This window comes from Grampus griseus, assembly GCF_964374135.1.
Source record: "Grampus griseus genome assembly, chromosome: 19".
Lineage (NCBI taxonomy): Eukaryota > Metazoa > Chordata > Mammalia > Artiodactyla > Delphinidae > Grampus > Grampus griseus.
The window spans coordinates 2584570-2656658 of record NC_139013.1 but is presented as its reverse complement, the minus strand read 5'-3'; the positions used below and the strand labels follow the sequence as shown (position 1 = coordinate 2656658).

The window sequence follows — 72089 nt, the reverse complement described above, 5'->3', positions numbered from 1 at the left end:
AATAAAATGAAAAAATAAAGTAAAATAACCAGTTCTTCAAATAAGGAAATGTTTTGCTAACTGATGTTTCAAGGAATGAGTATCTGTTTTAAAAAAAATAAATCTTTCTGCTGTTAGTGTGGGAACTAATTTGATCCTTCATTTGGTAATTCACATGACCTGCCATTTTTTTCTTTTACTAGAATGGTATATTTAAATTTTATTGTGGGACTTCCCTGGTGGTGCCGTGGTTAAGAATCCGCCTGCCAATGCAGGGGACATGGGTTCAAGCCCTGGTCTGGGAAGATCCCTCATGCCTCGGAGCCGCTAAGCCCATGCGCCACAGCTACTGAGCCCGCATGCCATAACTACTGAAGCCTGTGCACCTAGAGCCCGTGCTCTGCAACAACAGAAGCCACCGCAAAGAGAAACCCGCACACCGCAATGAAGAGTAGACCCCGCTCGCCAACTAGATAAAGTCCGTGAGCAGCAAAGAAGACCCAACGCAGCCCCCGAAAAAAAAAATAAAGAAATTTATAAAGAAATATTATATTATATTGAAATATATTATTATTTTATTATATTATTTATTATTTTATATTTATAATTATTTATTTAAATTTTATTATTATTTACAATATATAAATAGATTATAAATAATAAAATGAAATATTTTATAATTTATTATTATTATTTAAAATATATTATTATATATTATTATTTATAATATTCATTATAATAAATATATAACATATTATATATATAACATGTAACATATTATTATATATTAATAATATATTATTATATATATTATTATATAGTTTATATATATTATACATATTAGTATTATATATATTATATATATTTATTATATATTATTTATAATATTTATTATTATTTATAATATATAAATATATTATAAATAATAAAATGAAATATTTTATTATACAGATCATTATTATTGACCCCAAAGTATTATATAGAGATCAAATTGTGCTTACTATATGATAATCTTCCAGTTAGATTATAACCTGTTTTATTTATTATGCTATTTTATGAGACTAAATTATGATTTTACATATTTTTATAATTTGTATTGAGGTATAGTTGATTAATATTACATTAGTTTCAAGTGTACGACATAATGATTCAAAATTTTTATAGAGCTTACTCCATTTAAAGTTATAAAATAATGTCTATACTCCCTCTGCTGTACAATATATCCTTGTAGCTTATTTATTTTACACATGGTCATTTGTAACTCTTAATCCCTTACCCCTATTTACCCTTCTCCCCAGTGGTAACCACTCGTTTCTTTTTTATATCTGTGAGTCTGTTTCCGTTTTGTTACATACATTCATTTGTTTTATTTTTTAGATTCCACATATGAGGGATAACACACAGTATTTGTCTTTCTCTATCTGACTTATTTCAATATCATACTCTCCAGATCCATCCATGTTGTTGCACATGGCAAAATTTCATACTTTTTATGGTTGAATAATATTCTCTCTCTCTCTCTCTCTCTCTCTCTCTCTCTATATATATATATATATATATATATCACATCTTCTTTATCCGTTCATCTGTTGATGGGCACTTAAGTTGCTTTCATGACTTGCCGATTCTAAATAGCGCTGCTATGAACACTGAGGTGCCTGTATCTTTTTTTTTTTTTAGGTACCTGTATCTTTTTGAATTAGTGTTTTCATTGTCTATGTATATAGACCCAGGAGTGGGATTGCTGGATTATATGGTAGTTCTATTTTTAGCTTTTAAAGGAACTTCCATACTGTTTTCCACAGTGGCTGCACCAATTTACAATCCCACCAACAGTGTAGGAGGGTTTCCTTTTCACCAACATTTGTCATTTGTAGACTTTTTCTTTTTTAATAAATAAATTTATCTATTTGACTGCGTTGGGTCTTCGTTGCTGCGCGTGGGCCCTCTCCAGTTGCCCCGAGCGAGGGTTACTCCTCGTTGTGGTGCGCGGGCTTCTCATTGCAGTGGCTTCTTTTGTTGCGGAGCACGGGCTCTAGGCACACGGGCTTCAGTAGTTGTGGCATGCGGGCTTAGTTGCTCCGCGGCATGTGTGATCTTCCTGCACCAGGGATCGAACCCGTGTCCCCTTCATTGGCAGGTGGATTCTTAACCACTGCGCCACCAGGCAAGTCCCTGTTTTTGCTTTAAAGTGATGGTTATTACAATGGGGTTTCCAGATGGCAGTGGGATTGGTTAAAAGGGGACTATCTTATACCATTTTGTGGAAGATGACTTAAGTTCCTCTTATGGTTATCAGAGGCATTTAAAAGAAATAATTTAAATTTTGCTTATGTTCCTGAAAGAAGCTAGATTTAGTTTAACTTCCATGACTCACATGGGTTCCTCACTCAGGGAATTTTCAAGTCCCGTCTCCATTTTGTATTTAATTTTATTTGTATTAGTTTTTTTGTATGTGATAGTTTCATTAAAATTTAAAATGGAAAAAGAAGAGGGAAAAAGTGTTGGGCAGGTAAAACAGGACTTGTGCACTAGATGAGGTCTGCAATGAGGAGGTGACACGGTCAGATCTGGGTGTTAGATCCTTGCGGCCCCGGTGGGAGCTGGTTTGAGGGAGAGGAGAGTTCAGTAGAAGGCTGGGGCAACGGTAGTCAGGAGGAGAGGTGAGGCTGGCACCTTGGGGATGGAGAGGAGAGGTGAGGGAACCCGGCAGCAGTGGACCACATTTCAATCTGGGAGGCAGGTGGATTGTGGGTGTGGGGTTCAGAGGAACATCTGTGCAGACAGAGATTCGGGAAGGGCAGGATGTCCACACAGGGAAGGGCAGGTCTTCACATCGTCGGTTGTGTCCACTCGGTTCTCCCCAGTGAAGTTTCACCCAACTACTACCACCCTGAAGAAGCCTCCGAAGAAAGAACACCAGATGGAACGCGTTGAGATGCGCCTACATGATGGTCACCTTCTTGTTCGTGTCCTACAATAAAGAAGGCTGGGTAGGAAGAGCCAGGTACCTAATGAGGGAGGGGGAGGGGGAATGGATGGAGGGAGGGGGAGAGAGGGGAGCTTGAAGGAAGGGAAGGAGGAGCCGGGTACCCAAGGCCCAGGCAGGATGTTGGTGATGATAGTGAAGATGAGGAGGACCTTGCAGCACTTGTAGAGGGAGAAGTGCTAACGGATTTGGTGTGAGGGATGGGGAAGACTGAGGGGCCGAGGAGATGAGTCCCAGACTTGGCATGGGCCCTTGGTTAGATGAGTGGTTCTCAGATGGGGGTGACTTTGCCACTCAGGGGACACTCAGCAGCATCTGGAGAGCTTTTGGGTTGTCACTGCTGGAGGAGGGGTTGCTACTGGCACTTAGTGGATAGAGGTCAGGGATGCCTCGCCACATCCTATATGGCATAGGACGGTGCCCACAGCAAAGACTGACCCAGGTCAAAATGTCAGTGGTGATGAGGTTGAGAAACCCCAGGTTAGAGGATCCTGTCACTTATGGGGACGGAGTGAACTGGCTGGAAGATGAAGCAGTAAGAGGGGAGACCTCAGGATGTCGCCACCAGAGGGAAGGAGAAGGAGTCGGGCAGGAAAGAAGGAAGGAGGACTGGGGAGAAAGGGAGGGAAGGTGGTAGACTTGCCTCACCCCTGCCATCTCTTTCTCTGTTTCTGGTTCATCCCTTCTTCAGCCTCCCAAGTGTTACTGCCATTACTGTAACCCAGAAGTGGACACCAAGTATGTTCTCGCAGTGAAGGGGGTTTTGTCCACTGCTGGGGTGGGAGGGCTTGGTCCCAATTGCCTAGTGTTTGAGTAGGGAACCCCAGGGGGGTTTCAAAACTGTAGGATCACAGAATTGAATGAAAAGTTTCAAGTTCATCTCCCTAATCTCAAGCCACCGCTCACAAATGATAAGGATATGGAGAACTGAAAGAATTCATTTATGAATTCCCTCAAGAAATGTTATGTGGTATTTTTTTTAAAGTTGTGGCAGGATACACATAATATAAAAAATTTTAAATACAATTATTTATTTATTTTTGCCTGCATTGGGTGTTTGTTGCTGCGCACGGGCTTTCTCTAGTTGTGGTGAGGAGGGGCTACTCTTTGTTGCGGTGCGTGGGCTTCTCACTGGGGTGGCTTCTCTTGTTGAGGAGCATGTGCTCTAGGCACGTGGGCTTCAGCAGTTGTGGCACATGGGCTCAGTAGTTGTGGCTCACGGGCACATGGGCTCAGTAGTTCTGGCACATGGCCTTAGTTGCTCCGCGGCCTGGGGGATCTTCCCAGACCAGGGCTCGAACCCGTGTCCCCTGCATTGGCAGGCCGATTCTTAACCACTGCGCCACTAGGGAAGTCCCTATAAAACTTACCAAAAAAAAAAAGAATATATTTAAAATATTAAGCCTAACTCTTTCATAGTCTATGAATAACTCCAGTATCTAAAGTCGTTGCTGATATGATTTTTCTGGCAGTTGTTCTTGTTTTCTCTTGCTCATGGTTTAGGTGCCTTGTTGAGAATTTTGACTGCACACATATCAAATAAAATTCAGAGAATTTTTTGAAAAAAAATAAAAAATAAAACTTACCATTAGTGACGTTTAGGACATTCACAATGTTGTGCAACCCTCACCACTATCTAGCTCCAAAATTTTTTCATCATCCCCAGAGGAACCTCTGTACCCATAAGCAGTCTCTCCTTCCAGCCCCTGGCAACCACTAATCAACTCTCTCTCTCTCTCCCTCTCTCTCTCTCTCTCCCTCTCTCTCTCTCTCTCTCTCTCTCTCTCTGGATTTAGCTATTCTGGACATTTCATATGAGTGGAATCATATACTGTGTGGCCTTTTGTGTCTGGCTTCATTCACGTAACATAATGTTTTCAAAGTCCATCCAAGATGTAGCATGTAACAACACTTCATTCTTTTCCATGGCTGAATAGTATTCCTTTGCATGGATATGCCACATTTTGTTTATCCATTCTTCAGTTGAAGGACATTTGAGTTGTTTCCACCTTTTGACTATTGTTACTAGTGCTGCTATGAACATCTGTGTACAAATTTTTGTTTGAACACCTGTTTCCAGTTCTTTGGGGTACACACACCTAGGAGTAGAAAGTCTGTGTCGTATGATAATTCTATGCTGCACTTATTGAGAAATGCAGTCAATACATTTTTATTGAGTAACTGCTCTATGATGGATTCTGGATTCATTAAAATGGTTAAACCGTGAATTTTATGTCATGTGGATTTTACCTCAGTTTTTTAAAACTATAAAAAGGGGTGGAGGCTGGAGTCACCCTCAGGCTGTAGGTTTCAGACCAATGCAGCAGACAGGGAGCCCCTCTGGGAGCAAGAAGACGCTTGATCTCTCCCTGGGACTCCAGTGCCCAGATCAAGCCTTATATATTCACACCCTGCACCAACTCTACATGACCCCAGTGTGACAGGCTGGGGGTGCAGCAGGGCTGCAGCAGGGGAGCTCCCTGTGCTCTTGGAGCATGCCCTCTAGTGGGAGTGCAGGGGATAAACGAGCAATCATCTGAGTTTCCTAGAAGGTGCTGTGACAGAGAGGAACTGGAGGGGGAAGATTTGTCCCACTGGGTGGTCAGAAGAACCCCTCTCTGAGGAGAAGACATTTGCACTGAGTGATGGGGAGGAGCCAGCCGGCTGAGATCTAGGGAAGCATGTTCCAGGTAGTGGGTCAGCTCGGGGAGTTGGAGGGGCAGGGTGAGCAGAGCCCAGTGAGCAAGGAAAGTGGTCTAGGATATAAATTGATGCACAGATACATTTCCCTCCTTTCTTGCCTTCCTTAGAAACGATCCCTGCTGTGATTCCTAGTGGCCCTGCTCCATCTCGGCTCAACCTTCATGAATCCTCCATCTCCCAGGTAGTCAGTCTCAACTCCCTGTTCCCTGGACTGCCGATTTGGAGGGTAATGAGTTGGGTCCTTTGAGGAATAGTGCCCATCTGCCCTGAGGCATGGCAGGAAGGTGTCTCTGAGAAGATGGGCCCAGAGTGTAGCTGAGTGAGCATCTGCAGGGGCCTCCCCCACAACTTCTCTTCAGTCTTTATCAACTCTTTCCCGCTGTTTCTGTAATAAAGTGTACACTTGTTGAAATTGCTGAGTGCCTGGTTCTTCCACTGAGACTTTGCATGTGGGGTGGCAGGTGTGTGAAGTCCTATCTATCACGTAATTCTGGCAGCAGCCCTATAAGGAGGTTCTATTATGCTGCCTGCTTTGTAAGTGGAGAATATAGAAGACTTGAGTCCAGATCCCAGCTCCACCCCTTACTAGATTGCCATTCTGGGGAAATTATTGTTCCTCAGTGCCGTGTTTTACTATCTATAAAGTGGGGATATTAAGAGTGTATAAGACCTCTAATCATCACAATCAGGACCAGTCGTTTGGTTCATCAAAAAGTTGGTTAAAAGGGGCAATGAAAAATACTTTAAAATCTGTAATTGTCCACATATTTGCCAATGCTTTGATATAGGACCAGAGGTTGGTTTTGCTTTGTTTTTAGTTTGGGTATATGGACCTACAACTTCCAGTTTGTCCTTAAGTGGGGAGCAAAAACTCTTATACAGCAATTTGGGCATAGGGGGAGGCCAGGGATGCTGCTCTACACGCTACAGTGCACAGGACGGCCCCCAGACCCAAATGTCAATAACGCTGAGGCTGAAAAACATGGGTTCACTTTCTGCGTCTCCCCGCTCAAAACGTCCATCCCCTTCTTTGTTCCCTGCTGTCTCCATGGCAACGGGCACTTATCGGGCATTTAATAACGACCCGCTGGATGAATAAATGAAGGCCCAGGGTGGGCAGGGGGAGGCGGGCGTGCTCCTGAGACTCACTAGTGGCCCATTTGTCATGGAGACAGGCCTGAAATGGAAAGTCTGGGTTTCCAACCAAATTGGGAGCAAAAAAATAATAAACAAAAACGAGCGAGTGAATCCAGCGAAGTCTCTTAGCACTTACTAGAAAGCAGGTACGATCATTTACCAGTGATTATTTCGATAATAAAGCTTCCCCGACCCCAAGCGGACAGCTCACAAGCGGCCCCGCCCCCACCGGGCTCCTCCCAGGACCCGCCCCATCACCGCCCTCCCCAGGCGCACGAGCTCAACGCCTCATCACAGGGCCCGGCGCGTGACGTCACCGCGCAAAGGGCGGGGAGCGAGCGTGCGGTGTTACCATGGTTACCGCGATAGGCTCAGAAACTTCCACAAGTGATGGTCGAGCCCCCCACAGCTGACCCCGAGGCCAGCGAACGGGCCAGGCCACCTAGCAGGAAGGACCTGGCAAGCAGGGCCAGGGATAGAAAACGGGAACGCTGGGTCAGGGACATTTCTCATTCCCATCGGCGGCCCGATTGCTCGGCGGCCACTTCCGGATCCGGGTGCTATTTTTCCCCAGAAAATAACAGTTTGAGAACCATTTACAAGCGTTCTCTATCCACGAAGTCATCCTTGAATACAGCCATTGTTATCACAGTCTCCTTTTTACGAACAAGTGTGCCTCCCGTTTCTCTGCCCCTTTGAGACTACAATATCCAGAAGTCTCCGGGACTCTCTTCCCCAGGCCCTCAGTCCGAAGGTTGCCTTGGAGACAGCGAGACGCCGAAAGCCAGAAAAATGAGGCGGGGCCAGGTTGGAAGAAGGATCCTGATTGGCGGAGCGATCACGTCACCAGCTTTGAAGGACAGGTCAGGGGTGCGCGTGCGTACTGCGTTGGCCCCAGCGCATTCTCGGTTAGTGGAGGCCGGGGGTCCGCAAACCTCCGGCTGCTGGGTGGGGTCGTAGGTCGCGTTGGGGCATGGCCAAATTTGCGCACGCGAGGCGCTCCGGGCTGCGTTCCCGGGGCCAGAACTGCGGGCTCCGTAGAAGTGTCCCGGGGAGGTGAGTGAGATCCCCGGATACCCTACCCGGGTTTCCCACTGGGATTCCCAGTCTCCGTGGTAACAGCCACTCCTAGCTCGCATGTGACGTCATAGCTCCCCCTGGGAGGAGAAGGAGCAAATTTGAAGGGGGTGCGTGTTCTGAGCCTCGCCCGCTCCCTCCTCTGGGCTGATATAAGGCATCCTGGTTAGGAGTTTGCACCACACCCACAGCTCTTAAGAATGTTTTCTAACAAGAGTTCAGTAGTCATTGATGATTGTTTTAGAATTATTTTTTAATGATGATAAATGCAAAATGCTGGCACAAAATCGCTTTCGAAAAATGATAGACATTACAGGTTTAATAGAATTCGTATCAGCTCATGCCAGCTATCACGTATCAAATACTCATCGTGTGCCAAAGCGTTATAAAACGCTTCTATTACTCAACCTTCACTGCAATCCCATGAATGTAGTTCCTCTCAAAAATCCCCATTTCACCAAGAAGAAAGTCAAGCCTGAAGCAGGCTGCCTCACTTGAACAGGGACACAGAGCAAGTAACTAGACCCAGCACACCTCCTTAATGTCAAAAGATCTGCCCTTAGCCACACGTTTTGCCATCTCTGATATTATAGCGATTTCATAGCAATATCCAAGGGTGGTTTATAATAAGAAACATAAAAAAAAAAAAAAACATATATTTGGTCTTTGTTCCCATTCTTTAGGGCATAGAGCTCCTAAAACCCTTGGAATTTCATAAGTAATGAGAGTTGATAAAGGTGCTTTTGATACGTTAGTGAGATGGCTTTTGGCAAGCACGTAGGGACTCTGGACTGGTTGCCAGGGGCGCCAGCCTAGCGACTGGCGATTGTCAGCGGTCAGGGATTTAATCAAGCATGCCGAGGTAATGAAGCCTTTATAAAAGCCCAGGAGGATGGGGTTCTGAGAGCTTCCAGGTGGGTGGACACATGGAGATTTGGGAGAGCGGAGCACCGCAGAGGGCATGGAAGCCCCAAGCCCTTTCTTCACACCTTGCCCTATACATCTGTTCCATCTGACTATTCCTGAGTTACATTATTTTATCATAAACTGGTCATGTGGTGGGAGTTCCCTGGTGGTCAAGTGGTCAGGACTCCACGCTTCCACTGCAGGGGGCCCAGGTTCAATCCCTGGTCGGGGAACTAAGATCCTGTATGCCATGTGGTGAGTCCAAAAATAAATAAATAAAATAAGATAAAATTAAAAATTGGTCATCTGGTAAGTAAGATGTTTCTCTGAGTTCTGTGAGCCACTCTCACCAGTTAATTGAGCCCAAGGAGGGGGTCGTTGTAGCCTCAAATCCATAGCCAGTGGGTCAGAAGCACAGGTGACAACCTGGATATGTGTTTGGTGTCTGACATGGAGGGGACAGGGCAGTCTTGTGGGACTGAGCCCTTAACCTGTGGGATCTGATACTGTCTCTGGGTAGATATTGTTAGAATTGAGTTGAATTGTTGGACGCCCAGCTGGTGTCAGAGAATTGCTTGGTGGTGTGTAAAAAAAAACACGCGTTGTAATTGGTGTCAGAATTGGAACATGTAACCCTTTTCTGGATTCCTCGGTCCTCTGTGCCCCTAGGAAAGGCCCCCCCTTTCTTTTTTTTTTTTTTTTTTGTGGTACGCGGGCTTCTCACTCTTGTGGCCTCTCTCGTTGCGGACCACAGGCTCCGGACGCGCAGGCTCAGCGGCCATGGCTCACGGGCCCAGCCGCTCCGCAGCATGTGGGATCTTCCCGGACCGGGGCATGAACCTGTGTCCCCTGCATTGGCAGGCGGACTCTCAACCACTGTGCCACCAGGGAAGCCCCTCTACATCTTTGATCTACGGAAAAACCAACAGGTTAGGCAAGGTATTGTGTGATCAAAAGATTTGAAAGGTGTGTTAGGGCCGGAGATAAGTAGAGCATGGGGGCACCTGGTTTAAGATTAGTGACAAGACAAAGGGATGCCTTCTGAAGAGAGCTCTTTCCTGCAAAGAGCTTTTTCCTGCCAAAAGCTGCTTATATTCTGACCACTTGAAGGGTCAGTTAAGGAGCGCTAGGCTCCTTACAGACACTTGAGAAAGTTAAGATTCTTACTCAGTACTTTAAGGGTCATAGAAACCTGATAACCGCTAAATTATGGCAAGGTCTGGTCCTTCGTAGTTGCAAAGCTTCACAGCAACCTATAGCATTTACTTAATCTCTTGCCCCTTGGAATCACCATGGTGGGGCCCCATCGCAGACACTGGGCTTCAGTCGGCTCCAGGTGGTGCTGGGATGGTTTTTTTTAAAGAAATTGTAATTATGTCATAGGATGGACGCATTAGCTAACGCTATGGTGGTAATCATATTGCAATATATAAATATATCAAATCAACACATTTTATATCTTAAACTTACACAGTGTTATATGTCTGTTATAGCTCAATGAAGCTGGGGCCAAAAAAAAAAAAAAAACTCCCCAGGAGGCGCAGCCCAGGTTGAGAGCCTGGCATTTTAGTCCAGAAGTACGTCCGCATTCGTTCCTGCCGCTCAAGAGTGCCTGCCCTGCCACGAGGCTGTCAGCTGCACCTTGCAGACACCTTTGGGATGGGGTGGTGTTGGCAGGGGTCGGGAAGACAAATGAATAGGTAACCATAAGAATGTGAAAAGTGCTATGAGGAGGAAAAGTACAGGCTCCCAGGGGATCATGAGCAAGTAAGTACTTCCTTCACCCGAGCTGGGGGAGGGGAGGCGGGGCAGGGGGTACCCCAGGGACAATTTCTGGGAAGAAGCTCAGGGAAATGTAAAGGAGGAGAGATGAGGTGAAGGCGGGTGAGGAGGGTACACCACTTATGCCACGTCCCATGGCCCAGAACACCAGCTGCAAGGAAGGCCAAGAAGTGTAGCCTTGATCAGGCTGCCCTCGGACCAGCTGAAAGTCAGGGTTCCACCCCGGAGCTGGAAAGACCCTGACTACGCAGCAGAAGTTCTGCCAACAACTTCACACACCATCTCATGGAATCCTTGCTGCAACGCCTGTCTTATAAGTGGAGACACTGAGTCACAGCCTCTGTCTCTGAGCCTCCGCTGCCACGTAGGAAGCATGACTCCCTCTGTGTACGCGTGAGGATTGATTTAAGAAACACGTGAGGCTGCTGGTACATAGTAGGGCCTCTGGTAGGTGTGAGATGCTCTTCTGAGAGACCCTGGCCCGTGGGAATGACTCGCGCGACGCCTGGTGGTTGAACAGCACGGAGCCGTGGTGCCACCTGGTGGCCGCATCCCTCAATTGCTCCACGGAACTAGGGATGCTGCTTCTACCGGGGATCTCAATCTCGGCTCCCTCGGGGGAGCCAGGCGAATGGGGCAAGTGAGGGAAGCTGTCTGGGTGTGAGACGCAGGGGGCGATGGGGATTGTTGCATGCTGCGAAGCCATCCCAAATCTCCAGCAAAGCGTCGCCACGTGGAATGCAGACCTAGAATTAATTCTCTTTAATTGTGATCTGCCCCCCACCCAAGAAATTCCAATGCGTGTGGAAAGCATCTCCATTTTCAGAGATGGGAACTAATCAAAACTTTTTTGCAAACACTATATTGGCCAAACACACGTGGAGGCTGGCTATAGCCCGTGGCTCACCTCTTTGTGATGTCTTATAGTATGGTCTTATGGTATTTTCAAAATAAATCTTCCCTCACCTTCTTTTGGGGAGACTGTGATGGTTAATTTTATGTGCCAGCCTGACCGGCTCACAGGGTTCCCAGATGTTTATTTCTGGGTGTGTCTGTGAGGATGTTTCTGGAAGAGTTAGTGTCTGAATCGGTAGACTGAGTGAAGCAGATGGTCCTCCCCAATGGGTAGGGGTCACTCTCTCTGCCTGACTATTGAGCTGGGACATTGGTCTTCTCTTGCCCTTGGACTGGAACCACTGGCATTCCTGGTTCTCCCCGATTGTGGGACTTCTCTGCCAATCGTGAACCAATTATTATAAGACAATTTTTCATAATAAATATACAGTATATATCTGTATCGATATATCTCCTATTGGTTCTGTTTCTCTGGAGAACCTTGACTAATACAGTGACTTTTTATTAAGTGTCTCTTACGTGCTTATGCTTTACCTGCATTATTCTCATGTCATTGTCCCTGAAACTTAAAGGGTAGTTTCTTATTATTTCAATTTTAAAATCATTAATAATAGTACTGGCTAACTTTTGTCAAGTTCTAGTCTCCTGCTAGATATTTTGCTAAATGCAGTATGCAAATGACTTCCGTGGGTTTCTACACCAAGCCTTTGAAGTGGATTCTGCTGTCATCTTCATTTTGCATATGAGGAGACAGGCACAGAGAAGCTGAGTGCCCTCCCCAAGGTCACACAGCTTTTTTTTTCTAATTTTTTGAAGTAAAGTTGATTTATAATGTGTTAATTTCTGCTGTATATCAGAGTGACTCAGTTATATACATATATATATATATTCTTTTTCAAATTCTTTTCCATTATGGTTTATCACAGGATATTGAATATAGTTTCCTGTGCTATATAGTAGGACCTTGTTGTTTATCCATACTATATAAACTAGTTGGCCTCTGCTAATCCCAAATTCCCAATGCCTCCCCCTCCACCTCCCTCCCCTTGGCAACCACCAGTCTGTTCTCTCCAAGTCTGTTTCTTTTTCGTAGGTATGTTGATTTGTGTTGTATTTTAGATTCCGCATGTAAGTGATATCATGTGATATTTGTCTTTCTCTGTCTGACTTACTTCACTTAGTATGACCATCTCCAGGTCCATCCATGTTGCTGCAAATGGCATTATTTCATTCCTTTTTATGGCTGAGTAATAGTCCATTGTATATATGTACATCTTCTTTATCCATTCATCTGTCGATGGACATTTAGGTTGCTTCCATGTCTTGGCTATTGTAAATAGAGCTGCAATTGAACACTGGGGTGCAAGTGTCCTTTCGGATTATGGTTTTCTCTGGATATATGCCCAGGAATGGGATTGCTGGATCATATGGTAGTTCTATTTTTACTTTTGTGAGGAACTTCCATACTGTTTTCCATAGTGGCTGCACCAATTTACATTCCCACCAACAGTGTAAGAGGGTTCCCTTTTCTCCACACCCTCTCCACCATTTGTTATTTGTAGACTTTTTGATGATGGCCATTCTGACTGGTGTGAGGTGGTAGCTCATTGTAGTTTTGATTTGCATTTCTCTAATAATCAGTGATGTTGAGCATCTTTTCATGTGCCTGTTGGCCATCTGTATGTCTTCTTTGGAGAAATGTCTATTTAGGTCTCTGCCCATTTTTTTATTGGGTTGTTTGGGGTTTTTTTGTTATTGAGTTGTATGAGCTGTTTGTATATTTTGGAGTTTAAGCCCTTGTCAGTCTCATCGTTTGCAAATATTTTCTCCCAGGAGGTAGGTTGTCTTGGTTACACAGCTTTGGATGCTCTTTTGTTGCCTGGTTCACTGTCAGCCATAGTTACCACACTTCACTCATTGATCCTGTGTGTCTAACACCTCCAAACATTTGAGTTTTCCGCCTCATATATAGGCTTTAAAAATTGACACGCCAGGGGCTTCCCTGGTGGCGCAGTGGTTGAGAGTACGCCTGCCGATGCAGGGGACGCGGGTTCGTGTCCCAGTGCGGGAAGATCCCACATGTCGCGGCGTGGCTGGGCCTTTGAGCCATAGCCGCTGAGCCTGCGCGTCCGGAGCCTGTGCTTCGCAGTGGGAGGGGCCCCAACAGTGAGAGGCCCGCGTACCGCAAAAAAAAAAAAAAATTGACACGCGGTCATACAATATTTTTGAATTTGAGGCCTGAGGGGGACCATGAATAAGACTAGACCAATCCCCTAATTTGCCAGATAAAGAAACTGAATCCCATAATAGTTATTCAGGCAAAATCACATAGCTAGTTGTTTCAAAAAAAAGATGTAAAATACTGGAAGAAAATATAAAAAGTATGTATGGAATCTAGATGAGCTTGAAAAAGTATATCCATACACCTGGATACTGGTGGCAAGTACCGGGAAGGAGGGTGCGTCAAGGCAAACCCAGCCTGGGGGGCAACAGACGTGGGGTCGACTTGGCAGGGTGAGGAGGCAGACAGGGCTGAATGTGGGTGTGTTGGGGGCCTCCAAGCCCACCCCCGGGTTGGATGATTCCCTAGGAAGCCTCACAGGTCTCAGCGTAGAGTCGTACTCCTAGCTATGGTTCATTGCAGCTAAGGATACATGACAAAATCAGCAGAGGTAAAGGCACATGGGGTGGGATCTGCAGAAAACCAGGCCCAAGCTTTCAAGTCCTGTCCTTGTCAGTCACACTGATCACACTTAAATAGATAAATAAATAAATATATATATATATATTTATTTGGCTGGACCGGGTCTTCTTTTTTTTTTTTAACATCTTTATTGGAGTATAATTGTCTTACAGTGTTGTGTTAGTTTCTGCTGTGTAACAAAGTGAATCAGCTATATGTGTACATATATCCCCATATCCCCTCCCTCTTGCGTCTCCTTCCCACCCTCCCTATCCCACCCCTGGGCTATGTGGCTGCTTCCCTCTAGCTAGCTATTTTACATTTGGTAGTGTATATATGTCCATGCCACTCTCTCACTTTGTCCCACCTTACCCTTCCCCCTCCCCGTGTCCTCAAGTCCATTCTCTACTTCTGCGTCTTTATTCCTCAGACCGGGTCTTAGTTGCGGCATGTAGGATCTTCTTTGTGGCATGCATGTGGGATCTAGTTCTCTGACCAGGATCGAACCCGGGCCCCCTGTATTGGGAGCTCGGAGTCTTAGCCACTGGACCACCCAGGAAGTCCCTACGCTGATCACAGTGAATTCCTCCAGTGATGTGACAACACCTGTGATGAAATCCAATTCATATTTTATGTCAAGACAAGAAAATTTAAATGTAAGAATTTTCTCTGCCTGTTTGGGCCTCCTCCCTCCCCTTCAATGTGTATTGTGCACCTGCCTTAACCAGACCTCCTCAGGAGATAAACTTCTTTCTTAATCTTGTGAGGGGCGACAATGACCCATGACCCACTGTTACCCAAAAACTGGATACCCCTCTTGGTGGGCATCGAACCAAAAGACACGGCCAAGCCAAAGATTGGGATTAAGAAGGATGTATTACGGGCTTCCCAGGTGGAGCAGTGGTTGAGGGTCCGCCTGCCGATGCAGGGGACATGGGTTCTTGCCCCGGTCTGGGAGGATCCCACATGCCGCGGAGCGGCTGGGCCCGTGAGCCATGGCCGCTGAGCCTGTGCATCCGGAGCCTGTGCTCCACAGCGGGAGAGGCCACAACAGTGAGAGGCCCGCGTACCGCAAAAAAAAAAAAAAAGAAGGATGTATTACTTGCAGCAAGGAAGGAGAACATCAGGGATTTTTCCCAAACAGCAAAATTGGGGAAGTTCTAAGCTAAGGGAGGAGAATTCAGCATAGAATTGGGGCCAAGGTTGAGTCCAAGTGTTAGTTGATTGAAGTCAAGAGGGTCAGAAAAGGTCAACATCATCCAGTTCATCTGGCGGTTGGGCCCTTGAGGAGGGTTTAAATTCCGCAAAACAGCTCAAGGATGTGCTTCAGGCTAATGCGAAAGGGTCTTTACAACTGATTTATTATCTTTGCTGTTGTCCCTTCGCTTGCCTGATAACAGTCCTTTGTTCCTGCATTCTTCTGTTCCCTCAAGATCCTTAATTAGTGAGACCTGTTCAAAGATAAGCGCTGCGTGCAGGCTCAGATCACAAAGTGGCTCAGGCCAAAAATGGCTTCTCTGTGTCAAGAAAGCCATGCCTGGTTCCCTTTCTCTGGACACCCCCTACCCTATCTGCTTAGACCGCTACTCAGTTTGTACGTGTACGTGTAGATCTGGATTGTGTACACTGTCAATACGTCACCTGACTATAACCCTTTGTCTCAAAAACTTATATAACTGTGCTTTGACCTCTAACGGGTGGAACAGTCTTCAGAGCTTTCTGAAAGACTGTCTCCTGGGTTATAACCCTCAGGTTGGCTGGAATAAAATTTTCCACTTCTGGGAATGCCCTGGTGGTCCAGTGGTTAGGACTCAGCACTCCCACTGCCAAGGGCCCGGTTCAATCCCTGGTCGGGGAACTAAGATCCCACTAGCCATGCGGCACGGCCAAAAAAAAAAAAAGGAAAATCCATTTCTTTCTTAGATCAACTATTGATTAATCTTTTCATCAGCACCTGTGAGGTGTCCACCAGGGAAGCTCATTAGAGACTAAGGGCCAAAGGGTTTTTACTGGGGGCTGGTCACAAAGGCTCCCCCTGCGTAGCACCTACCCAAATCCCAGACTCCCAGAAGGAAAGCTGGTGTTCGGCATAAGCCATACTGTTGGTACAAACAGTGTAGGCAGGTGAGTCACTGTAGGTGATGGTGAAAACTTGGCCTCTGTGCACTGGTGCCAAATCGAATCTCAGAGACAGAGTTTTGGGTGAAATAGAAAAGAATAGCTTTATTGCTTTGCCAGGCAAAGGGGGACGCAGCAGGCTTGTGCCCCTCAAAACTGTGCGTCCTAACTCAGGAGGATTTGGTGAGGAGTTTTATAGCCATGGTTCAAGGGTGGGGCTGCTGGTAGGGATTAGGGTGTGTGCAGGGACTGTACTCCTTTCATCTGGCCTCAGGTGGTCTTCTCTGGAATGAAGAAAGCTAACATCTTCCATTTGTTGGGGGTTTCAGTTCTATAAATAGCTCAGGGGACTTCCCTGGCGGTCCAGCGGCTAAGACTCCTTGCTTCCACTGCAGGGGGGCGCGGCTTCCATCCCTGGTCGGGGAACTAAGATCCCGCATGCCACGCAGCTCGGCCAAAAAAAAAAAAAAAAAAAAAAAAAAAAGGGGTTCATATAGTCAATGGAGAAATATAATTACAACCAAAGATCCAATTTTGGAGCATTGATTGTGTGTCAAGGAGGTCACATGTGTGTTTTTAAAGCCCTTGTAAACTCTTTCAAGTTGGTTTTGCTGTCGTGGAACACCCAGGAACGTTTTTGTTCAGGGAGCTTAAATATTTGCTCCAACTTCTTTCAGCAAGTATAGGTCTAACAATTGTTTTAATATAGATCAGTCTAGGGGCAAACTCCCCAGTGTTTCTGTAACACCTGGATGAATATAGCTTCTTCGTTGCTCTCAAGACCCAGAAAACAAAAACTAAGCCCTCAAATATACAACATGCTCTGAAATAATTGCTTGTACTACATAGATTAAAGACCTCACAATCCTTTTTCCTGGTTGAGGGTGATAGAAAGACTTTGGCAAGTCATAGGTACTTCTATTGTTTTTAATTGAAGTAGAGTTGATTTACAATGTTGTGTTAGTTTCAAGTGTACAGGAAAGTGATTCAGTTACATATATATATTCAGTTTCAGGTGTACAGCAAAGTGATTCAGTTACATATATATATTCTTCTATATATACATTCTTTTTCAGATTCTTTTCCCTTATAGGTTATTATAAAATATTGAGTATAGTTCCCTGTGCTATACAGTAGGTCCTTGTTGGTTCTCTATTTTATATATAGTAGTGTGTATATGTCAATCCCCAAATCCTAATTTATCCCTTGGCCCACCCCCAACTTCTACCCTTTGGTAACATATGTTACCAGAGAGAGAGAGAGAGAGAGAAACCTCTTTCTTATTGGGAATTCCAAGCATGTCCACTATTCCTGATTCTTTTCAATCTCCCTGTGCCCTTTGCTGTTACATAAATATATTTTGCAGAGATTTTGGAATTGTAATAATGTCCTGTGATTTTTAGCACAGTAAGCAAAGCTCAAAATGTGTCTTGGGATTTGGTGTGACAAAGAAAGTGACTGGAAGAAAAACTCAGAGAAAGAGATACTGGTCGGGCTTCCCTGGTGGCGCAGTGGTTGAGAGTCTGCCTGCCGATGCAGGGGACACGGGTTCGTGCCCCAGTCCGGACGGAGCGGCTGGGCCAGTGAGCCATGGCCGCTGAGCCTGCGCGAGGCCACAACAATGAGAGGCCTGCGTACCGCAAAAAAAAAAAAAAAAAAAAACTTAAAAAAAGAGTAGTAGGGAAGATGTGGAGATGGTCTCAGGGGAGCCCAAGGAACAGAGTCTTTCTTTTTTTTTAATGAATTTTTATTGGAGTATAGTTGCTTTACAATGTTGTGTTAGTTTCTACGGTACGGCAAAGTCAATCAGCTATGCGTATACATATATCCCCTCTTTTTTGGATTTCCTTCCCATTTAGGTCACCACAGACCACTCAGTAGAGTTACCTGTGCGATATAGCAGGTTCTCATTAGCAGAGTCTTTGAAGAATGCAGACTCACAATTCTATCAAGTGGAAGGAGACAGATAATGTTGGGGGTGGGACATATGGGCAAGAGCAAGCATGACTTTCAGGGTGAGCCTGGAGCATGAGTGACCTCAACACCCAGGAGCCTGGAGAGCAGTGAAAAGGGAGCTTCTCTTTTTGGTGAGCTTAGTGGTTGCCAAAAAGAGTATGGTGAGAACAGGGAAAGGGGAAATGAGGGCGAGGTCTTCTCTTACACTCCTTAGCAACTGGCAGCCTTCTTTCCCACCCAACTGCTAGATGCTGCTTCATTCTTCTGATTTTTTAAAAAATTACTCCAATACCTCCAAATGGATAAAAAGTAATCCTTTACTTTGTCTTCTCCCTCAAAAATTTAACAATTAATCCAAATTTGGACATCTACTGCTTGAAGCTTTAAAATGCTTACCTATTGACATACATACGATACTATATATAAAATAGATAACTAATAAGGACCTACTGTATAGCACAGGGAACTCTACTCAATACTCTAATGGCCTATATGGGGAAAGAACCTAAAAAAAGTGGATATATGTGTATGTATAACTGATTCACTTTGCTGTACACCTGAAACTAACACAACATTGTAAATCAACGATACTCCAACATAGGAAAAGGTTGCTGAGCCCTGATTTAAACCATTTGCAAAATAAAATAACAAAAAAAATGCGTATCTAAAAGGAACTGATCCCCTTATGATCAATCTGTCGTCTTTTGTTAATAAAAACAAGAATACAATAAAGAGCTAACTCTGCTCAAAAATAAAAAAGAATGAAGAATCAGTGAGATACATTTAAGGGAAACAGTAAGATGATATATAGATACATAAGATTCCTAGATTATTCCCATAGAAGCTATTTTGCATTCTACATTTTGAGAAATTCTGCATACAAAAATTAAAACTTTATTTTCTGAGCTGTAGTAATTTTATTATAGTTAACTCCTTTTCAAAATAATGAAAAATTTTAAATAAGCTATGTCAATAAATATTTTTTTAAGAAAGGGAAAGAGTAAGGTGAGAAATGAAAGCATCCGTTGGAGTTATGGGCAGGGGCTTCATGGCTGAAATAACACAGTGTCTGTAAGATGTGGTGGTGCGGTTCATTATCAGGCTGAAGTGGGTAACACTCTCCTTTTCCTTGTGCAGGAACCTTGTGGATGACAGAGATCGTCAACCTGATCTGCAACAAGGGGGATCCTGCCTGGGTCCAATCTGTTGTCAGCAGTGAGCATTCAATGTGGTTAGAAACTAAAGCTGGGCTTCAGTGTATAAAGGATCAGAAAGACCCATGATTCTACGTCTCCCATCTCCCCATTCAGTTGTTCCCCAGGTCAGTCTTCAGTTCCAAGGCCAAGGTGAGTTAATGAGGCAAGGTCAGTTTGGGTCACCTCTTTGGTTATCCTGAAGGCCTGTGTTTTAGGGACAGAGTTAAAATGTGACTCAGGGCCATCGACAGGTGAATGGATAAAGAAGATGTGGTACAGGGCTTCCCTGGTGGCGCAGTGGTTGAGAGTCCGCCTGCCGATGCAGGGGACACGGGTTCGTGCCCCGGTCCGGGAAGATCCCACATGCCGCGGAGCGGCTGGGCCCGTGAGCCACAGCCGCTGAGCCTGTGCGTCTGGAGCCTGTGCTCCACAACGGGAGAGGCCACAGCAGTGAGAGGCCCGCGTACAGCAAAAAAAAAAAAAAAGAAAGATATTGTACATATATACAGTGGACTATTACTCAGCCAAAAAAAAGAATGAAATCATGCCATTTGCAGCAACATGGATGGAACTAGAGATGATCATACTAAGTGAAGTTAAGTCAGACAAAGACAGACATTATATGATATCACTTATCTGTGGAATCTTAAAAAATGACACAAATGAAATGAACTTACTTAGAAAACAGAAATAGACTCACAGACATAGAAAACCAACTTATGGTTACCAAAGGGGTGGGGGTGGGGGAGATAAATTAGGAGTTTGGGATTAACAGTTACCCACTACTATATATAAAATAAGTAAACAACAAGTATAGCACAGGGAACGATACTCAATATTTTGTAATAACCTATAAGGGAAAAGAAGCTGAAAAAAATAGATACACATGTATGTATAACTGAATCACTTTGCTATACACTTGAAACTAACACAGCATTGTAAATCAACTATACTTCAATTAAAAAATAAATTTTAAAAAATGTGATTCAGTGAAGTGAGCATATTAGAAAAACTTGTTCCAAGCTATGGTGGCACACACCAGACAATCTCCCTGCTGCTGCTCCAGAGAATACTCGGTCCTTAATTAAATAAACCCTGGCTGCAACCCCTAGGTACCCAACATTGATATGACCATATGGGAGGTGTCTCAACTGTAAATCAGCATCTGTATTTCAGAAGAAATGTAGGATTGGAACACATGTTTGAAATCCCACTGGGTCTTTCTAATCGTGAAATCATTTAGGGCATGTCTTTCCCACTTAATAGATCCACAGACCTCTGAGGCATAATCTCAGGACCCCTAAAGGAGGACCCTAACATTGAGTGACCCTGTGCTGTAAATATGCATCTTCACTCATCTTAGATTATAGTTTAAAACGTGACACCGAAGGTATTATCAAAACTGTGTGAAACTGAACTTATTTACAAAACAGAAATACACTCTCAGACATAGAAAACAAACCTGTGGTTACCAAAGAGGAAAGGGGAGGATGAAATAGGAATTTGGGATTAACAGATACACACGACTGTATGTAAAATAGATAAACAATAGGGCCCTACTGTATAGCACAGGGAACTATACTCAATATCTTGTAATAACCTATAATGGAAAAGAATCTGAAAAAGTATATATATATATATATATATACATATATATATATATGAATCACTTTGCTGTGCAACGAAAAATGAATAAATACATAAAAGGAAGAAGAGAAAATGTATGAAACTCCCTCAAACAATCGTATGTGATGTGGTAGTGGAAGTATGATCAAAATATTCTAACATCACAGTGTCTTTCATAATATTAATGTTGTACCATGTTTCTATTTGTTTGCTTGTTTATTGTCAGGTATATTTATTTTACTGTGATCACCATGATTATGAAGACCAGGTTTATTTTGTAACTTTTTTTTTTTTTTTTTTACCATTTTACACCAACCTACCAGAATGCTTAAAACAATATAGAGATTTAAGAAAATATTGGATGGTGGGCATGTAAATTGACGCAACCAGTATGGAAAACAGCATGGAGGTTCATCAAAAAATTAAAAATAGAACTACCATTAGATCCAGCAATTCCACTTCTGGGTATTTATCTAAAGAAAACAAAAACACTAATTTGAAAAGATAGATGCACCTCCATGTTCAATGCAGCCTTATTTATGATTACCAAGATGTGGAAGCAACATAAGTATCCACTGATGGACGAATGGATAAATAAGATGTGAGATATATATATATATAAATGTATATATACATACATACACACAGTTGACCTTTGAACGACATGAGTTTGAACTGTGAGTTTCATTTATACAAAGATTTTTTTCAATAAATATAGTACTGTATTTTCATTTTGTTGCTTTTTATTTTTTAATAAATTAATTTATTTTATTTATTTATTTTTGGCTGCATTGTGTCTTCGTTGCTGTGCACAGGCTTTCTCTAGTTGCGGTAAGCGGAGGCTACTCTTCATTGCGGTACACGGGCTTCTCATTGTGGTGGGTTCTCTTGTTGCTGAGCATGGGCTCTAGGAGCATGGGCTTCAGTAGTTGTGACATGCAGGCTCAGTAGTTGTGGCTCGTGGGCTCTAGAGTGCAGGCTCAGTAGTTGTGGTGCACAGCCTTAGTTGCTCCGCGGCACGTGCTATCTTCCCAGACCAGGGATCGAACCTGTGTCCCCTGCATTGACAGGCAGATTCTCAACCACTGCACTACCAGGGAAGCCCCATTTTATTGCTTTTTAAATTAACTAAGTGTGGGGAAATGTTTCTGTTCGATTAGAGAGCACAATATGTGGAATCAAAAGAATTAGGGTTTGAGTCCTGATTCTATCCAAACTGTTTCCACTTCCTGCCTTTGGGTGAGTATCAGTTCCTTTGCTTTTGAAGCAGAGATAGCAGTACTTGGGTTTTCCACCGTGTAGGGGGTAGTACCCCCAACCCCTATGTTGTTCAAGGGTCAACTGCACAGTGGAATATTACTCAGCCATGAAAAAGAATGAAATCAAGCCATTTGTGACAACATGGATAGACCTTGAGGGCATTCATGCTTAATGAAATAAGTCAGATAGAGAAAGATAAATACCACTTGATCTCATTTATATGTGGAATCCAAAATTTAAAAAAAAAAGCTCATAGATACAGAGAACAGATTGGTAGTTGCCAGAGGTGGAGGGTGGGTGGTGGGCAAAATGGGTAAAGGAGGTCAAAAGGTACAACCTTCTAGTTATAAAATACATAAATTATGGGGATGTGATGTACAGGCTGGTGACAATAGTTAATAATGCTGCGCTGCATATTGGAAAGTTGCTGAAAGAGTAAATCTTAAGCATTCTCATCACCAGAGAAAAATAATTCTGTAACTATGTCTGGTGACCGGTGATAACTAGACTTATTGTGGTCATCATTTGGAACCATTATGCTTTACCCCTGAAACGAACATAATGTTGTATGTCAATTATACCTAAGTAAAATAAAATAATAAAGAAAGAACATATTGAATGAATGAAAGAATACATGAAACAGGAAAACAAACAAACAAAAAATAGTCCAAGACCACACTCTGTAAAATGATTATGACTTTACGCCAGAAAATTCTGGTTTGAACCTCAGTTCTCCAGATTTTGTCTATGAACAAATAGTGCAATGTCGTTGAAGCTCCATTTTTGTGTGCTTAAACCAGCAGGATTTATTCATCTGTGCTAAGGGCTGGGAGGAATGTGATGATTAAGATGACCTCAAGCCACATCCGAAAGGAATGTATAGATCATTTGAAAAAAGACCAATAACAGACAAAATTTGTTAGTTTCCGTAGCAACCACATTTTTTACTGACAGCCTAGCTTAGATCAGAACCTAATGCATACTCAATGAATTATATCTATTTTAAGAAATATAATAAGTAGATTAAGAATCCGCTTATTGTTGTTTATCTATTTTATATATAGTAGTTTGTCTTTGCTAATCCCATACCCCTAATTTATCCCTCCCCGCCTTCCTCTTTGGTAACCGTTTGTTTTCTATGTCTGTGAGTCTGTTTCTGTTCTGTAAATAAGAATAGAAGAGAAACATTTGTGTGTTTGTGTCATATTTTATATTTGACATTTGATTTTAAACATTTGTGTCAATTGTGTCATATTTTAGATTCCACATATAAGTGATACCCAGCTCAGATTATGACCGCAGTGGAGTAAAGCAATGATCCGAATTGGAAATGACCTGATATAACACTTGATCCAGCATGTCCTAGCCCAGGTTTACTGACATAAAACTAGTTCCTTTTTTTTTCTAAAGTTTGTTTTGAGAACCCTGAAAGTTTGTTTCCTCTTGAGGTTTCACCATCTACAGCAGCATGAGTTTATTCATGCCATCATTTTGAATATTATAAACGAACCCTTATATACAGTTGGCCATTCACATCTGTCTGATTAGTACCTGGGAAATACTGATATCGTAGAAATTCCTAGGAAAAGATAGTGAGGCCTGGAACATGAAATTCCAGGAATAGCAGTGAATAGGGCAATAAAAGTCAGACTTCTTCAAAATGTAATAACATCATCTGCCTCTCAAAACTTTAAAGACCATCATTCCATGTATCATAAGGTTCTTAAAGGCAGAAACAATCCATATATTATACACTGCTCCTTCTATAGAATCTAACTAAATGTCTGGCACATTGTGGGTTCTAAATATATTTTGTTAAATACATGAATTAAAGACTAAATTGTGGCCAAACACTTTAATGGGCGTTGGCATTTTCTCCATTTGTGAAAAGCGTTTAGCAAGGGAAATGGATACATTTATTCTCATTTTCTCTTTTTTTTAAATTTAAGTGTATTTATGTAATGAGAAGTCCCAGAGATGTTATTACTTCCGGTTATCATTTCTGGAAAATGGTAAAGATTATCAGAGAGCCGGAATCATTTGAAGCATATTCGGAACGGTTCCTTCAAGGAAATGGTGAGTTTGACGCAAAATGTGGACTCCAGGTGGAATGGGGAAGCTTCTGCGTCTCATCCCCAGGTCTCACTGTCCCATGATTTAAACAACCACATTGTAATCGAAACCTAGATGTCGCTAAATCTGTAGTCCCTCCTGTTAACAACAGAAATCTTAGCCAATGGGCTTTGTGTTCTCCCCAATTTTTTCTAAATATAATAAACATATAAAAAGATAATTCACCACACTCAAAATAAGAGAAGTATGAATTCAAACTACAATGATATACAGTTTCTCATCTGTCATAGTGGAAAGTGTATGCCTTTCCTCTCCTTGCTGTAACAAATTACCACAAATTTAATGCTTTAAAACAACAGAAAATTGGGAATTCCCTGGTGGTCCAGTGGTTAGGACTTTCACTGCTGAGGGCCCGGGTTCAATCCCTGGTCAGGGAACTAGGATCCCACAAGCCACCTGACGTGGCCTAAAATAAAATAAATAAATAAAACAAAAAAGCATCTTACATTCTGGAGGTCAGAAATCCAAAATATGCCATATGGGCTAAAATTAATGTGCAGGTGGGGTTACATTCTGTTCTTGAGGCTCAAGGAGAGAATTCACTTCTTGCCTTTTCCAGCTTTTAGAGGCTGCCTACATTTCTTGGCACGTGGACCACATCCTTCCACACTCTGCTGTCATCACATCTCCTTCTCTGATTCTGACACTCTTTCCGCTCTCATATAAGGACCTGTGATTACGTTGTTTCTACCTGGATAATCCAAGATAATCTCTCCCTTTGAAGATTCTGAATTTAATTGCATCTTCAAAGTCCATTTTGTCATGAAAAGTAACGTATTCAGAGACTTGGGGATCAGGCTGTGGACACTTTTGTGTGGCTATCATTCTGCTCTAGCCCAGCTAGCATTCAAAACATTTGACTCACGCTGTGGCGGTGAGATGCTCATATGTTGCTGGTGGCATGGATAACAGTACTAACCCATGTAGGGTCATCTTGCAAATTCTAACATTCTAGCATTTACACATTCATGTTTAACTCCCCTTTCTCCAGTGGAAAAAAATACACTAGCAAAAATACAAAAAAAAAAAATTGCGGTGGGGAGAAGCAGAAGATGGATTTACTAGACTATTCAAATTATCCTTATTTGTAATAGCAAAAAATAAAGTTGCCACCAAATATATAATGAAATGCTACTCAACTTAAAAAAAATGGAATGTTGCCATTCTATTACAGAGTGACCTCTAGAATCCACTGCTAACTATTTTAAAAATTGAGATGTGGAGAAAAGTTTGTAGCGTAGGCTACCAATGAACAACGACGGAGGACAAGTACAGGAAAGGGCATGAGGAGAGAAGAGTTTGGTAAAATTTGGAGAGTTGTGTGCGATAAGAAAGAAGCAACTAAATGAGGTGGATGGACCTAGAGTCTGTCATACAGAGTGAAGTAAGTCAGAAAGAGAAAAACAAATACTGTATGCTAACACATATATATGGAAACTAAAAAAAAAAAAAAGGTTCTGAAGAACCTAGGGGCAGGACAGGAATAAAGACTCAGACATAGAGAATGGACTTGAGGACACAGGGAGAGGGAAGGGTAAGCTGGCACGAAGTGAGAGAGTGGCATGGACATATATACACTACCAAATGTAAAACAGATAGCTAGTGGGAAGCAGCCACATAGCACAGGGAAATCAGCTCGATGCTTTGTGACCACCTAGAGGGGTGGGATAGGGAGGGTGGGAGGGAGGCTCAAGACGGAAGGGTTATGGAGATGTATGTATACATATAGCTGATTCAATTTGTTGTACATCAGAAACTAATGCAACATTGTAAAGCAATTATACTCCAATAAAGATATATATAAAAGAAGCAACTAATATCTGCCTGGTCACCATCAGAGACAACCTTAAATATTGTATTAAAGAGCTTGGTTTTTTTTTTTTTTTGGCTGCTCTACATAGCTTGTGGGATCTTAGTTCCCCGACCAGGGATCGACCCTGCGCTCACAGCAGTGAAAGTGTGGAGACCTAACCACTGGACCGCCAGGGAATTCCCAAGAGCTTGGAATTTAACTTATGCAATATTTTGATTAAAAAAACATTATTTCTGAAGAAAACTCTAAAATTTTGGATCTGGATTTCCATCAAAGATATTTTTAAAGGGCTTTAATGCCAAAAAAATTTAAACACCTGTTTCGGTTGTGTCAGCTTGTCCAATGCTCTGGAATCCTATTTGATTCCCTTGTAGAGCCACAGAGGAAACATATTTTTAACTACTACAATTTTTCCTATCACAAACATGCTCCTCCTGGCCATAATCTTGGACGTTCCTGGATGAAATGCCCTCCTTTAAGAGGTCCCAGTGGGGACTTCCCTGGTGGTCCGGTGGTTAGGACTCTGTGCTTCCACTGCAGTGGGTATGGGTTCGATCCTTGGTCGGGGGACTAAGATTCCACAAGCTGCACGGCCAAAAAAAAAACAAAAAACAAACAAACAAAAAAACAGTTCCCAGTGTCCGTGTGCAGACAGTGAATGTTCAACATTTTACTAGCTGTTTTTTCAGCAGAAGGAGGACCTAACTTCTAGGAGCTTCAATTTCCCTATTGGATTTGGGAGTATAATAATTGAGACTGTGCTGAAACCTGCTCCACACTTGTAAGAAAAAATTAGGTGTCTTTATTGCAAGGTAGAGAAAAATCTTGCCTTTTGTTTTTTTAACTTCTTGGAGTTTATCATCTAATTATGTCAAACACAACTATCTCTCCTATTTAATTATACCAAACCCTTAGTTGCAAACAACCTTAAACATAAAAAACAGATCAAGCAATTATAATTAAATATTTATTTATTTATTTATTTGGCTGCGCCGGGTCTTAGTTGTGGCATGCGGGTTCTTTTTATTTGCGGCATTGGAAATCTTAGTTGCGGCATGTGGGATCTAGCTCCCTGACCGGGGATGGAACCCAGGTCCCCTCCATTGGGAGCATGGAGTCTTAGCCACTGGACCACCAGGGAAGTCCAAGCAATTATAATTAAACAGGATAAATAATTCAAGCACGTCTCACTGAATCCAACATAAGAATTCAACGAGCTATATTCCTGTAGGAATAGCTGGAACCATGGGATTAAACAGAAGATCTTATATCTCTGCACCTTTCTCCTTGAAATTTTCATCTTCTGAACAAAAAAAATGTGATACACACACACACACACACACACACACACACACACACACACGATGAAATACTACTCAGCCATAAAAAAGAATGAAATAATGCCATTTGCAGCAACATGGGTGGACCTAGAGATGATCATACTAAGTGAAGTAAGCCAGACAGAGAAAGACAAATACCATATGATATCACTTATATGTAGAATCTAAAATATGATACAAATGAACTTATTTACAAAACAAAAATAGGCTCACAGACATAGAAAGCAAACTTATGGTTACCAAAGGGGAAAGTTGGGGGGATAAATTAGGAGTTTGGGATTAGCAGATACAACTACTATGTATAAAATAAATAAACAACAAGGTCCTACTGTATAGCACAGGGAATTATGTTTAATATTTTGTAAAAAACCACAATGGAAAAGAATATGAAAATTTTTTTTTCTTTTTTTTTGGTCTCAACATAGGTTTCTGCTAGTTTGGTTCGCATGACATGAAAGAGAGCTGACCATTCCTGAACTGGGGAACTTATATAGTATTGTGCAGTTATACAAGGAGAGACAGAAAGTTTGCTCTTTTTTTTTTCCTCTGGAAAGTTTACTCTTGATATGAAGACCAAAAATCTCAGGGGAAGAGACACAGGTTTGCATGTGTCTAATGCCTTATTCAACAATGTCTAAGTGACAGGATCATTTGACCTACGACTCCTCAAATGCACATTGTGAAAGGAAAAAAAAAAAAATTTTTCCACACTATGTGCTGTTCCAAAGGTTTGGGATGAGTGAAGGACATACAAAAGACATGTGTTTCTGGTATAGGGGAAAGAAACTGTATTCATAGCAGAAAGAACAAAGACATGGACTCCAAATTAGAAGGAGTTTAAAATTAGCTCTTTCATTTGCTAACTGAATTCTCTTTACAGTTCAAAAATCTCATCACAGGTAGATGTGACACATTATTTTTTTTAACTTTTTATTTTATGTTGGAGTACAGTTGATTAACAATGTTGTGATAGTTTCAGGTGTACAGGAAAGTGATTCAGTTATACATACACATGTATCTATTCTTTTTCAAATTCTTTTTCCATTTAGGTTGTTGCATAATTTTGAGCAGCGTTCTCTGTGCTATACTGGGTCCTTGTTGGTTACCCATTTTAAATAGATGCCCATCTTAAGCACAGGCTCTGGACGCATAGGCTCAACGGCCATGGCTCACGGGCCCAGCCGCTCCGCGGCATGTGGGATCTTCCTGGACCGGGACACGAACCCGTGTTTCCCGCATTGGCAGGTGGATTCTCAACCACTGAGCCATCAGGGAAGCCCTAGATGCCCATCTTAAATACTGCATTGTATATGGCACCACCTGGTGGCCATCCAGGCAGTAAAGGCAGAAATTCTATTTCTCACGTCAACGAAGAGGAAAGGACAAGGATTCCTCCCGCTTTGCTCACTTGCTCATCAGACACATAGGGTGTGCATCAAGCGGGCAGCATTCCCGGGGCGGTGGGGTCCACGAGAGTGAACCAGGTACTTCTCTCTCCGCTTCTCTTGCAGTGCTGTATGGATCGTGGTTTGACCATGTCCACAACTGGCTGCAGATGAAAGGAAAAGAGAATTTCCTGGTGATATCGTATGAGGAGCTGCAACAGGTAACCATTTTCTCTAGCTCCATCTCATGGCTGTCTATCTTCCATCCATTCTTTCAATTTAATTTAATTAATTAATTTTTTTAACATCTTTATTGGAGTATAATTGCTTTACAATAGTGTGTTAGTTTCTGCTGTATAACAAAGTGAATCAGCTATTCATATACATATATCCCCATATCTCCTCCCTCTTGCGTCTCCCTCCCACCCTCCCTATTCCACCCCTCTAGGTGGACACAAAGCACCGAGCTGATCTCCCTGTGCTATGCGGCTGCTTCCCACTAGCTAGCTATTTTACATTTGGTAGTGTATATAAGTCCATGCCACTCTCTCATCCATTCTTTAATATTTCTATTCTACCCTTTCAATCGGATCTTATCCCTGGGAGGAAATCAAGAGGGGTCATTTCTTCTTTGACCTCCTTAGGTTGTACACATTCTTTCTTCAATTTTCTCATTTATTTCTTTTTACAACATTTAATGCAGGCACTGACAAAGAGTTTAGTAACGTACTGAGGGCTATCAACGATTTCATGGCAAAAATCTGAAGCAATCTGGGAACCCAGGGGCGGTGTCCGGTGGGTATGGAAGGCAGATGGGGCTTGGCAGGGTCAGGATAGAGGCAAAAGTATTTACATATTCCCAGACCGACTGATAGGAATTGAATATGTCAGTATTCATAGGAAGCATTGGCTGACCTCCAGAGAAAGTGGCCGACGTAAATTTTTTTTTAATTAATTTCATTTTGGCTGCATTGGCTCTTCGTTGCTGCGTGTGGGCTTTCTCTAGTTGCGGTGAGCGGGGGCTAACTCTGCATTGTGGTGCATGTGCGTCTCGTTGCAGTGGCTTCTCCTGTTGTAGAGCATGGGCTCTAGGCACGCAGGCTTCGGTAGCTGTGGCACATGGGCGCAGTAGTCGTGGCTCGTGGGCTCTAGAGCGCAGGCTCAGTAGCTGTGGCTCACAGGCTTAGTTGCTCCGCGGCATGTGGGATCTTCCCGGACCAGGGCTTGAACCTGTGTCCCCTGCATTGGCAGGCGGATTCTTAACCACTGCACCACCAGGGAAGCCGTGGCCAACGTAACTTTAAATAGACTGTCTCAGAACTTCCCTGAGCCACAACTACTGAAGCCCATGAGCCTAGAGCCCGTTCTCCGCAACAAAGAGAGGCTACTGCAATGAGAAGCCTGCGCGCAGCAACGAAGACCCAACGCAGCCAAAAATAAATAAGTAAGTAAATAAATAAATAAAAGTAAAGTAAAAAATAAAGACTGTCTCTTATAAACACTCCTCTGTCCCACACTTGGACTGCACATTTCCAGACGAGCATGACGAGCTCATCCTCTTCCTGCTTTCGCTTATTTTCTGTCTCCTCCTGGTCATCACTCTCTGCTGTCTCTGTTTGCTCTCTTTTTCCCGATTGTCATTTTCTTTCCACTCTCTGTGGTTCTCATCCTAGGACATACAAGCTAGTGTAGAGACGCTCAGCCACTTCTTGGGCAAGAAGCTAAGCCCAGAAGAACTGAATGCAATCCTCAAGAATGCATCCTTCAAGACCATGAGAGATAATACAATAGCAATTATTCCCGATCACCTGATATCTTTATGGATCAAAGCAAAGGTTTCATGAGAAAAGGTAAGAGAGCATTTTTTAAAACTGAAGTATATTTGATTTACAATATTATATTAGTTGCAGGTGCAGCATAGTGATTCAGTATTTTTATAGATTATACTGCATTTAACATTATTACAAAACAATGGCTACATTCCCTGTTCTGTACAATATATCCTTGTTGCTTATTTATTTTATACATAGTAGTTTGTACCTCTTAATCCCCTACTCTTATCTTGCCCCTCCCCCCTTTCCTCTCTCCACTGGTAGCCACTAGTTTGTCCTCTATATCTGTGAGTCTGTTTCTGTTTTGTTATATCCATTCATCTGTATTATTTTTTAGATTCCACACATAAGTGATAAAATATAGTGTTTGTCTTTCTCTGTCTGACTTATTTCACTGAGCATAATACCTCCAAGTCCATCCATGTTGTTGCAAGTGGCAGAATTTCATTCTTTTTTTATGCCTGAGCATTTCTAATTTTAGGACCTGGAAGAAATGGACAGAGAATTCCTCTGCTTCTGTGGATAAACTAAGATATGGGACGAGGAAAATATTTGAGTCTGTAAAAATCACAAAAGTGGCACCTGACTTGGAGAGTTTAAGGAATGATTTGGGATACTTACAAGGTCCTAAAGAAAACTTGTGAAGATGAAGCACTGCCTATGAATAATGTATTTCCCTGTCCCCACTCGTGTCCTAGGTGTTGGTTGTTGTGTAGCGCACCCTCACATTTTCTCGTTAGAGCTCCCGCTCACAACACTGGTGTGGTCCCTCGCCCCATGGAGTGACCCTCCCTTTACAAGTATTGACAATGGGAATATCTATTCCACCAAAAGGAGCTGGCAAATGGAAACCCTGGGGAAAGAAAAATGAGGGGAAAGACGTGTGACTTAGCTCCAGGCCAAGCCTTCTGTTGAGACCCTATTACTAAAGACCAAAGATGTTCACTACACAGAAGGAATGAGGGTGTTGACGGCATGTAGTGGGTAGTTTCCGTTTTCAACCTGCAGTGTACAAGAGTGGGGCTGGGGAGACCTCAAGGAAAAGATGACACGTGCCTGTTTGCTCGGTTACCCAAGGGAAGAGCATTCGAGGTAGAAAAAACTGCAAGGTACAGAACACTGGGTAGTGCTGTTTGCGGTGATACTCAAGGGTGGAGAGTTAAAAATAAAAGGAAAGGGACTTCCCTGGTGGTCCAGTGGGTAAGACTTTGCCTTCCAATGCAGGGGGTGCAGGTTCGATCCCTGGCTGGGGATCTAAGATCCCACATGCCTCGTGGCCAAAAAAACAAAACGTAAAACAGAAGTAATACTGTAACAAATTCAATAAAGACTTTTAAAAAATAAAATAAAAAGAAAGGAAAGAGAAGGCATGATTTGGGGGTAGCAATCAATCACAAGTACACCATATCTACCTACACGACCCAGGGTAAGAGCAGCATAGGAGAAAAGAACCTCCACTGTCCTAAAGAAATGTGTGGCTGGTTAAATGAGGTATACATGTAATATCCTAACACAATGCCTGGCATATGAGAAATTACTTCATGTAGGTTAGGTGTTATTACTGTTGTGGTTGCCTTTTGTGATTATTCAAACCTCACAATATAAACAGATTGCAAACTGGAGACTCAAATATACTACCAAAAACCAGTGGCCGTCGGACTCTGGACAAGAAACTTTTAACCACTCGGTTATATTGCCTTGCAATTTCCAGTTCAGTGTTCGTGACAGATTGGCAGTGGTGACAGACACAGAAGACGCTCAAGTGAAGTCTTGAGACCTTATTTATAAACCTGATCTGGACTTTTTTTTTTGTATATTTGACAGGAATCATTGGGGACTGGAAAAGTCACTTTACAGTGGCCCAGAGTGAAGCCTTTGATAAAATATACCAGGAGAAGATGGCTGGGCTCGCTCAAGACCTATTCCCATGGGAATAATGGCCTTATATTCCTGGATCAGATATAAATGCTGAATTTCCTGATGTTCTTGTGTTCGAGCACGCTCATAGGAAGCAAATTTTAATCCTACAATTCAATATGTGGTTCATTGAAAATAACCATGTTCTAAGAATACTATTTCATAATAGGGGGAAGTCATATAAAATTTAAATTTCAGTGCCATAAATGAAGTTTTAATGGAACACACATACATGCACACACACACACAAAAGAATCATGTTCCTTATTAACTGTAAGCCATGCCAGCTGCAAAAAGTTATATAATATTTCAAACACACAGAATAAGAAAGAAAACAATATTTTAAACCTCATATGAATTCTAACCTGTTAAAAAATAGAAGTGAATACTTTCCCATATTGGTGAGTATATGAAAGTCCACCACAGAACATTACATATATTAATATACTAACCTCTTCTTCTGTAGCCATTCCCCAATCATATCTTCCCTCTGTATCTTTGGCATCTCATAATTAGTAATTACTCAGAGTTTAGCGTGTACGTTTCTGTAGGGGATACCTTGTTCAGATCACCACACCGACGCACTTATGCTCCAGCCGCTGTGAGGGAGCCTGCTGAGGGCTTGCAGGTGCCCTCTTATCTGCAACATTGCTTTGAGCAAAACGAGAGACATCTTTCCTGGAAGATTAGGCTTTCCGAAAAACAAACGGCACCCAGCAAATGACTTGCAGAGATAAATATTAAAGACTAACACCTTGTGCTAGGAAAGGAGCAGATTCGTGGTGTGCTTTGTTGTCAAGCTCTCTGGGGGACGAGAACAAACCACATCTGTGTTTGGCTTCTTCCCCAAGACCCACCACTCACCCCTGCCGGGTTGTGCTGGCCTCACTCCTTTTCAGAGCACACTCATTCATTGAATCATTTATACAAAAGCACCCATTTCAAGCTGTTTCTAAGAAACCCAACTCAAGAAACTTAACCCCAGAAGCCATCCTAGGAATAAAACTGTGAAGATGGGATTCTGGAATTGATCACTTACCAGCCAGACACCAATGAGGACCCCAATACTAGCAGTGGGGAACATACAGACAGACCCTGGCATATTATCCCAGGGCAAATCCTAAGGGCTTTTTGTTTGTTTGTGTTTTTAGGCGCACCACGCGGCATGCAGGATCTTACTTCCCTGACCAGGGATCGAACACGTGCCCCCTGCAGTGGAAGCGCGGAGTCCTAACCACTGGACCGCCAGGGAAGTCCCCTGCTAAGGTTTTCACTACTGTGTTGGGATACAGGTGGAAAGGGCTGATCTGTCATGTGCAGAATCTCTGGAATGTGATTGTTACAGGGGGAACCGTAACTCTTAGGACTGTGGAATTAGGTGCCTTTTGAAAAGCGCCACTAACGCAAAAAGCAGTGGAGACAGTGACCTCAGATGGATTCATCAGGGTTGTAAATGTCACCAAAAACCCGGCCTCTGTTCACTGCTGCCGAATAGAAACACAGAGACAGAACCTGGAGGAGTAGAAAAGAGTAGCTTTATTACTTTGCCAGGCAAAGGGGGCCACAGCAGGCTAAGGCCCTCAAAACTGTGCCTTGATTCCTGGGCAATAGGAAGGGGTCTTATAATTTCAGGGTGGAAAACAGGGCTGTAGATAAGGATCGGGGCTGATGTAGTCTTCATTCTTCTTTCTTCTGGAGACATTGGGATTATTAGGGCTGGCGTCAGGTGGTTCCGGAACGGGTTCTGGTGGTCCTCAAGGTTATCGTTCCATGACGTTCTTTCTGGAATGAAGAATGCCCACAAAGGAAAGGAGTGCTAGGGAGTGTTGTCTTGGAGGAGTAAACATCAGGTGCACAGTACAACTTTAGCTAGAGGGCAGTCACTATCAGAGTGCAGCTAAGCAAGAAAGAGAAGGGAAAAATAAAAAACGTCTACAGGGGCTTCCCTGGCTGGACATCGAGCCCTGGTCCGGGAAGATCCCACACACCGTGGAGCAACTAAGCCCGTGTGCCACAACTACTGAATCCTGCGTGCCTAGAGCCTGTGCTCCGCAGCAAGATAAGCCACCGCAGTGAGAAGCCCGAGCGCCACAACCACTGAGCCTGCACTCTAGAGCCCACGAGCCACAACTACTGAGCCCGCGTGCCACAACTACTGAAACCTGCACCCCTAGAGCCCATGCTCTACAATGAGGAGCCACCGCAATGAGAAGCCCGCACACCACAACGAAGAGCAGCCCCCCCACCCCGTTCCTACTCGCCGCAACTAGAGAAAGCCCGCGCGTAGCAACAAAGACCCAACACAGCCTGAAATAAATAAATAAATTTATTTAAAAAAAAAAAAAGTCTACAGGAGACCAGTTGGATGGGTGGCAAGAATAAGGGCTGAATAAGGGCTGACATAATGGGGATGCCTCAACTAGCTTCTGCTACAGCATAAAGGCAGTGTGGGAGTAATGTCAGCAGGATGGTGAAATAGGAGGCCCTGTCCCCGGATGATAATAATGTGAGGGCTCTGGAAGCCAGGAAGGCAGTTCCAGTCCCCCCATGGACCACGGAATCCAAGTTCAGCCACGTTGGACAGGATGAGAACAGCCTCACCCTGCCCGCATCACCCCTTCCAAAGCTGCCACAGCTCAGTGCTGAGCCGCCTACCCCCAGCCCTTCTCACCCAGTGGGGAAAGAGTAAGCAAAGTGAGGGGCTGGCTTCTCCAGCCTTTGAGACCCGCTGCCCGACAGACCTGCTTCTGTCTCCTCAAACACGGAATGTGAGGAAACCCACGTGGCTGTGGCCTGGGGAGAGCTAAGATCAAAGAAATGGGGTAAGGATGGCAGCAACCCGCTCGAGGGCCTCAAGGACCACCTGGGCACCCCCACGGATGGCACAGACCTCACGGACTGGCTTGACCCTGCAGAACCGAGGGAGACACCCGGTCCTGAGGCTGGTCCGTCAGGAGAAGGGAAAGGGGTGAAGCTGGTACCCATCGCCCCAGCACTTTGGGGCAGTGCCCTGGGGAAAGGCTGGTAGTGCTACACACCTGACACAGCCCTGTTGAGGCAGGAGATAGACGGGCCCCAGGCTGAGCAGCTGGACTCTGTCTCCTGTGGACAGATAGTCCAAGATGAAGAGAAGGAGCTGAGCCCTGGCCAGGTAAGACACCACATATTTCTCATTCTCGAGGTCAAGGAGACCTTCCCGACTACACATGCGCAGAAAGGCTCCTTGGAGGTCAAAAAGCGGGTGATGTCAGCCTACCCATAGGCCTCTTCGCAAGAACCCACCTCGGCTGAGAGATGCACGCGCATGCAGGGGAGGACCCTGAGATAAACCAAGTATGGACTCAGAACCAGGCAAAGCAAGATGACTGGCCAGAGGAAACCCGGAAGAAATGCCCCATATAAGTGATTCAAACTACCACAAGGGCGCGACTCTCTCTGGGAGTCCACCCGTGTGTGCCTATTCATATGTACTCTTTTTCCTCCTAATAAACACTTTACTTGTTTCACTACTTTCCGTTTCTTTGTGGAAATTCATTTTCTCCAAAGCCATATGGGCCAGGGCCTCGTCACTGGCCACTGGTCTAGTGACTAGGATTCAGTGCTCTCTCTGCCATGGCCTGACTTCAGCCTGTGGCCAGGATCTGAAATCCTGCTTGAAGCTGCTGCAGGCTGAGGCCACCCGAGATCACTGTGGCATAGAGGGAAGACACACAATCCTAAACATCCCCTCCAGGAGGGACCCCCAGAATCTCCAGCCGGGCTGTCTGCTGGAGGTCCTTCCCTCCTGAAGCCAGTCCATAAAGACTGGAAGAGGTGACTTCTTCCCAAAGTGCAGACATAAACACAACGCTACAAAGATCACGAGGAATCAGGGAAACAGGACATCATCGAATGAAGGAAATAAGCCCTAGTGACCGATCCCAGAGAAATGGAGATCTACCAACAGCCTGCTGGAGAATTCAAAGTCATCGTCTTAAAGAAGCTCTGTGAGTTACAGGAGAACAGAGATAGGCAACAAAACGGAATCAGGAAAACAGATTATTTTTCCTTTACAATTTTGTTTATTGAAGATTAAATTTCTATTCAACTTTAAGGTCCACAATTATAAAGTTTAACTTGAAAAAACAGATTAGTTTTGACATTTAAAATTAGTACAAAAATGATCTGTTAACAACCATAGGTGAACAATATAGAAACAATTGCATCTCAAAAGCATGTTAGGAAAACAGCAGATTTTTTAAAATGAAAAGTTTGGATTTACGTCAGCAAGAAGGGAACAATCTATCATCAACTGGGATAAATCACCATAGACAGGAAATAAATCTAGGCAAGGACAAGTAAAGAATGAGAAATAACAATGTTTCTAAACCTTCCCTCCCCATTCAACTCTTTCCCAAGTCATTCTTCAGTTCCAAGGCCAAGGTGAGCTAATAATGGAAGCTCAGTTTGGATCATGTCTCTGGTTGTACTCTGTTTGTGGGACAGATTAAAACTTGATTCAAAGTGAGCATATCAGAAAACATTGTTCAAAGTGGCATGTTTGTATATTAGATAATTTCCTTGGTGTTGCTCCAGAGAACACTTTGTCTTCCTTAGCTAAGTAATAAATCTCTGTTGCCCCCTAGTGTAAAGTGCCCAACGTTGAGTTGCCCACGTGAAAAGCAGCTCAGTTACAAATCATCGCTTACAATTCAGAGGAAATATGGGTTTGGTGTTTACATTTGAAACCCAATGGGGACTCCTCTAATCATGACATCTATGTAGGGCATGTCTTTCCCAATCAACTGCTCCACAGTCCTGTGATGCAAAATTTCAGGAGCTCCAAAGGAAGGTTCTAACTTTGAATATCCCTAGAGATATAAATGTGAATCTGTACTCTTCTTATAGTTTAAATCATGTGATACAAAACACATTATCTAAATTGCACGAAACTCTCTCAACCCACCTTTTGTGATGTAATGGATGAATGATCAGAATATTCCTATATCACAGTGTATTATATTTTATGAATGTTGTACTCTATTTCTATTTGCTTGTTTACTGTAAGGGTCATTTATTTGACTGTGACCTCCATGACTCTGGAGACTGTTGGGGGGAGGGGAGGGAAATTTCTCCCCTCCCCCTCTTGAGTTCTTGTGGCTGGACTAATAATACAATTGACTCAAGACAGAGTAACAGGAGAAAAAGAAACTAACTTTAATTCAAAGAAATGAGACTTAAGAAGTGGCCAAAGCAGGCAGCTTTTATACTTTTTAGACAAAGAAACAATAAATTTGTGAGGAAATGACAGGACAAAGAATTTTAGGTTTTGGGTGCTCAGTTAGTGAAGAATCTAAACAGAATTAGGTTTAGCTGGTAAATTAAAGAAGTAGTAAGGTTTGCTTATACAGGTCTCTTGGCCCTAAATGCCATCTCTGGTGATAAGGATGTCTCGTGACCTTCTGGTACAGGAAAAGCGCCTTTCACACAGGAGATTTCCTGCTTTCAGGGAAACAGAGGTGGGTCAAAGCATCCCTCTTTCACCAGCTCTTTCTTATGTAACTTGCCTTCAAAATAATCAATATGCCATTGTGAATGAAAAATGCTGCTTGCCATATGAGTCTGCCAAATAAACCATAATTCTCAATTTTAGGTTTTTTCAGTTGACAATATACTTTTGACCAGGGACAGCAATCAGTTAAGTGCTAACTGCTAGTAGTAGTGGTGGTGGTAGAAATAGTAAAAGTCCTAATAATAGTACAGTTAGCTGCTATTTTGATTATCACTACCTAGTCACAGAATTGGGAAACCAAAACTAGTTCTTCACACATTCATTCTTGATACCTACTCCCAGAAACTCACACACTCACAGGGTCATACACACAACCACAAGCCCTGGGTTCCCTCTGCACATACCCTGATATTCTGATTTATAATAAGAAATACGTTCATCACCAGTTCCTGGCACAGAGCTCCCCAAACTCTTGGAATTTCCTTTGTGAGGAGCCAGAACAAGGTGTCTTTTGTTATGTTAATGAATGACTAGTAGGGGGTTGGTTGCCACGGGAACCAACCCAATTACTCAGCAGTTAGAACGTTCAGTTCCACCCCTAGACCTCCAGGAAGGAAAGAGGGCCTAGAGACTGAGTTCAATCACTAACGGCCAATGATTTAAGCAATCATGCCTAAGTAATGAAGCCTCCACAAAAACTCAAAAGGACGCAGTTCAGAGAGCTTCCGGGTTGGTGGAACACGTGGACACACTGGAAGAGCGGTAAGCATGGAAGCTCCGTGCCCCTTCCCACACATATCTTGCCCTATGTATCTCTTCCATCTTTCCACTCCCGAGTTATATCCTTTTATAAAAATTGGTGGGTGATCTAGTAAGTAAAGTAAGTGAACATTTCTCTGAGTTCTGTGAGTTGCTCTAGCAAACTAATCAAACCCAAGGAGGCGGGGGGCAGTCATTGGAACCTCCGATCTATAGAGGGTCAGTCAGAGCACTCGATACCTGGACTTGTGACTGGCACCTGTGGGGGGTGGGGGCATCTTGGGGACCCAGCCTTTAATTAACCTATGGGAATCTGCCTCTATCACCAGCTAGACAGTGTCAGAGTTGAGTTGAATTGTTAGGACTCCCAGCTGCTTTCAGAAAATTGCTTGATGGTGGGGGGAAAAAAATCCACACACCGGAATTGAAATCAGAATTATACATACACACACACCTCTAAAAACGCAAAGCTGGATCACTACACACACACACACACACACACACACACTGGTTTCCCATACGCTCATACACAACCACAAAAAGTGGGCCACACGCATACTTGTACAAACGCACACTTCCAGAAATGGTAGCTTCTACACACATTCACTATCTGCGGGTCCACAGACAACTACACAACCACAAAAAATGGGATCTACAGAGTCGGTATTTTAAGCTTTGTGGGCCAATTTCTGTGGCAACTGCTCAGCTCTGCATTGCGCAAAAACAGCCATACATGACACATCGAGGTGCATGAGCACACACATTCAAAGTGAATTTACACACACACGTACACAACCACAAAAACTAGGTTTCTCACACACGCAAAACACAAGGGCACACAACCACAAAAATCCTGTCACACGCGTTCACAAAGGTTCATCCTCACACATACACACAATAACACAACCTGGGCCTCACACACATAAATGCACAATGACCACCCGGGACCCGCAAGCCCAGACCTCAGGGGCGGGCTCACACCTCCCGTCTTCTCTCACAGACTCGCGGTCACCTCACGCACCGCCACAGGAGGTCGCTCGCGTCCCCGCCCGGCCGACGCGCAGCCGCGTCACTACACGAAGCGGAAACGAGTCGCAGGGGCTCCTGGGAGATGTAGTCTGGGGCCTGGAAAGGCGCCGCGCAAAGGACTCTGGGGCTGTTCGTTCAGAGAAGGCGCAAGCGATATCCCACCCCTGGTCTGGAGCAACATCCCTTCGCTCCTCTCCTGGGTCCATTCGTGTCCGGGCCGGACAGATCGGAGCCAGCGCGGGCCTGGATCCCTCAACCTCACGATCCGGGAGTGGCCGTCCTGAACGGCGCCACGTCCCGGAGGCTTCTGGGAAGTGCAGCCTGAGCTCGCAGTGCGCATGCGCGAGCGCGTGCGTTACGGTCCGTGGGTGAGCCTGGCTCCCCAAACCCCTCTGAGCTCCAGGGGCAAAGGGGAGGGTGTTGGGGCTAGAAGCCCCCGGACGGGAACGTGTAGGTGTGGATGCTGGGGAGGCTGGGTTTGGTTGAAGGGATCAAGGAAGGGTCTCAGCACCCGAAAACATGTACGTGATTTTATAAGGACAGCAACAAGTGGGGCCCTGGGAAGCGCTAGGCGGCCCTTGCGCGTGCGCGCGGCGCAGCGTGTTCCGAGGGCTGGTGTAGGGGCGGGGCCTCGGGCGGGCACGCGAGCGGCGATGACCCCAAGAGCGGCTCTGAGTGCGCGAGCGCGCCTGCGTATGCCTGCCTGTAAGTGGGTTGGGGCCTCAGGTCTGTGCCTGTGGAAAGGTCCCGGGAGAGGTGAGTAAGCGCCTGCGCACCGCGTGGCTTTATTTAGGGGCGGGGCCTCGCGCTCTCGTGGACGCCTAGGGGCGGGGCCGCGGCTCGCCGACGTGTCTCGCGCGTGAGGGGGCGGGTCCAGCCAGTGCCGACCGAGAGCCGCGGAGGAGAGTACGCAGGCGCGGGGAGCGCGGGGAGCGCGCCTTGCCTGCGCAGCTGCCGGGGTGGGCGTCGCCGGGACGCGACCCTGGAGGACAGGTTGAGTGTGGCTGTGGGTGTGTGCCCACGGCTGCCTGGAATTTTCCGCCCGTGACCGCCTGTGGGGTTTTGTCTGGTTGTGTGGTGACGGAGTGTGAGGTGAGGGACTGTGTGTGAAGCGTGTGGTGGCGTCGCTGTGTTGTGAGAGGAGAGCGGGTTGTGGCGTTTCTGCGTGTGTCTGTGATGGAGCCAGCCGTGTGGTGACGGGGGCGTGCCTCAGGACCATGTTCGTATTTCACCGCAAGGTCTGTGGTGTTTATGTGAGGAAGAGGTGACTGCGCCTGTGGGAGGGGGGCCGGGAGTGGGTATGTAAGTGTGGCTGTGAGAATTTGTGTTGTTGAAGCGCGTTCGTGTGTGTGTGTGTGTGTGTGTGAGACCGACTGATGTAGGTGGCCGTTTATCGCCGTCTGAAGTGGCTGCGTGATTTGACCGGGTGGCTGTATGACTGCGCTTCAGTGGCTTTGCGGTTGTGAGTGTGTGGCAGTGTGCGACTGCGCTGTCGAGGTGTATCTCTCCCTGTAAGCGTGGAAGGAGGATCCTTGTGGGGAGGACTCTGAGCGGCTTTACGGGCGTGCAGGCTCCTGGCAAGGAAGTATGTGTGCTGTTGTGGGAGGCTTTCTTTCTCGGTAAAACAGGATAACAACACCTGCGTCAGTTTTGGGAAAATTATATAAGTGGCGTAACGTAGTGAAATACTCCGTGCCGAGCTTGGCACTCACCAGGCCCTGTGTAGGTGCTGGGTGTTTGTTGGAGTGCTGGTGGTCGTTTTTCGTTGTCCCCGTGCAGAGGTAGAAGCGCGGTGGTGAACGCTGGCGAAATTTGCATCTCTGAACTTGAGATTGAGCAATGCTTCTCAGAGCTGGGGATCTGACCTCTTCTAGCTGAGAAGCGGTGCCCCAGTAGCCCAGCTGCTCCTTGTTGTCTGTTATTGCATTAGTGCATTTGAAGGGAGGGCAGTGTTTGTCCTGGTCTCTGGGACCTGAGGCTGCGTATGGTTGTGTGTCTGCTTCCTAACCAGTGTAGCTTGGGGGACTCTGGGACTTCTGGTTCCATCACTCAGTAGTTGTGTGACTTTGGGAGAGGTCACTTAAATTTCTGACCCTCAGTTTCACCTGCAAAATGGGGATAATAATAGTACCAATCTTAGGCCTGTGGTGAGCGTTAAGTAGAACAGTCCCTGACACAAGTAAGCAACGAATAAATGCTAATTGCTTTATTATTAACCTAATAACCCCAAGGATTCCACACCCAGAGAATCAAACCCACAGGAAGAAAAGCAAGAAGTGGAGCCTCAGAGAAAAAGTTGCAGGTTAAGAGATAAAGTAATCCTAAAGGCTAAATTGAGCTTAGGTTCAGAATTTTCTAGTCGGGGTCCTAGGAGGGCACGAACAGAGGGTCTTCCTTTATGGAGATATCCCTAGGGAGCCTGTGGTGTCAAGACGCAAGCACTCAGAGTTAATTTCTTTCATTCTGAGAAGCCCACTGGTCAAGACCCAGTGGCAGGGACTGAGGAGGAGTATCTCCTGATAACACAGCGATCTAGAGACATCTCCGTGTCTAGAGCAGGGTTTCTCAGGCTTGGCACTTTGTTTTTTTTAAAATAAATTATTTATTTATTTATTTATTTATTTATTTTTGGCTGCGTTGGGTCTTCGTTGCTGTGCGTGAACTTTCTCTAGTTGCGGCGAGCTGGGGCTTCTGTTTGTTGTGGTAAGCGGGCTTTTCATTGCAGTGGCTTCTCGTTGCGGAGCACGGGCTCTAAGCGCGCGGGCTTTCAGTAGTTGTGGCTCATGGGCTTCAGTAGTTGTGGCGCGCGGGCTCTAGAGCGCAGGCTCAGTAGTTGTGGCGCACAGGCTTAGTTGCTCCGCGGCGTGTGGGACCTTCCCGGATCAGGGCTCGAACCCGTGTCCCCTGCATTGGCAGGCAGATTCTTAACCACTGCGCCACCAGGGAAGCCCCAGCCTTGGCACTTTGGATGCTTTGGGGCAGATAATTGAGAGATGGGGGAGAGCTGTCCTATATATTTTCGGATGTTTAGAATTACTCCTGTTTTCTACTCCCCAGATGCCAGTAGCATACCCCTGCTGCCCCAATTTTAACAAGCAGAAGTGTCTCCAGACACAGCCTGGTATCCCCTGGAGAACAAAATCACCCCAGTTGAGAACCACTGGTGTACAGGACCATGATGAGGGCACACCATGAACATTTTCAGGGCGTGAGGGTGGGGAGGAGAGCAAGGGGGCTGGATGAGAGAGGTGATAAAGGGATAATGTTTCTGAGATGAGAAGAAAGGGTGTCCAAAGCCTGCAACATGGGTAGGCTCTGAGAGGCACTCATTCATTGAGCAGTCAGATGCCTGCCATGGGCCAAGCACCTTGCTAGTCAAGATGGACCAGGTTTCTACTCATTGGAGCTTGCATTTAGTAGAGAGATGAAATTAAATTTATAACAGGTGGCAGTAATTATTTTGAAAAGGAAAGCAGGGTGAAGGGATTACAGGGTGACTGTGGGTGCTGTTTTCAGTGTCGACACCCAGGCTTCCCATGGGCATCTCAGTCAACTCCAAAGCCAAGAATGGCCACCATCAGTGACTCCTTGGAATCCTTTGATCAGGGAATCTAAGGATTTGGCTTTTCTCCTCCCCAGTGCTGAGGTCTGGACTCTTAACAGGGAGAGGTCAGATCTCCAGCCCGCGACTGAGGCTTGGAGACTGGAGCAGTAGTTCTAAACTATGGCCTTGCATAGAATTTAGAAATCTTAAAAGATAAAAATAAGACATGCCTGGACTCCATCCCCAGAGATTCTGACTTAATGGTTCTGGCAAGGGGCCCAGCCATCAGTATTTATTAAAAAGCTCCCAAGAGATTCCTGTGTACAAACAGGGTTGAGAGCTACAGCTGTGAGAGTTTGTGGGCTTCTCTGGGGCTTCTCAGAATGAAAGAAATTAATTCTGAGTGCTTTCAGTATCTTGTCAAAGGCAGTCCCTACAGCTGCACTTCCCTGCAATAGGGACATTCCTAGCCCCATCCTACAAGTGAGGAAATCAAATCTGTACCTGTGCCAGCAGAGCAAGGGCAGGTCTGGCATTCAGATGCAAAGCTTATGTTTTCTGCTATAGCTGGGCTTGGGTCTTTGGAGAAAGTGCCTTTCTATATCCCCGGCCTCTGGGGCTGGCAAGTTCAGGATAGAGGTGATCTTAAAATACTAGATAGGTGGTATAGCAAAAACAAACTCTGGCTGAACGGAAGCAATGTGTGGGTGCATTAATGGCTGGCTTTCAGTTATGTCAGGTCCCACCCCAATTCAACACCCAGCACAGGCCCCCAGGATCACAGGGGTGCTGTGCCCCAAGGGGAGGCATGGCCACTGTCCAGTAACTCTTTATTTTAATTTATTTATTATTATTATTTTTTGGCTGCATTGGGTCTTCGTTGCTGCACGCGGGCTTTCTCTAGCTGCGGCGTTCGGGGGCCACTCTTCCTTGTGGTGCACGGGCCCCTCATCGCTGTGGCCTCTCCTGTTGTGGAGTACCGGGCTCCAGGTGTGAGGACCTCAGCAGCTGTAGCAGCGGGCTCTAGAGCGCAGGCTCAGCAGTTGTGGCACACGGGCCCAGTTGCTCCACGGCATGTGGGATCCTCCCGGACCAGGGCACAAACCCGTGTCCCCTGCACTGGCAGGCGGATTCCTAACCATTGTGCCACCAGGAAAGTCCCTCCAGTAACTCTTTAAGCTTGTTCTCATCCAGGTTCTAGCCATCCCTACCTTAGGAGCAGGAATTTAGCCTTGTGCTAAATTGCAAAGCCCCTTCCCACCCTAAGGTATGGGACTCTGGAAGAGAGGCCAGGTTTACAGCGCTGCCCTGACGTGGTGTGGGATCCAGCCTCTTTATTTGTGGTGGTGATGGTGTTTTGAAAAGGTAATTATATATATGATACAGAACGCCAAAGCGTAGATAGATGGGGAAAAGTGAGTTTTGAGTTTCCAAGCCTAGTGACCCAGTTCCCTTCTTCAGGGACAATCGCTGCTACCAACTTCTTTATTTCCCTTCCAGAACTTGTCTGTACCTTTTCAAACTCATGTATTCGTATCCTGTATTTTGTTTTTTCTAAGCATTTTCTCTATATCTTTATTCTCCTCATTACACCATATCTTGGAGATCATTTCACACAGTACATATAGAGCAGATTTCTCAACCTCAGCACAGTTGACACTTTGGACCAGATTGTCCTTTGCTCTGGGTGCTGTCCTGTGCATTATAGGATGTTTAGAAGTATCCCTGGCCTCGACCCATTAGATCCCAGGAACACCTCCCACCCCCAAGTTGGGACAACCACAGATGTCCCAGGCATTGCAAGTGTCCCCTGGGGGCAAAATTGCCCCCAGTAAAGAACCTCTGAGGTAGTGCTGCCTTGTTCCTTTTAAGAACTACACGGTGTCCCATATGTGCGTGTAACATTCACTGATTTTCTTATTGATGGGCAGTTGTTTCCAATCTCTTGATAGGAGTAGTAATTGTAATAGGGAAGAACCTTTGTATTCTTTTTTTTTGTTTTTTTTGGCTGCACTGTGAGGCATGTGGCATCTTAGTTCCCCCGACCAGGGGTCGAACCTGTGCCCCTTGCAGTGGAAGTGCAGAGTCCTAACCACTGGACTGCCAGGGAAGTCCCAGAACCTTTGTGTTCTATTACAAGTTAATCACTAAAGGGAGGTTGCTTATAAGCTTGAACTACACATAATGGGTTTCTCTGGGAAACCCTGCCTCCCAGGTAATGAGCATTAAGCTAAAATACCTTTGTTTAGCCCATAGGAAACATCCTGACCAAACCCACCTGTGAATGACTGCAGGAAGGAAGAAATTAACACATCCCCTCAGAAATGTTTGACTTTTTTCCCTCCCTTTTAGTATAAAAAAATCTTGAATTCTAACTCAGGAAAGATGATTCTTTGGGACGTGAGTCATCATCATCTCCGTCTGCTGGCTTTCCGAATAAAGTCACTGTTCCTTGCCCCAACAACTCGTCTCTCGATTTACTGGCCTGTCGTAGGGTGAGCACTGTGAGATTGGCCTCAGTAACATAATGATAATAAAGAAACTAACATTTGTTTAGCACTGGCACTGCTCTAAGTGTGTTACATGTTTTCATTCATTTAATTTTCACCACAACCCTGTGGAGTCATCATTGTTATTTGCCTCATTTGACTGTTGAGGAAGCTCAGGCCCAAAGAGGACAGGGAGCATGTCTGAGGTCACACAGGTAGTGGGTGGCAGAGTTGGAAGCTGAACCCAGACAGCCTGGCTCCAGATGGATGCCCTTCACTGTAGGACTGTACTGCCTCTTCCTACAAACCCTGTCATTTTACACACATACGAGAACGTCTGAAGACAAATACCAGAAATGAGGTTACTGGGTTAAAGGGTATGTGCACCTTCAGCCTTAAAGATATTGTTGGGCTTCCCTGGTGGCGCCATGGTTGAGAGTCCGCCTGCCGATGCAGGGGACGCGGGTTCGTGCTCTGGTCCGGGAAGATCCCACATGCCGCGGAGCAGCTGGGCCCGTGAGCCATGGCCGCTGAGCCTGCGCATCCGGAGCCTATGCTCCGCAACGGGAGAGGCCACAACAGTGAGAGGCCCGCGTACCGCAAAAAAAAAAAAAAAAAAAAAAAAAGATACTGTTAATTTCTCTCCAACCAGCACTGTGTGAGAATTCTTACTTCGGCCCTCTTAGTGTCAGGCTTCCTTGATGATGCGTGGTGTATACTGAATTAAAAAGGAAAAGAAAGGCAAGAAATAACCGTGTGGCTGTTGCTGAAGATATCTCATGTAAACTTTTAACAGCTAAGGGTGAAGCAGGTTTTGTTTACCCCATTGCACAGGTGAGCAAACAGGCTTTGTGTGGTTCTCCCACAGCCAATAATTGGCAGAAGCGAGCTTTGAATCCAGAATTATCTAATATCAAACTGCTGTTCTTTCCTCCCCAGCAGTGCTGAGTCCCTTGGAGAAAATTATTTTGCGGACAAGAATCGTGCTCCTTCAACTTGGGGTGTGTGTCAAGGGCAAACAGCCATGAGAAACCACAGGATGGATGCGTTGCCACTTCCTGGAGCAATCCATTTTACTTGAGGAATCAGAAGAGAAGAATCTGGTAAATGATTTAAAACATGATTTTATATTAACACACAGACTCAGATTTATCATGATGTAGGATGCAGAAAGTTATATGGATGTTTCAGAACAAAACAGAAGATTTCAAGGGTTTTATGTTATGGGGCAGCTGCATTGGGGTATTCTCAGGCCACAGAGCTAGCCATTAACCCTCCTCTACTGTGCAGGGACATTAGTCAGAAGTTCTCAGACGCCACGTGTCAGTGAAGTGCTGGAGCTGGCTTGCCCTGCCTCACATGAACCCATTTTGCACACCTCTCCCCAGTTCCATATTCAGTGACATCAGTTTGATATATTACAGTGGGCCCTGGTGGGAGTATGTACACCGTGGAAATTGGCAGACACTGCAAATTACCCAGCACATCACTGTCCCAAGGTTGAATACAGAGAGAATTCAGGCATCCAGGATTCTTTGTCACCATTTTCTACACAAGGGAAGCCTTGCTCAGCACAGTCAGAATTGAAGGCCAGGCCACTCGGTTTGTCACTGAGCCACAACTCATCAACCTTAGTGTGCTCTGCTCCAAAGCTCCCCAAGTGCTGTGGCACTCTGATATAACAGAGGTACATATCTCGTAACTGCGGTGCCACATTGACACCTCCCGAACCCTGCCAGAGAAGACAGTGCGAGTATTTGCCGTGTAGACCCTTATCCTGCTCCAAGAGGACAGACTGTGCTGCATGTGGATGGGGCTTAAATCCAGGCTTCATCACTTAAAGCTCTGAGATGTTGGGCAGGTCTTCTTCCCTCTTTCATCCTCAGAATGGAAACTGGAACCCATGTGGTCAGTTTGCTCTAAAGGTGAAATCATATAATGCATATAAATATCCAGTACAGCTCTCAGTCTCATACTTACTACTTTTATTGATTTTTAAATTTTTATTGGGGTATAGTTGATTTACAATGTTGTGATAGTTTCAGGTGTACAGCAAAGTGAATCAGTTATACATATACATATATCCACTCTTTTTCAGATTCTTTTCCCATATAGGTCATTACAGAGTATTGAGTAGAGTTCCCTGTGCTGTACAGTAGGTCCTTATTATCTCATACTTATTATTAACTGGAGGACATTGTTGTCACCAGGGGTTGAGCACATTTAACATGCACACACCTGAGGGCTTCCCCAGAGCATGTGAACAGAAGGACAGTAGACTGTTCAGAACAGAAGACTCACAGCCCACAGCACTGGCCACATGCCACACTAATAACAACAATAATGATAAATACAGCTACCATGATAATTGTCTTGTCTGCTCCTCACAGCAGCAGCCCTTCACCTTCCTTTTGCAGACATAAAGGATCAAGGTAAAGACCCAGTAAGGTTCAGTGTCTTGCCCAAGGTCACACAGATACACACAGGAATGTTGGTCAACTCACAGCGTGCAGTGGAGAACAGGAGGAGAAGGCAAAGGCAGATGTAGTAACAATAGAATTAGTTTCCCACGTAATGAAGTGGCACCTACTGCATGTTCAAGAGGCCCCTACCCCAGCTAAGTGGGCCAGGGAGGGCTCTTTGAAGAAGTGATGGTAAAGAAAGTATTTACTACTGGGCCATTTAGTCACTCACGTAGCGAATAGTTAGCCAGCCCCTTCCACGTGCCAGCTCCTGGTCCAGGGCACATGGGGCTTATGCTCAAGTGGTTGGGACAGACTGTAAGCACCAGAAGCAAATCACATAGTGTGTTAGCGAGGAGAACTGTGGAGAAAAGAGAAGTCAGAACTGGGAAAGGGAGAGGTGGGGGGTGATGGATAGGCGGGTCAGGGGTAGGTTGCAGTAATAAATACAATGGTTAGGGTGAGCCTCACAGATAAGGTGAGGTTAGAACAAAGATTGAAGCGAGTGAGGAACTGAGACAGGGGAAAGAGCATTGCAGGCGGGGTCCTGAGGCAGGACTGTGGCAGCTCGTTCAGGGATTGGCAAGGAGGCCAGTGTGAGGAAGGGGAGAATTGTAAGACCTGAATTCATAGCTCATGGGAGGGAAAATAAGGCCAGATACTACATGTAGGCTCTTACCTAATCCTCACAACTCCAGAAGTAGTAGTTCTATGTTGTCCCTGTTTAACAGGGGAGGAAACTGGCACAGAGAGGCTAAGTAATTTGCCCAAGGTAACACAGCTAATAAAAATAGTCATCAAGCCCAGGTGGTCCAACTTCAGAGTGAGGTGTTTAACACACGCCAGGCCACCCAGCCGCTCCCTGTAACCCAGGTGAAGACAGGGCAGGGCTCCAAGCTCCTTCTGGACCTGTGAGTCTGAGTTAGGCAGGGCTGGTGTCCCATGGCTCCTTTCTGCCCTGTTGGAGTGACCTCATAGGCTAACCTCAGTGATCTCCAACCAGCCCCTTTCATCTGGCCTTAGCGCAACCCTGAGATTCCTCTGAATCATGCATTTTTTTTTAGCACCAGGTCATTGACAAAAGAGAAGAAAAGCCTACTTATAGGGCACATGAATGGGAAGGAACAAATGGAAGGGTCACTGTATTTGTTTCCCATTGCTTTGGTGACAAATTACCACCAACTTAGTGGCTTCCAACACACCTTCATTCTCCTACGGTTCTGAAGGTCAGATGTCTGAAATGGTTTAGGCAGGGCCATGTTCATTCTGGAGGCTCTGGGGAGAATGTGTGACCTTGCCCTTTACAGCTTCTAGATGCCACCTGCATTCCCTTCCTGCATCTTCAAAACTGGTGGCACAGTGTATCCAGACCTTTTTCTCTCTGACTCTGCTTCCATCATCTTCTCTGTCTCTGACCTCCTGCCTCCCTCTCGTAAGGGCCTTATGACCACATTGAGCCCACCTGGATGATCCAGGATCATCTCCCCACCTCAGCATCCTTCATTTCGTCATATCTGCGAAGTCCCCATTTTGGCCTTTTTTAGACCCTGCCCTTTTCCAAAGACAAGAGGGCTTGGAATGACTGCTGTTAGAACTGTTCTCTGTGCTGTGGTTTCAACATAAAATGGTTGCACTCCACCCCACTTTCAGCATGCCAGGAAGCATTTTGGACTGGTTACTAAGTCAGTCAATAATTTTTATTGAGCACCGCTTTGCACAGGGCGTGGTCTCACACATGGGAGGAGAGAGTGAACAAAACAGTTAAGGTGTCTGCTCTCATAGAGCCCAAGTCACATGGGGGAGATGGTACCTGCATAAACAAGCCCTTTTCAGGAAGCCGGGGGTACTGCACAGAAAATGGAGCAGTAGAATGGCATAGACTGTATCCTATGAAGCAGTGCTGTCCTGTAGAAACATAATGCAAGGCAGAATTTTAAATTTTCCAGAAGCCATATTGAAAAAAGTAAACAAATTAATTATTAAAGTTAATTTTAATAATACATTTTGTTTAACTCAATACAGTATATCTGAAATATTACCGTTTTAATTCGTAATCAATATAAACAATTACCAGTGAGATTTTTTTACATTCTTTTTTTCTTTTTTAACTGAGTCTTTAAAGTCAGGTGTGTCTTCTACGTGTATAGTGCACCTCAATCCAGACACTTAATTGATCTGTATTTGAATTTCATAAAATTTACCATTGGAAAAGTAGATTCACACACCCAAGTTGTTCCAAACATACTTAAAAGTTTACAGTAACTGAATTAAGGATCAATTCTTAATTTTAGATTAATAATAAATTTTAATTCAGTGATTTTAGTATTTATCATTTATTATGGTTTTAATAATAAACAAATTGAAATAAAATTAAACATTTTCTTATTTCCAGAACTCCACGTCTCACGTGGCTGCTGGCATGTGTTGGGCAGCACAGGTATAGAGTGACTCAGGGTGATAGAGGGCCTCCTGTGGAGGTGATGCTTGACGTCTCACCTCTTCCTCTCCCACTAATGCACACCATTGAGATTACCCTTCTAGATTTCTGCATACCTATCTAATGAGTCCCTTCTCCAGCTGTTGCTTCCCCCTCGCCCCTCCCCCACCACACACACCCAGTTTATTTGCCACATAGCCACCGAGAAAAATGTTGTTAAATGTTAGGTCAGCCACATCATTCCTCTGCTCAGCCACCAACCCCCCATGATGCCTTATTGCGCTTGGGATGAATTCCAAACTGCTCCTCACCCCTTCATGATCTGGCCCCTCCTGCCCTCACACACCTCCTAGTCCACCACTCCCCGTCTTGCTCACTCTGCGTCAGCTCACCCGCCTTCGCACTTCCCTTCACATGCAAGCATGTGCCTGCCGCAGGGCCCTTGCACCTGTTGTACGTCTACCCAGAATGCCCTTCTCCCAGTGCCCAGGTGGCTCACACTGCAGTCACACTTCGGCTCAATGTTGCCTCCTCTGAGAGGCCTTTCCCTGCCACCCCATCACTCCATCCCCTGCTCGGGTCCTTTTTTTCCTGCATAGCAGTGATCTCAGCTAACACTGTTCTATTTTTTTTTTTTTTTTAACACTGTGTTCTATCTGGACTGTCTTCCCTGCTGGAATGTAAGGTACTTGGGAGCCAGTACCTCTCTGCTCTAACTCTGCTCTCTCCCCAGCACTGGGGACAGTGCCTGGCACCTGATGAGCACTCCACAATTCCTTGTCAGATGGAAGAACAGGTGTCTGCCTGTCTCATTTGCCTCCTGATCTGGAGCCTCCTGTGATCTTAAGAACAGATAGTGTTGGCTGTGGTCCCTCCCTGATCCTGAGAAGGGGCAGGAATGCTTCAGAAGATGTTGTGACCTCCCACAATGTGCATGTCTGTGCTCGTGTGTGTGACCAGGGTGTGGGGCCAGGGGATTCTTATCCTAGAGACCCTGGGACCACCCAGAAGGCCCAGTCGACTCATGACTTCTCTTCTCTCCCAGCCCCACCTTCTCAGCACTCTGCCCCTCTCCAAATTGAAACCCTCAAGGGGGAGGAAAGGATGCCTGCTGCACGTGGGAAATCCAAGTCCAAGGTAAGTAGTGGTTCCTCGTCCTTTGGGAAAGTTCCATCGTGTAAGAAACCATTTGCTTTCCTTCCATGGGAACATCCTATCCCACAGAGACCCAACCAAGACATAGTCCCTGGCTTCCTTCCATCACCACCACCGGGTGTGGGAGCATGAGAAGGGCCACTCAGCGTCCCCCCTCTCCTTTTTTCTCAGTGTGCACGTGACCATTCACCTATTCATTCAGCATCTCCAGGGTCTCTGCCTGTGCTGGGAGGAATACTCTCCCCAGAGAGAAAACCAGAGCCACCATGATTTCTCGAGGTGGACATGAGTACCCAGGTGGGACCTGCTGAGGCAGAGGAGGATTGGATGCTGTACTCCAGAGTTAATCTCTTGATGTTGCTTTGTTTTTACATGTACACCCCATTTTTACAAGGAGGACATCTCTCTAAGAGACTCCTCATAACCCTGTATTCAGGTTGAGTTAGTTGGAGCCAGGCCAGTGAGTCAGCCTCCTGAAATGAGCATGTTTCAAGACTAGATGATGAAGTGATTTTCTACAATAAGCCTCTTCAGTGTAGTTTCTCATAATAGACACTTTTGCCCTCTAAGTTATGTGTATTCATTCCCTATTGCCACAAACTTGGCCATTCAAAACAGCACACATTTATTATCACACAGTTTGTGGGCTGGAGTTCAGATACAGCTTGGCTTAGCTGGATCCTCTGCTTTGGGTCTCACAAGGGTGAAATCAAGGTGTCAGCAGCTGTGGTCTCATCTGAAGCTCAGGGTCCTCTTCTGAACTCATTGGTTATTGGCAAAATTAGATCCCCCTCCTGCATTTCATGTGGCTCCCTTCATCCCATCTTCAAACCAGCAGCAACAGGTCACATCCCATTCATCCTTCACATCTCCTAGACTTCCCTTTCTGCTCTCCTGTTCCACCAGCTAGAGAAAATTCTTTGCTCTTCGGGGCTCCTGTGATGACATTGGGTCCACCTGGATAATCCAGGCTACTCTCCCTATTTTAAGGTCAACTGATTAGTAACCTTGATTACATCTGCAAATAAACTTTTGCCACGTATAACGCAGACACATGTGGTTAGGGACATGAATCAGCAGCCAGACTGCCCAAATTGAACCCCAGCTCCTTCATTTACAAGCTATTAGATCTTCAGTAAGTCACCTCATGTCTCTGGGCCTCAGTCACTGACTAACATGAGCCAGTACATGCAGAGTACTTAGAAAAATGCCTTGTCTTTGTCAATGCCCCATAAATCCAAGTTGATATGCTTTTTATGCAACAAAATCTTTATCATGTTGCATTGTGTTTTAGTACACCTGCTCCTTTTGATCTCAGAACCGCAAATGTTTCCTTAATAGAATCCTGGCACCATGTATCTCCCGTGTTTGGAAGTCCAACGTTTTCTCAGCCATGTGGAAGCACAAGCCCACAGTGAAAGGATGTGTGATTTTCCATTTCAGGCACCAGTCACATTTGGGGATTTGGCCATCTACTTCTCCCAGGAGGAGTGGGAATGGCTGAGCCCCATTCAGAAGGATCTGTATGAAGATGTCATGTTGGAAAACTACCAGAACTTGGTTTCTCTCGGTAAGGCTCTCCTGCCCCCATAATCCACAGCTGGCTCATCGTGGGACATGAATCAATCAGTCTAGTCAAGAAAACAGAAGCCACTCCAGTTTTTTTGTTGTTGTTTTAATGGCTTTATTTAGGTATAATTTACATATTATACAATTCACCCATTTGCAGTATGCAATTCAGTGATCTTTTTAATGTATTTACAGAATTGTGCATCCATTACCCTAGCCAATTTTAGAACATTTTCATTATCCCCAAAAGAAAGCCTATACCCATCATCAATCACTTTTTATTTCCCCCTGCCCACTAATCCCGCCAGATTAGGCAAACACTAATCCACTTTCTGTCTCTATGAATTTGCCTGTTCTTGGCATTCCATAAACATGAAATCAAATATGTTGTCCTTTGTGTCTGGTGTCGTTCACTTAAGGTAATATTTTTGATGTTCATCTACATGGTAGTGTGTATCAATACCTCATTCCTTTTTATGGCGAAATAATATTCCACATTTTGTTTATCCATTCACCAGTTGGTGGGCATTTGGCTTGTTTCCACTGTGTGGCTGTTACGAATATGCTGCTGTGAATGTTCACATACAAATTTTCGTGTGGATGCATATTTTCATTTCTCTTGGGTATATACCTAGGAGTGGTATATGCTGGTCATATGGTAACTATATATGTAATCTTTTGAGGACACCTGGCTTGTTTTTAAGAGAAAAAATTTAAAGTATTGACTTAACAGGTACTATTGAAAGGTGAATATTAGACACAGATGGTAACTGCAGGACACAGCCACCATCCTAGGGCTGGGAGGACAGAGGGAAGAGTTGAGAGTTTTTAGGACTCTGAGGAAGGGACTCAGACTTCTGAAGGAGAGGGGTGCACTGCCTGGTTTATCCTCCTGAGGGGGCAAGATGAGGCTAGTTCTGGAAGTGCAGGGAAAAAAAGAAAAGCATAGATTGAAACCAGCAGTACCCCTATTGGTAGATGCTGACACGGAGCACCTGGCATAGAAGTGTGGATTACAGCAGATCAGAGAACGGTGGGCTTGGGAGCAGAAAGGCAATAGCTGAATAACCAGCCTCAGGAGTTTCTGGTCCAACTTTTCATGAAAATAGTTGGCTTTGTAGAGTTAGAAATGAATAACTCTGCTGGCTATGACTGAACTTTCATCCTTCTTATTCTCCACCTATCCTTTACATCCTCCATGCTCCTCTTGCACTAATAAACCCCATTTTTGTTGACACAAAGCTTGGCTCTGACAGCTGTGGTGCCCACATCATGCTCAGTTCCAGTGTTTTCCTGTGTGCAGGACTTTCCTTTCGGAGGCCAAATGTGATCACCTTATTGGAAAAAGGGAAAGCACCCTGGATGGTGGAGCCAGTGAAAAGACGCCGGGGCTTGGGTGAGTGACAGAGAACCAAGGCTTAGAAGCTGGCATTCTGTGTAAAGGTGCCCTCCATCATGAGAGGGCAACATCTTTAAGATAATAGTTGAGAGCCACTTTCTCCACCTCAGAGGCCCCAGGCTTGTGCAGAAAACGCAAGCCTCTTCAGTATGAGCCCCAAGAGGGAGAATAACCAACATTTAACAAGCTCCTTATTAGGTACTCTTTTAAGTACAGCTTCCTCCCAACAACCCTATAAGGTAGGTACTATTATTATTCCTATTTTATAGATGAGGAAGCTGAGGGCCAGAGAGGTTCGGTGACTTGCCCAAGGTCACCCAGCTAGGAAGTGGCAGCAGAGTTGGAGTTTGAACCCCAGCTTCCGGTCCCAGAAGCTCAGCTTTCAACAGCCTCATCCCCACCTATCCAGTCCCCTGCCTCGGCTTTCATATTTCCCTTCAGAGAAAGTGTGTCCTGATTTCTCTAATGATAGCATTTCAAATGATCAAACTTGCATCATTTTCTTCAATCCTTAAAAAAAAAACTAAAAATCTTTTCCATAACTGTTTATTTTGACTGCTTTTCAAGAACTCATTCCCTTTTCTCATAGATTCCTCTTTGGTTGGTCAAGTTATGGGTTTTTAAAATTTTTTTGTGTTTTTTTGTTTGTTTTTATAGATTTATGAGTTTATTATTTGTGGTAAAAAGCACATAACATTAAATTTACCATCTTAACCATTTTTAAATGTACTGTTAAGTATATTCACATTGTTGACCAAGAGTTATCTAGAACTTTAATTTGCAATACTGAAACTCTGTATCCACTAAATACTAGTTCTTCCCACCCCTCCATTGAGCCCTTAGTATGATTTTGACTACTATGGATACTTCATATTAATGGAATCATGCAGTATTTGACTTTTTGTGACTGGCTTTTTTCTGCTTAGCATAATGTCATCAGGGTTTCATCCATGTTGTAGTATGTGACAGGATTTTCTTTTTTTCAAGGCTATATAATACTCCATTGTGTGTATATACCACATTTTCTTTATCCATTCATCTGTCAATAGTCATTTGGGTTGCTTCCCCTCTTAGCTATTGTGAATCATGCTGCAATGAACATGGGAGTACAGATATCTCTTCGAGATCCTGATTTTAATTCCTTTGGGTATGTACCCAGAGGTGGGATTGGTGGATCATATGGTAGTTATGTTTTTAATTTTCTGAGTAACCTCCATACCATTTTCCACAGTGGCTGCACGATTTTTCATTTCCACCAACAGTACACAAGGATTCCAACTTCTGCTCATGCTCACTAGCACTTGTTATTATTTTTTAAAAATGTTTATTTATTTGGCTGCGCCGGGTCTTAGTTGTGGCACCTGGGATCTTCGTTGCCGCTTGTGGGATCTTCGTTGCAGCACGCTGGTCTTACTGTGGCATGTGGGTTCTTTTTAGTTGCGGCATGTGGGTTCTTTAGTTGCGGCATGCAGACTCTTTTAGTGCGGCATGCAGGCTCTTGGTTAAGGCATGTGGGATCTAGTTCCCTGACCAGGGATTGAATTGGGCCCCCCTGCATTGGGAGCATGGTGTCTTTACCACTGGACTACCAGGGAAGTCCTCTGGGGTTTTTTTGATAGTGGCCATCCTTATGGTGTGAGGTGATATTGTGGGTTCAATTTGCATTTCCCTGATGATTAGTGATGTTGAGGATCTTTTTATGTGTTTATTGGCCATTTGTCTGTCTTGGAGAAATGTCTGTTCAAGTCCTTTGCCCATTTTTTAACAGGGTTATTTGTCCTTTGTTTTTAAATTGTAGGAGTTCTTTATATATTTTGCATGTTAATCCCTTATCAGATATATGATTTACAATACCCATAGGTTGCCTTTTCCCTGTCGTTTTATTTGACATGCAAAAGTTAAGTTTGAAGTAGTCTCATCTGTTTTTTCATTTTGTAGCATGTGCTTTTGATGCCATATCTAAGAAATCAGTGCCAAATCCAATGTCCTGAAGCTTTTCCCCTATGTTTTCTTCTAGGAGTTTAATAGTTTTAGGTCTTACACTTAGGTCTTTAATTTTTTTTTTTTTTTTTTTTTTGCTGTACGCGGACCTCTCACCGCTGCGGCCTCTCCCGCTGCGGAGCACAGGCTCCGGACGCGCAGGCCCAGCGGCCATGGCTCACGGGCCTAGCGCTCCACGGCATGTGGGATCCTCCCAGACCGGGGCACGAACCTGTGTACCCTGCATTGGCAGGCGGACTCCCAACCACTGCGCCACCAGGGAAGCCCCTTTAATTTATTTTGAGTTAATTTTTGTATATGGTGTATGGTAGGGGTCCAAGTTCATTCTTTTGCATGTAGATACCCAGTTTTCCCAACACCGTTCGTGGAAGAAACTGTTCTTTCCCCATTGTATAGTCTTGGCACCCTTGTTGAAAATCATTTGACCAGATTTGCAAGAGTTTGTTTCTGGGCTCTCTATTCTCTTCCTTTGGTCTACATATCTATCTTTTTTTTTTTTTTTTTTTTTTTGCTGTACGCGGACCTCTCACTGTTGTGGCCTCTCCCGCTGCGGAGCACAGGCTCCGGACGCACAGGCTCAGCGGCCATGGCTCACGGGCCCAGCCGCTCCGCGGCATGTGGGATCCTCCCGGACCGGGGCACGAACCCGCGTCCCCTGCATCGGCAGGCAGACTCCCAACCACTGCGCCACCAGGGAAGCCCTACATATCTATCTTTATGCTACTACCACACCATCTTAATTATCAGGAAGTCTGAGCCTTCCTACTTCATTCCTCTCTTGCAAGATTGTTTTGTCTGTTCAGGGTCCCTTGAGATTCCATATGAATTTTAGGACTTTTTTCTATTTCTTGAAAAAGACGTTATTGAGATTTTGATAGGGATTGCATTGAATCTGTAGATAACTTTGAGTGGTATGGACAGTTTTACAATATTAAGTCTTCCAATCCACAAGCACAGGATGTCTTTCCATTTATTTATATCTTTTGATTTCTTTTAGCAATGTTTGTAGCTTTCAGTGTACAAGTCTTTCATCTCTTTAGTTAAACTTGTTCCTAAATATTTTATCCTTTTTGATGCTATAATAAATAGGATTGTTTTCTCAGTTTCCTTTACGGAGTGGTCATGGTTAGTGTATAGAAATACAACTGATTTTCGGGTGTTGATTTTGTATCCTGCCACTTTACTGAATTCATTGATTGGTTCAAACAGTGAGGTAGTTCCTTCTATTCCTATTTTTTTGAGTGTTTTTATCATGTTAAGTTTTGTCAAAAGCTTTTTCTGCATCAGTTGAGATGATCGTGTGGTTTTTATCCTTTAATTTGTTAATGTGATAGACTACATTTATTTTCCCATATTAAACTATCCTGGCATTCCAGGTATAAATCCCACTGGCTCATGTGTATGATCCTTTTAATATGTTGTTGAATCTGGTTTGCTAGTATTTTGTTTAGGATTTTTGCATCAGTATTTATCCAGGGATATTGGTCTGTAGTTTTACTTTGTTTTGATGTCTCTGGTTTTGGCATTAAGGTAATGATGGCCTTATACAATGAGTAAGTATTCTCTCTGCTTCTGTCTTCTGAAAGAGATTATGGAGAATTGGAATGATTTCTTCCTTAAATGTTTGGTAGGATTCACTAGTGAACACATAATGGGCCTGGTACTTTGTTTTTGAAGTTTATTAATTACTGATTCAGTTTTTTAAATAGATATATGCCTATTCACATCATCTTTTTCTTGTGTGAGTTTTGGCAAATTATGTCTTTTAAGGAATTGATCAGTTTCATCTAGATTATCAGATTTGTGGGCATAGAATTGTTCAGTTTTCCTTTATTATATTTTTAATTTCCATGAAATATGTAGTGATGTCCCCTCTTTGATTTCTGATATTAATTTGTGTCTTCTCTCTCTTAGTCTATCTAGAGACTTACCAATTTTACTGATTTTCAAAGAACCATCTTTTTATTTCATTGTATTTCTCTATTGATTTCCTGTTTTCATTTTCAATGATTTGCTCTAATTTTTTTTTCTGCTTACTTTGGATTTAATTTGCTCTTTTTCTAGTTTCCTAAGGGGGAAACTTAAATTTTTGACTTTAGGTTTTTGTTCTTTTCTATTATATGCATCCAGTGCTATAAATTTCCCTCTAAGCACTACTTTCAGTGCATCCCACACATTTTGATAAGTTGTGTTTCCATTTTCATTTGGTTCAAAGTATTTTAAAATTTCTCTTGAGATTTCTTCTTTGACCCATGTGTTATTTAGAAGTGTGCTGTATAATCTCCACGTATTTGGGGATTTTCGAGTCATCTTTTTGTTAGTGATATCCAGTTTAATTCCATTGTGGTTTGAAAGCAGACACTATGATTTCTATTCTTTTAAACTTGTTAAGGTGTGTTTTATGGCCCAGAATATGGTCTGTCTTGGTGCATGGTCCATGTGAGCTTGAGAATAATGTTAATTCTGCTGTTGGATGAAATACTCTATAGGTGTCAATTATATCCAGTTGAATGATGGTGTGGTTGAGTTCCATTATGTCCTTACTGATTTTCTGCCTGCTGGATATGTCCATTTATGAGAGGAGGGTGTTGAAGTCTCCAACTGTGATAGTGGATTCATCTATTTCTCCTTGTGGTTCTATCAGTTTTTGTCTCATGTAGTTTGATGCTCTGTTGTTAGGTACATACATGTTAAGAATTGTTATGTCTTCCTGAAGAATTGACCCCTTTATCATTATGTAATATCCCTCTTTATCCATGATAACTTTCCATGTTTTTAAGCCTGCTCTATCTAGAATTAATATAGCTACTTCTGTTGTCTTTTGATAAGTGTCAGCATGGTCTACTTTTCTCCATTCATTTACTCTTAATCCATATGTGTCTTCATATCTAAAGTGGGTTTCTTATAGACAGCATACAGGTGGGTCATGTTTTTTATGCACCCTGAAAAATCTCTTTTAATTGATACATTTAGACCATTGACATTTAAAGTGATTATTGATGTAGTTGAATTTATATCTACCATTTTGTTACTGTTTTCTATTTGTTACTTTTATTTTTTGTTCCTGTTTTCGTCTTCCACTCTTTTCTGCCTTTTGTGATTTTATATGAACATTTCATATGCTTCCATTTTCTATCCGTAGCATACTTTCTTTTTTATACTTTTTTTTTTTTTACTTTTTAAACTCTTTTTAGTGGTTGCCCTAGAGCTTACAGTACACATTTACAGTTAATCCATGTCCACTTTTAAATAACACTGTTACCACTTTGTGGATAGCATGAGTACCTTATAATAAAATAATGCTAACTCCTTCCTCCCATCCCCTCTATCATTGCTATCATTTACTTCACTTATATATATAAGTATACATTAGCATACACACACATAAGATAAATATATAAGCATATGTAATCAAATACATTGTTGCTATTATTATTTTGAATAAACTGTTATCTGTTAGACTAATCAAAAATAATAAAAGGGTTTTTTTTTTTTTGCCTTCATTTATTCCTTCTTCAGTGCTCTTCCTTTCTCTATGTAGATCCGAGTTTCTGACCTACATTATTTTCCTTCTCTCCAAAGGACCTCTTTAACACTTCTTGCAAGGCACGTGTACTGGCAACAAGTTCTCACAATACTTGTTTATTTGAGAAAGTCTTTCTCTTTCACTTTTGCAGGAAGTTTTCACAAGGTACAGAATATTAGATTGGTGGGTTTTTTTTCTCAGTAATTTAAATATTTCATGCCACTCTCTTCTTGATTGCATGGTTTCTGAGAAGTAGAATGTAAATCTAATCTTTGTTCCTCTATAGGTGGGATCTTTTTTCCCCTCTGGCTTCTTTCAGGATTTTTTCTTTGATACTCTGCAGTTTAAAAATGATATGCCTAAAAAAAAAAAATTATATGCCTAGGTATAGGTTTCCTAACATTTATCCTGTTTCGTGTTCTTTGAGCAGCTTAGATATGTAATTTAGTGTCTGACATTAATCTGGGGAAGTTTTCAGTCATTATTCTTTTTTCTCTTTCTTCTCCTCTGGTATTTCTATTACAGATATGTTATTTCTTTTGTAATTGTTCCAGTCTTTGGATATTTTGTTCTGTTGTTTCAGTCTTTGTTCTCTTTGCTTTCCAGGTTTTGAGGATTTTATTGATAAATTCTTTAACTTGCAGAATCTTTCCTCAGCTGTGTTAAATCTACCAAAAAGCCCATCAAAGGCATTCTTCATTTCTGCTACAGTGGTTTTGATCTCTTAACATTTCATTTTGTTTCTTCCTTAGGATTTCCATCTTTCTGCTTACATTGCCCATCTCTTCTAATATGCTGTATACTTTATCCACTAGAGCCCTTAGCATATTAAACATACTTGTTTAAAATTTCTGACCTGATAAGTCAAACATCCCTGCCATATTTGAATCTGGTTTTGATGCTTGCTTTGTCTCTTCAAGTTGTGTTTTTTGCCTTTTGGTATATCTTCTAATTTTTTCTTGATAGCTAGCCATGATATACCATTTAAAAGGAACTGCTCTAAATAGGCCTTTAGTGATGTGATGGTGAGGTGGGGGAGGGAAGAAGTCTTTAGTCCTATGATTAGGTTTTCAGTCTTTTAGTGAGACTTCTCTGGATTGTGAACATCACAAGTGATTCTGTTTTTCCCTCCCACGTTAGGTGGGACAAGCTGGCTACAGCCAGGTGGAGTTGGATATTTTCCTTCCCCAGGTCAATTAAGCTCTGATAATACCTCAGCCTGATAGGCTCTGGTTACCTACCTAGTGTCCCCTGAGGGCAGGCCTGGTTAAGAGGAACAGACTGATCTGGCATATTTCAAAATGATTCCTTTTCCCCACCCCCTGGAGGCAGCCCAAGATAATTTTTCTCCTATATTTAACGTGAGAATCTGATCAAACTCATAAAGGTAAATCTTGCCATATTGTGTGGGCTGCTTTGACTAGGTCCCCCTGGAGTTTTTAACTCTCAGAGTTGTTGGCACTGAGCCTCCAACAATTCATTAATTATAGTTTAGGTTTTCCTGCCCCAGCACAGGTTCCCATGGTGGTTATGCTTGTGAGCCTCTGCTCCAGTAAGCTTCAGTTTGTCTCTCCAGTCTTGGAGGAAGTGGTTCGCCCCATGCCCTCCCCTCTATAATGGATCTAAGAAGAGTTGTAGGGCAAAATGGTGACTTCCAAACTTTTACATGAGGAGCCAGAAACCAGAAGTCCAGTTTGGTTTTTTTTTAATATTTGATTTTAAGAATACATTTTAAAAATTTACAACTTTATTGAGCCACATACTGTAAAATTCATCCATATTAAGTGTATAATTCAGTAGTTTTTGCTAAATTTACCAAGTTGTGCCACCATCTCCATAAACCAGTTTTAGAACAGTTTTGTCACCTCAGTAAGATCCCTCATGACCATTTACAGATAATCCCCATTCCCACCTTCAGCCACAGGCAACCAGTAATTTACCTTCTGTCTGTATTTTACCTTCTGCCTTTTCTGGACATTTCCTATAATAAAACTACATTCATCTGCTGAACAATGTATGGAGTTTAATGTGGTATATGGTATACATTTATTCTCTAAATAAAACCTTTATTTATTCATTTGCAATTGCGCTTCCCTGAATTTCAGTTATGAAGTGTTTCTATAAAGCCCTTACTGTGTTAAAACCATAATGAGACACTAAAAAGTTATTCTGATTATCATCGTTATTATGATAATGATTGCAAATAGCTTTATTTTTCTAGCACAGGAAAACAAATTGAATTTCTTGATGTCTTTCAGACTTAGGATCTAAATGTGAGACCAAGAAGTTATCTCCATATCAGTGCAACAAATCTGGGCAAAGCATCTATCAGAAAGCAGTTTCTACACCACAAAAAGTTCCCACAGGAAAGAGAAGCTGCAAGAAAAATTCAGTCCTAATAAAACCCAAGAAAGTGCATTCAAAGAAGAAATCTCTAAAATGTAACGACTGTGGGAAATTCTTTAGTCAAAGCTTATCTCTTAAACTTCATCAGAACTCTCATACTAGAGAGAAGCCTTATGAATGCAGTAATTGTAGAAAAGCTTTCAGACAGATCTCATCCCTTATTCTTCATCAGAAAATTCACAATGGAAGGAAAAGCTATGAATGTGATAAATGTGGGGAAAGCTTCATTCAAAGAACAACCCTTATTTTACATGGGAGAAGTCACGATGAAAAGGAAATCTTTGACTGTGGGAAGGCCTTGAGTCAATGCCAATCTCTCAGTATACATCAGAAAATCCACCTTGTCCAAAATGTCTACCAGTGCAGAAAATGTGAGAAAGCCTTCATTCGAATGTCGTCTTTTTTACTTCATAAGAAAATTCACAATGGAAAGAAAATACATAAATGCAATGAATGTGGGAGAGGCTTCAGTAAGAAATCAGTCCTTGTTATACATAAAAGAATTCATACTGGAGAGAAAACCCATGAAAGTGAGAAGGCCTTAAGTCAGAGTTTACAGCAGCGAAGTCACCATGTAGAGAATCCTTATAAATGCAGAAAATGTGGGAAATTCTTTAATAGGATTTCATCCATTATGCTTCATCAAAGAATTCACGCTTCAAAGAAACCCTACAAATGTGATAAATGTGAGAAGATCTTCATGCGGCTTTCAACCTTTACTCTACATGTAAGAATTCATAATAGAGAGAAACTATACAGATGTAATAAATGTGAGAAGGTCTGCAACCGGCATTCATCCCTTATTCAACATCAGAAAGTTCATACAAAGAAAAAGAAACTGTTTGAATGTAAGGAATGCGGGAAGATGTTTTCTGGAATTGCCAACCTTAAAATACATCAAAACATTCATTCTGAAGAGAAACCTTTCAAATGCAATAAATGTAGTAAAGTTTTTGGCCGCCAATCATTTCTTATTGAACATCAGAGAATCCATACTGGAGAAAAACCGTATCAGTGTGAGGAATGTGGGAAAGCCTTCAGTCACCGAATATCTCTTACTCGACATAAGAGAATTCATACTGAAGATAGACCCTATGAATGTGATCAGTGTGGGAAGGCCTTCAGTCAGAGTGCACACCTCGCCCAACATGAAAGAATTCACACTGGAGAGAAACCATATACATGCAAAACGTGTGGGAAGGCCTTTAGCCAGCGTACATCCCTTATTCTACATGAAAGAAGTCATACTGGAGAGAAACCCTATGAATGTAACGAATGTGGGAAGGCATTTAGCAGTGGCTCAGATCTTATTCGGCATCAGAGAAGTCATTCTTCAGAGAAACCCTATGAGTGCAGTAAATGTGGGAAGGCATATAGTCGGAGCTCATCCTTGATTCGACATCAGAATACACATTCTGAGGAAAAGGCTTAAGATTGTTTTAAATATGTAAAAGCTAAGAGGGAGGCTAGCAAAGTAGCAGAGACACAGGCATGGGAAAATGCATTTGTCTATAACATAAATTGTGTAAAAATGGGACAGTTTGATGGTGTGTCCCACTTTGAAACCCAAAGAGCAAAAGTCATTGGTGATTTTGACCTGAGTATTTGAAATCAACTGAGGCAGTGACTTTATCATAGGTCTTTGTTTCAAAATAGCAAGCTCAGATGATTGGATCAGTCATTTTTAATGAAGAGCATTCTTCATTTGATAAAAATAACTGGTACTTCATTTCCAATGTAATTTTAAAGCTATTTCATTGGTTATGTACAACAAAGTGAATTGTAAATCCATTTTTCTGGATGGAGCTGTGAGCCTGATTTAAGGTCACATGAAGAAAGAGTTTGAGTTTGTCCCTTAGAACTAGAAGTATCACACAGAAGGGATTTCTTCACAAACCAGGGTGCCATTTTCAGCTGGCAGAAACTTCTGGTTGAGAATAAAGAAGATTGAGTAAAGATAGCACTCATAATTGTGTGAAGCAATAGAGTCATTACCATACTGTCTCTATGGATATGAAGACATATGATCTTAATGGTGTGAAAAATCTAACAAGCCTGGGATAAGCTAATGAGGAAAAAAAAACAGGATGTATTGAAGAATGAGGAACTTCAGAACAAGGAGAAATCATTTGTTATTGTTTTGTTTGAAAATGAATTTATATTTATATGAATAAACATTGGTATTTTCATGTGAAAACACTGGTGTACAAGTGATTGGTGGAGAATGGGATGTCATGGACTGAATGTGTCCTCCCAAAATTCGTTTGTTAAAACCCTAACCCCAGTGTGATTGTATTTGGAATTGAGGCCTTTGGGAGATAATAAGGGTTAGATGAGGTCATGAGGGTGGGGCCCTCATAATAAGATTAATGTTTTTAAAGAAGAGACACCAGAGACCTCTGCCATGTGAGGACACAGCAAGAAGGTGGCTATCTGCAAGCCGAGAAACTAGGCCTCACCAGTATCCAACCTTGTGGCATCCTGATCTCAGACTTTCAGCCTCCCAAACTGTGAGAAATAAATTTTGTTTACATCAACCAGTCTATGGTATTTTGTTGTGGCAACCTAAACTAATACATGGGAAAAACCCTGCATTTATGTGCCAGGCTCTTTCATGTCAGCTGTTCACCATATATGTAATAGTTTTCAGTGCTTCTTTCCAGTTTGTGCAAAATGTGTAAGAAATAAAATCAGAATTCTTTTTTGGAATTAGGTTATATACAGTTGGACTCTTCTGTGTGCGTTTTTCTATTGCAAAAGCTACTTTTGAAAGCACCTATATCTAAGACAACTTTGTGAAATGTTTGACCACATGGATTAGGTCCCTCTAACTTTGACCACAGCTGAGAAGACGACAACTGGATTTGTGAACGGAGCATGCATGTAGGATAATAGAACAATTTTCCATTTAAACTTGTCATATCAGTCTGCAAGATCAGCGTAAAAAATCAACACTTCAAGCAAATGGATGAGCAAACAGCATAGAGAAGGCTCATGGAGGGGCATGTCTTTTCTCCCTACCCTATACACACACCCCTCTACCTTGTTAAGTCCTCTGTCAGTCTGCCATAGAGGTTGGTTCCAAAATAATGGTCACAAACCTAATATGTACTAATAAGACACTGTTCTTGTCTGCAGGCATTTACAGTTTAGGGAATACAGGATATTTAAATATGGAAGCATGTAAGGTACACAGGTAATATAGAGGATGATGAACTCCATGGTGATGGATCACTTGGAGACAGAGATAGTATTAAAGGGAGAATAGATATTTACTAGGCACACAAAAGTTGGGAGGCTATTGAAGGCAAGAGAAAGTACAGAGGTACAAACTAAAGGCAGAGGGTTGTGGAGTATTAGGGGAGTTACAAGTTCCAGCATTTAGTACAGTGACTGGCACATAGGAAGTAGTAAGTACTCAATAATATTGAATGAATGAATGAAAACATCTTAGTTTAGCTGGCCTGTCTCTAAGGCATAATCCAAAGAGAACACTGAAATTTGAAGGTCACACAGACATTGAGATTAACCCATGGAAAACATGCCCTCACTCTAAGGAATCACTAGTGAATTTTGAAGGCTGTGATGAACTTAGGGTAACCACAGCAAGGAGCAACCTTAAACCTAGTCCAATTTTTATAACTATATTAATGAAAACCTACATGCAAGGAATAACAGAATAAATGACATGACCGTTTCTAGGGCTTAAATCTGTTTACCTGTTTCTACTGTTCTACATGAGATACCTGGGTTTGGGCCAAAAAATAAAAATTTACAAGACATACAAAAATGCAAGAAAAGTCACCACCCACCAAAAGACAAAGCAGTCAAGAACTAGACCCAGACTACCTCACACAGAATTTTAAATAATATGTTAAAGGCTCTAATGAAAAAAGTGTACAACGGGCAAATTAGATGGGTCATTTGATCAGAGATGGAACTATGAGAATCAAATGGAAATACTGAAATGAACACAGTAAAGAGATGGGAACAATACCTTCAACAGGCTCAAAGGTATACTTGACATAGCCAAGGAAAGAATAAGTCAACTTGAAGGTAAGTCAATAAGAATAGCCAAACTGAAACACAGAGGAGGGCAGGGGTCACAGAACAAATCGTCCAAGAGCTGTGGGAAAAGATCTATTGGTCCAACACATGCAGAATTGGATTCCTGGAAGGAATAGAGAAATTGGGTGGGAAGAAATATTTGAATAAACAATAGATAATGACACCAGAACAAAAATCTATAAAGCTTCAAAGAATACAAGGAAAGATTTTTTTTTAAAAGACGTTACATAGGAACAAAAGGGGGAAAAAACTGTCTATGAAATTTTTCATGAAAATGTCTTTCAGAATTGATAGAGAAATGAAGACTTTCTCAGAGGAGGAAAAAACAGAAAATACATTGCCAGAAGACCCTACTCTAACTTCCTTTAACAGTTCTTTAAACAGAAGGAGATGCACAAAGAGATCTGGAAATGGAATAAATGAAGGTAAGATAGTTTTTTTTTTTAAAACTTATCTACCTAAAAGCTGTCTAAAACAGTATGCTATAGCATATATCAGTGTAAATAGATGACAGAAGCACAAAGGATGTGAGGGAGAAATTAAGAACTATATTGCATAATATCTTTACTTGTTAATGTTACATTATTGAAGATATATTCTGGTTAGTTAAAGACATATTGTAACCTTACAATAACCTCTAAAACATTTTAAAGAGATGTAAGCAGTTAATAGAATAAAATGGAATAATTAAAAATCCTCAGTTAACCCAATAGAAGGCAGAAAGAGAACAAAAACCAAAGAATAGGCAGAACAATTAGAAAATAGTTAAGAGGATGGATGGGTTTTAATCCAAATATATAAAAAATTGCATCAAATATAAATGGTCAAAACACACCAGTTAAAAGACAGATTATAAGATTGAATGAAAAAGCAGGACACAGCTATATGCTGTCTAGCAGAAAGTCACTTTAAAGGTATAGGTAAAAGTTAAGTAGTGGGGAAAGAGAGATCATGCAAGCATTGGTAAAAAGGAAGCTGAATTCACTTTTAATATCAGATGAAGTAGACTTCAGAGTAAGGAATATAATCAGGGAAAAAGACAAACACTACGTAACAATAAATTTTCTAGGTAAACATAACAATCCTAAACGTATATGCATCAAACTACAGAGGTGCAAATTTCACAAAGGAAAAAAGAAAGTGTAAATAGTCTACAATTATCATTAGAAACTTCACCACTTGTCTCTCAGTCATTGATAGAACAAGTAGAAAATCTGTAAGAATATAAAACTGAAAAACATGATCAACCAAATTAATGAGTTGACCTTTATAAAACATTCCACTCCACAAGAGTAGAATACGCTTTCTTTCCAAGTCTTCCAAATGTTCTTTCCACATGGAACATTTCACCAAGAGAGACCGTAAAACAAATCTTAATAAATTTTAAAAATTTAGTTACATATATTCCCTGTTCATACAGAACTAAACTAGCAATAACAGCATGGTATCTGAAAATATTCGGAAGGTTTAAATTACAAATTCCACTTTTTTAATAGATACAGAATTAAATTTACTATTGAATAAGTGGACCTACGCAGTTCAGACCCAAGTGATTTGGGGTCAAGTGTAATGAGTACAGAGGAATCACAGAAGTAACTGAAAATGCTGGGATTTAAATCATGATGGGAAAGACCCATTATGTGATACTTTCTGTGCCGTTTTCTGATATGTCACACACTCCTGGAAATACATAAGAATTCAGAAATTGGCTAATAAGCATCAAATAATTTAATCTTCAAACGTGTGGGTTTTTCTTCAGCAGTTTCTTCTTTCTCAGATACATATGCAGAAATTCAGGCAATTCAGGCAGATGTAACAGGTTAGAAATGAGAAAGCCCCCAATTTCCCACCTGATTTTAAAGTCAAGAACTTGACATGTAATTTAACTTCTTAAAGTGCAGACCCCTCCACTGCTCTGGCTGCATCTCGGACCACCCCCCTTGGGCCCCGCCACCTCGAGGAGCAAGCCCACCTTTTCCTCCACTGCTGGCACCACATGACACAGAACCTACATCCTGTGGGCATCTGCTCGATGACCTCGTGCCGAGTTCGCCTCAGTCATTTCTTACTGCCCCAGTATGTTTGATTCCCAGTACTCCTGCCACATTGCCGAAAAATGGAATGAACTTTGAGTCATTTAGAAGAGAACAAGCAGCTATTTGGAAAAAGCCAAGGTAGACTGTACACGCAATCCTATTTTTTTAATTGACCAATCCTATATTTCCTCAAATTCGTTTGCAAGATACAAGTTTTTCAGTTTATGTTCCATGGTCATTAATTCTGCTTTTGACACTTCTTGACTATGAATTTAAAGTTAATGATCTTTTTGTTGACAGACAAAAGCTCATCTACCTTGCCTGCTTCATTATTTAAGATCCCAAAAGGTGAGTTTCACTTTGTGTTTATTTCATGAAGCTTATAAAATTTGCTGTGGGAAACTGGGTGTTAATTGTGGCAGATATATCAAGAAATCAAACATTCCTTTATAAAAAGCACTTGACAAAGGATAAACCAGGAATAAGTTGAAGAATTATCTATTTCTTCTTGAGTAAGGTTGGCAGTTTGGTTCTTTCAAGAAAATTTTTCCATTTTATCTAAGTGGTTAAATTTATTTACATAAAATTCCCAATATTCCCTTATCTGTTTAATAACTGTAGTGATGTCATCTCTGCCATTCCGGATATTGGTAACTTGTATGTTATCTCTTTTTTTTTCATATTGTCTGAGTGAAGATTTATTGGTTTTATTGACCTGCTTTTGTCTTTTCTGTTTCCTACTGATTTCTTTATTTCCATTTTTATGGTAACTGGGTTTCATTGCTCTTCATTTTCTAATTTGTTAAGGTGGAAATTGAAGTCATTGATTTGAGAGTTTTATTTTCCAACTTAGTAATATTATGTTTCCTTCTAAGTAATGTGTTAGCTGCATTCCACATATTTTGATATGCTGTGTTACAAGTTTCATTCAATTAAAAATACTTTCTGTTTTGCCTTTTGATTTCTCTTTTAACCCATGGGTTACTAAAAATTGTGCTATTTAGATCCAAATATTTGGGGGATTTTCCAATTATCTTTCTATTATTGATTTCTAACTTAATCCATTCTAGTTAGAAAATATTTTGTATGAATTGAATCCTTTTAAATTTATTGAGATGTGTTTTAAGGCCCGGAATATTGTCTATCTTGGTAAATGTTCTGGGTGCATTTAAAAAGAATGCATATTCTACTGTTCTTGGGTGGAGTGTTTTTTAAATGTCAACTAGATCAAGTTGGCTGACGGTGTTGTTCAAGTCTTCAGTGCCCTTACTGATTTTCAGTCAACTTGTTCTTTGGGAGATGCATGTCAAAATCTATTATAATTGTGGATTTGTCTATTTCTTTCTTTAAATTGAAGTATAGTTGATTTACAGTGTTGTGTTAGTTTCAGATGTACAGTGGAGTGATTTACTTATATATATATATATATGTTTTTCAGATTCTTTTTCATTATAGGTTATTACAAGATATTGAATATAGTTCCCTGTGCTTTACAGTAGGTTATTGTTGTTTATCTATTTTATATATAATAGTGTGTATCTCTTAATCCCAAGCTCCTAATTTATTCCCTCCCCCCACCTTTCCCCTTTTGTAACCATAGTTTGTTTTCTTTATCTATGAGTCTATTGCTGTTTTGTAAATAAGTTCATTTGTATCAGTATCATTTGTTTTAGATTCCACATATAAGCAATATCATTTGATATCTGTCTTTCTCTGTCTGACTTACTTCACTTAATATGATAATCTCTGGGTCCTCCATGTTGCTGCAAATGGCATTATTTTATTCTTTTTTTATGGCTGAGTAGTATTCCATTGTACATATATACCACATCTTTTTTATCCATTCATCTTTTGATGGACATTTAGGTTGTTTCCATGTCTTAGCTATTGTAAATAGTGCTGCAGTGAACATTGTCGTGCGTGTATCATTTCAAATTATAATTTTCTCTGGATATATGCCCAGGAGTTGGATTGCAGGATCATATGGTAACTCTATGTCTAGTGTTTTAAGAAACCTCCTTACTGTTCTCCATAGTGGCTGTACCAATTTACATTCCCACCAACAGTGTAGGAGGGTTCCCTTTTTCCCACACCCTCTCCAGCATTTATTATTTGTGGACTTTTTGATGATGGCCATTCTGACTGGTGTGAGGTGATACCTCATTGTAGTTTTGATTTGCATTTCTCTACTGATTAGCAATGTGAAGCATCTTTTCATGTGCCTGTTGGCTATCTGTATATCTTTTTTGGAGAAATGTCTGTTTAGGTCTTCTGTCCATTTTTTTTATTTTTTTAAATTGGGTTATTTGTTTTTTGATTCTGAGCTGTATGAGCTATTTGTATATTTTGGAAATTAATCCCTTGTGGTTGCCTCATTTGCAAATATTTTCTCCCATTCCCTAGGTTGTCTTTTGTTCTGTTCATGGTTTCTTTTGTGTTCAGAAACTTTTAAGCTTAATTAGGTCCAGTTTGTTTATTTTTGCTTTTATTTCCGTTACTTTAGGAGAAGGATCCAAAAAAATATTGCTACAATTTATGTCAAAGAGTGTTCTGCTTATGTTTTCCTCTAGGAGCTTTATAGTATCCAGTCTTGTGTTTAGGTATTTAACCCATTTTGAGTTGATTTTTGTATATGGTGTTATAGAATGTTCTAATTTCATTCTTTTACATGTAGCTGTCCAGTTTTCCCAGCACTTATTATTGAAGGTACTGTCATTTCTTCTATATATATATATATATTTTTTTTAATTTAATTTATTTTTTGGGTCTTTGTTGCTGTGCATGGGCTTTCTCTAGTCGTGACGAGCGGGGCCTACTCTTTGTTGTAGTATGCAGGCTTCTCACAGTGGTGGCTTGTCTTGTTGTGGAACAGGGCTCTAGGCATGTGGGCTCAGTAGTTGTGGCTCGTGGGCTCTAGAGCGTAGGCTCAGTAGTTGTGGCGCATGGGCTTAGTTGCTCCATGGTGTGTGGGATCTTCCCAGACCAGGGCTTGAACCCATGTCCCCTGCATTGGCAGGCGGATTCTTAACCA

General features: G+C 42.7%; 1 protein-coding gene and 1 long non-coding RNA gene across 5 annotated transcripts; both read left to right on the top strand.

The window, feature by feature from the left end:
- Positions 1 to 18216: 18216 nt before the first annotated feature.
- Positions 18217 to 30782, top strand: LOC309836636 (sulfotransferase 2A1-like; the record flags this gene model as incomplete). Its single annotated transcript, XM_082676743.1, is given in 6 exon segments — positions 18217 to 18244; positions 19323 to 19465; positions 19469 to 19531; positions 24217 to 24343; positions 29065 to 29159; positions 30612 to 30782. Coding segments are annotated over 6 exon segments (627 nt in total).
- A 10104-nt stretch (positions 30783 to 40886) lies between these two features.
- Positions 40887 to 65557, top strand: LOC309836191. 4 transcript variants are annotated; one of them, XR_014298121.1, is made up of 8 exons: positions 40887 to 41058; positions 46686 to 46833; positions 46939 to 47102; positions 50854 to 50898; positions 51944 to 52035; positions 53497 to 53623; positions 54926 to 55018; positions 62807 to 65557. It is a non-coding gene; the product is annotated as an uncharacterized lncRNA (long non-coding RNA). The 4 variants fall into 4 exon arrangements; XR_014298122.1 differs by having other exon boundaries at positions 46652 to 46833; XR_014298123.1 differs by lacking the exons at positions 40887 to 41058; positions 46686 to 46833 and adding an exon at positions 43761 to 44875.
- The last annotated feature ends 6532 nt before the right edge of the window (positions 65558 to 72089 follow it).